The sequence below is a fragment of the Dendropsophus ebraccatus genome, unplaced genomic scaffold (assembly GCF_027789765.1).
Source record: "Dendropsophus ebraccatus isolate aDenEbr1 unplaced genomic scaffold, aDenEbr1.pat pat_scaffold_1083_ctg1, whole genome shotgun sequence".
NCBI classification, from domain to species: Eukaryota; Metazoa; Chordata; class Amphibia; order Anura; family Hylidae; genus Dendropsophus; species Dendropsophus ebraccatus.
Window position 1 is genome coordinate 1 of NW_027208500.1, and position 56,982 is coordinate 56,982.

At 46.6% G+C, this 56,982-nt stretch overlaps 1 pseudogene; it reads right to left on the reverse strand.

Annotated features, from left to right (window-relative positions):
* Positions 1-23,887: 23,887 nt before the first annotated feature.
* On the reverse strand, positions 23,888-54,647 carry LOC138774744 (zinc finger protein 585A-like; annotated as a pseudogene).
* Between the last annotated feature and the right edge of the window lie 2,335 nt (positions 54,648-56,982).

Consider the following 56,982-nt stretch of genomic DNA (forward strand, 5'->3'; position numbering starts at 1 on the left):
GGGAATGGGGAGTATGTTTCCGATCTCTTCCCTGAGGTAACCGTACAAAGCATACAGGGAAATGGGGAGATGTTTCCGGTCTCTTCCCAAGGTAACCGTACATAGTGTACAGGTGGATGGGGAGATGTTTCCGATCTCTTTCCTGAGTAACCGTACATAGTTATAACCGGTTGTATGGGGAGATGTTTCCGGTCTCTTCCTGAGTAACCGTACATAGCATACAAGGTGGATGGGGAGATGTTTCAGGTCTCTTCCTGAGGTACTGTACATAGTGTACAAGGGAATGGGGAGATGTTTCGGTCTCCTTCCTGAGGTAACCGTACATAGTATACAGGTGGATAGGGAGATGTTTCCGGTCTCTTCCTGAGGTAACCGTACATAGTGGTACAGGGGAATGGGAGATGTTTGCAGTCTTCTTCCTGAGGTAACCGTACATAGTGTACAGTGGAGGGGGAGATGTTTCCGGTCTCTTCCTGAGGTACCGTACAAAGCATACAGGGGAATGGGGAGATGTTTCGGTCTCTTCCTGAGGTAACCGTACATAGTGGTACAGGGGAATGGGAGATTTTGCAGTCTCTTCCTGAGGTAACCGTACATAGTGTCAGGAGGATGGGGAGATGTTTCCGGTCTCTTCCTGAGGTAACCGTACATAGTGATCAGGATATGGGGAGATGTTTCCGGTCTCTTCCTGAGGTAACCGTACATAGTGTACAGGTGGAGGGGGAGATGTGGATCTGTTTGTTTTTTTAGTCTTTCCCACAGATGAGCAGCAACAAAGCTGTGAGACCAGCGGATGGAGAGGAGTGTACAGGTAAAGATGGCATCCAAGACAGTAAATAGAAACTGTGTTTGCCGCCCGCCTTGTATCTCACTGTGAGTTATTAGACAAAACCAGCAGAAGGAAGCCATGTGTAATGTGGTGTAGTATCCTCACATTGGGCGGCCCAGGGGTCAACAAATATAGCAGAGAAGGTTGTGTAGGGCTGTATTATCTACACCCAGGGGCGGATTAACTTTACCATAGGCCCCGGGCTGTTCACCAAGCCTGGGCTCCCCACCCCACTGTAACTATGGAAGCACTAGCCTGGCGTTCATAGTACAGGACAGATAATGTCATGCTGTCCTGATTTGTGCAAAATTGCCATAAAAAACAGTGTTTTTTTTTTGCAAATCATGGCAGAAGTGTAGCCAGGAGACAGTACACCATTGAAAGTATAAGTCTTTTTGGGTGGTCATGGGCCCCCCAGGAGCTCAGGGCCCCGGGCTGCCCCCCAAAACGCCCCTATTATAATCCACTACTGTCTACACCTGTCATAACCTACTGTAAGTAACACCGTAAAGTGCCTGGCTGCATAGTCTGTGACCATCCGCCTGTTTCAGGAATGTAAGTGGACGTCATCCACCTGCCACATGGCCTATCTACAGTAGGTATGCCCTTACAGGTGGCCTATATAGGTACGTCCTTACAGGGGGCTATATAGGTATGTCCTTACAGGTTGTCCATATACAGTAGGTATGTCCTTACAGGTGGCCTATATAGGTATGTCCTTTGTCTGTAATTGATGTCTTCTTTACAGGTTAGCCAAAGCTATATAACTGAGGCCAAGAGTCCAAGTGTTAGGAACTCACCTGCCAGGGCTCCTGCGGCGTCCTCCTCGGTCCCGGCTTCTTTTGACGGCACTAGGACACAGCGCCGAGGCGGCCGCCCAAGCCGGGTGACGTCACGGAGACCCGACGGCGTCCCTGGTAACCAGGGACGCCGCGGCTCCGTGTCACTCCTGGCGGCCGCCCAGCCTGTGCAGCTGAACGGCATCATGCTCAGGCTGAAGGGCGGATCGCTCCGCCACTCAGTCTGTAGCAGATCAGCTGCTATGTATCTGGGATCAGAGGGTCGGACCAATGGTGTGCTGGTCCGGCCTCCTAACCCAGTATAAAGTGTAATCACTGCCAGCTCTCTTTGCTGGCTATTAGTTGTACTGATCCCAGCTCCCCAGTTCTTCCCTTTACTCTGCCCTATTCCTTCTATATTGCCTTGCCTGGATTCTGACCTTTTGCCTGTCCCCTGACTACCCGCTTCTTCCTGATTTTGTACTGTGTTGCTCGTTCGGTTTCTGACTTGGCTAGTTGACCTTTCCGCATTGTGTTTGTCTGTCTGCGTTTTTTGTTTTGCACCTATTCAGCATAGGGATTGTCTTCGTGGTTGTCCGCGACCGCATAGGGTCGACTAAGGCAAGTAGGCAGGTGACAGTGGGTGGGTTCAGATTTAGGGCCCACTGTCTCTTGTCTTCACCTGCCTATCGTGACACCAAGTGTCTGTAAATAGACCTGTAAGTCAAAAGATAGGTTTAAGGATCCATACCAATGTTACTAACCATTACCAAAAGGATCATGTAATATATTATTCTCATAAAAAGTTTGAAACCTTAGATGGTGTCTAGTATATACTTTTGCTTTTATTTCTATGGTGGTTATTTTATGTATAATATGTGATGATGACAAGAGACAATTCACTAAGATCCAAGTATTATATCGGTAGTAAGTGCCCAGTTACTCCATATTATTCTTATATGTATTACGGTATATGATTATTTACAGGAAGAGATGTGACCAGTCATTAGTCCTGTGTGATCTGATCATAAAGATGTTTTCTAGGTACAAAATGAAGTAAAAAGAGGTGAAAATTCTGTGAATCCCGTACTGAAGATTGTGAATTCACTAATTGGTTATTATAAGTGAATCTAAACGGTTACATAGTAGGTCACATTGTAGAGATGTTATTGCATTTATCTGTTTTGCTGTTTTTGGTTTATGTATCAATCAACTTTTTATTTTGCTTTTGCCTTGAGATAAGATTTGCTCAAATCTAAACTTTTCCTTGTCGGAAACTTTTTAAAGTTAGTTTTTGTGACTTTCCAATCCCCACATGATGCCGAAGTGGTAGAGTCCTTGTTATAGAGTCAAGTCTGTTATATGCAGTGGATAGCTTATTGTCCGATCACTCAATGTCACAGGGAGATGTAGGAGTGACCGGAGACTAGGTTAGGTTCGAGACGGAGGATTGTTCTACCCTTTTGGGGCAGTCCTACGGTAAAGGGACCTAGAGAAGGGGGCTACATCTGTAGTCAAGATTAGGGACAAGTCTTAGGGACAGGAGTGATAAGACAATAAGGTTTGGTTATTTTGATAAAATCCGGAGAGGTATTTGTCATATATATATGTTGATTTGGGTATTGATAATAAGCTTTTATTTGTTTTGTTGTAACTAAGCTGTATATTGATGTATACTGTACAGACTCACCCATTGTTTAGTATTTTCTTTCGGTTATTGCAGATCTACCTACCTCATCTGCTGTAAGTTTATTCCCGCCATCTATAACTCTCAATAAAACGTATAGTACTATTTTTGTCTATCCTATGGTGATGCCCATAAACTAATGGGAGTCCTTCAGGGTCTCTTCCAATTGGTCGTATGCATAATACTAATCTGTTTGTCAGTAAAAGTGTTTATGTGTATTCTCTCTCGTATGAAAACCTCGACAAACAAACAAAAGCTTCACCCTCATATAAGTGACTAACGTTACTATGGTTTTTTTCTCTTATGGGTTCTCTGAATCTGTGCCGCCTGGACATTTCTGGAGGTTGGATGCTGTACTGGTACTCGGAGGATGAGTTCACCCCATGTTCCTTTTATCAACCCGCGGCTGAGGGTGGAGTCCTTGAAATCTCCGGCTACGAACCAAGCTCCACGGACGTCGATTGGGGGATTGATAAGACTAGGTGATGTGATTTTACCTACTTGCAACCGTATCTGTATGACTACACCTATATATATATATATATATATATATATATATATATATATATATATAGGCCTCTGAATTAGGAGGTGATCCGAGCGTGATCAGAGGGTGACAGAAAGATGGTCTGGAAGAAGGAAAGGAATGCTGGCAGCACACCAATGAGCACAGCTCCTTGAACTTATCATTGTAGCCACAATACACAAGCAAAAGAAAGACAGTAATCTATAAACAACTTATGGAAAATAACACGTTATACCAGCTTGACTGCGCAGTACAGGAAGCAGCTGACCATCTATGGATTTGACCTATCAGAGTGTGACATGTATGAGTCTTGTGACTGGAGACCCCTCCTGTGTTGAGTTTACATATTTTATGTGAATACACTGCGCATGAGTAGTACCGCCCCATATTCTGTCTATAAAAGTTAACACAAATTAATAAAAGGCGCGCTTCCCAAACTTCGTAACGAGCGCTCATAGATACCGAGCGGCAGCGGCAGCAGCAGCACTGACAGAGAGGAAGCCATTGGCTCCCTCCCTGTCAGTCACCTCACACTGGCCGCAGCGGTCACAAGAGGCCGCGCTCCCCTCTCTGGTGTCGGCGCCGGTGTGACATTCCTGCGCCGGCGGGGAAAGCGTCCTCTAGTGACCGTTGCAGTGCGGCCAACAGGAGGAAGAGAAGAGGACGTGCAGGACTTAGGTGAGTATAAGTGGTTTCCTTTTTTTATGCTATATGGGAGGGGGGAGTGCACAGAGGGGCTATATACAGGGGAGGGAGCACAGGGGGGCTATATACAGGGGAGGGAGCACAGGGGGGCTATATACAGGGGGAGAGAGCACAGGGGGGCTGTATACATGGGGAGAGAGCACAGGGGGACTATATACTACAGGGGGAGAGAGCACAGGGGGGCTATATACTGGGAGGGAGCACAGGGGGAGAGAGCACAGGGGGGCTATATACATGGGGAGAGAGCACAGGGGGAGAGAGCACAGGGGGCAATATACTACAGGGGAGAGAGAGCACAGGGGGCTATAAACAGGGGAGGGAGCACAGGGGGGCTATATACACAGGGGGGCTATATACAGGGGAGAGAGCACAGGGGGGCTATATACATGGGGAGAGAGCACAGGGGGAGAGAGCACAGGGGGCTTATATACTACAGGGGGAGAGAGAGCACAGGGGGCTATAAAACAGGGGAGGGAGCACAGGGGGGCTATATACAGGGGGAGAGAGCACAGGGGGGCTATATACATGGGAGAGAGCACAGGGGGGCTATATACTTCAAGGGGGAGAGAGAGCACAGGGGGGCTATATACTTCAGGGGGAGAGAGAGCACAGGGGGGGCTATATACAGGGGAGGGAGCACAGGGGGGCTATATACAGGGGGAGAGAGCACAGGGGGCTATATACATGGGGAGAGAGCACAGGGGGGCTATATACTACAGGGGGAGAGAGAGCACAGGGGGGCTATATACAGGGGGAGAGAGCACAGGGGGGCTATATACAGGGGGAGAGAGAACAGGGGGCTATATACATGGGGCTATATACTACAGGGGGAGAGAGCACATGGGGGCTATATACAGGGGGAGAAAGCACAGATGGGACTATATACAGGGGGAAAGAGCACATGGGGGCTATATACAGGGGGAGAAAGCACAGATGGGACTATATACAGGGGGAGAGAGCACAGGTGGGGCTATATACTACTGGGGGAGAGAGAGCAGGGGGGCTAAATACAGGGGGAGAGAGCACAGGGGGGCTATATACAGGGGGAGAGAGCACAGGGGGAGCTATATACAGGGGGAGAGAGCACAGGGGGGGCTATATACACGGGGAGAGTGCACGGGGGGGCTATATACAGGGGGAGAAAGCACAGGTGGGGCTATATAAAGGGGGAGAGAGAGAACAGGGGGCTATATAAAGGGGGAGAGAGAACAGGGGGGCTATATAAAGGGGGAGAGAGCACAGGGGGGGCTATATAAAGGGGGAGAGAGCACGGGGGGGCTATATAAAGGGGGAGAGAGCACAGGGGGGGCTATATACAGGGGGAGAGAGCACAGGGGGGGCTATAAACTGGAGAGAGCACAGGGGGGCTATATACTGGGAGAGAGCACAGGTGGGCCTATATACATGGGGAGAGAGCACAGGGGGCCTATATACCGGGGGAGAGAGCACAGGGGGCTATATACTGGGAGAGAGCACAGGGGGCTATATACTGGGAGAGAGTACAGGGGGGCTATATACTGGGAGAGAGTACAGGGGGGCTATATACTGGGAGAGAGCACAGGGGGGCTATATACAGGGGGAGAGAGCACAGGGGGGCTATATACAGGGGGAGAGAGCACAGGGGGGCTATATACTACAGAGGGAGCTATATACTACTAAGGCAGTCACCCCCTGTGTACCTAATTTTAAAGGGCCGGTGAGAGAGAGAAAACGACAGTTTTCCGCTAATAAGCAGCAATTCTGTATGTAAATAGTTCAACAACGTTTGCGAAAGTAACAAAACACGTTTCCTACTGATGTTCAGCTCGGACGTTTCACCTGACAATAGACCCCGGTAAGTGGAGCGTCACTAAAAGTTGTTGAGTACCCCTAATATACACTATATATAATACACACTATATATAATACACACACTATAGATATACACTATATATAATACACACTATAGATATACACTATATATAATACACACTATAGATATACACTATATATAATACACACTATAGATATACACTATATATAATACACACACTATAGATATACACTATATATAATACACACTATAGATATACACTATATATACACACACACTATAGATATACACTATATATAATACACACACTATAGATATACACTATATATAATACACACTATATATATATACACTATATATAATACACACTATAGATATACACTATATATAATACACACACTATAGATATACACTATATATAATACACACTATAGATATACACTATATATAATACACACACTATAGATATACACTATATATAATATACACTATAGATATACACTATATATAATACACACTATAGATATACACTATATATAATACACACTATAGATATACACTATATATAATACACACTATAGATATACACTATATATAATACACACTATAGATATACACTATATATAATACACACTATAGATATACACTATATATATAATACACACTATAGATATACACTATATATAATACACACTATAGATATACACTATATATAATACACACACTATAGATATACATCATATATATAATACACACTATAGATATACACTATATATAATACACACTATAGATATACACTATATATAATACACACACTATAGATATACACTATATATAATACACACACTATAGATATACACTATATATAATACACACTATAGATATACACTATATATAATACACACACTATAGATATACACTATATATAACACACACACTATAGATATACACTATATATTATACACACTATAGATATACACTATATATATAATACACACTATAGATATACACTATATATTAATACACACACTATAGATATACATCATATATATAATACACACTATAGATATACACTATATATAATACACACTATAGATATACACTATATATAATACACACACTATAGATATACACTATATATATAATACACACACTATAGATATACACTATATATATAATACACACACTATAGATATACACTATATATATATAATACACACACTATAGATATACACTATATATAATACACACACTATAGATATACACTATATATAATACACACACTATAGATATACACTATATATATAATACACACTATATACACTATATATAATACACACACTATAGATATACACTATATATAATACACACTATAGATATACACTATATATAATACACACACTATAGATATACACTATATATATAATACACACACTATAGATATACACTATATACACTATATATAATACACACACTATAGATATACACTATATATAATACACACTATAGATATACGCTATATATAATACACACACTATAGATATACACTATATATAATACACACTATAGATATACACTATAAATAATACACACACTATAGATATACACTATATATAATACACACTATAGATATACACTATATATAATACACACTATAGATATACACTATATATAATACACACTATAGATATACACTATATATAATACACACACTATAGATATACACTATATATAATACACACACTATAGATATACACTATATATAATACACACTATAGATATACACTATATATAATACACACACTATAGATATACACTATATATAATACATACTATAGATATACACTATATATAATACACACACTATAGATATACACTATATATAATACACACTATAGATATACGCTATATATAATACACACACTATAGATATACGCTATATATAATACACACACTATAGATATACACTATATATAATACACACTATAGATATACGCTATATATAATACACACACTATAGATATACACTATATATAATACACACACTATAGATATACACTATATATAATATACACTATAGATATACACTATATATATATAATACACACTATAGATATACACTATATATAATACACACACAATAGATATACCTCTATATATAATACACACACTATAGTTATACACTATATATAATACACACACTATAGATATACACTATATATAATACACACACTATAGATATACACTATATATAATACACACACTATAGATATACACTATATATAATACACACTATAGATATACGCTATATATAATACACACTATAGATATACACTATATATAATACACACACTATAGATATACACTATATATAATACACACACTATAGATATACACTATATATAATACACACTATAGATATACGCTATATATAATACACACTATAGATATACACTATATATATAATACACACTATAGATATACAATATATATAATACACACTATAGATATACACTATATATAATACACACTATAGATATACACTATATATAATACACACTATAGATATACACTATATATAATACACACTATAGATATACACTATATATAATATACACACTATAGATATACACTATATATAATACACACTATAGATATACACTATATATAATACACACACTATAGATATACACTATATATAATACACACTATAGATACACACTATATATAAAACACACACTATAGATATACACTATATATAATACACACTATAGATATACACTATATATAATACACACTATAGATATACACTATATATAATACACACTATAGATATACACTATATATATAATACACACACTATAGATATACACTATATATAATACACACACTATAGATATACACTATATATAATACACACACTATAGATATACACTATATATAATACACACTATAGATACACACTATATATAATACACACACTATAGATATACACTATATATAATACACACTATAGATATACACTATATATAATACACACTATAGATATACACTATATATAATACACACTATAGATATATACTATATATAATACACACTATAGATATACACTATATATATAATACACACACTATAGATATACACTATATATAATACACACACTATAGATATACACTATATATAATACACACACTATAGATATACACTATATATAATACACACTATAGATATACACTATATATAATACACACACTATAGATATACACTATATATAATACACACTATAGATATACACTATATATAATACACACTATAGATATACACTATATATATAATACACACACTATAGATATACACTATATATAATACACACTATAGATATACACTATATATAATACACACACTATAGATATACACTATATATAATACACACACTATAGATATACACTATATATAATACACACACTATAGATATACACTATATATAATACACACACTATAGATATACACTATATATAATACACACACTATAGATATACACTATATATAATACACACTATAGATATACACTATATATAATACAAACACTATAGATATACACTATATATTATACACACTATAGATATACAATATATATAATACACACTATAGATATACACTATATATAATACACACACTATAGATATACACTATATATAATACACACTATAGATATACACTATATATAATACACACACTATAGATATACACTATATATAATACACACACTATAGATATACACTATATATAATACACACTATAGATATACACTATATATAATACACACTATAGATATACACTATATATATAATACACACTATAGATATACACTATATATAATACACACACTATAGATATACACTATATATAATACACACTATAGATATACACTATATATAATACACACTATAGATGTACACTATATATAATACACACTATAGATATACACTATATATATAATACACACTATAGATATACACTATATATAATATACACACTATAGATATACACTATATATATAATACACACTATAGATATACACTATATATATAATACACACACTATAGATATACACTATATATATAATACACACACTATAGATATACACTATATATAATACACACACTATAGATATCACTAACCTCTCTGTATAAGGAAGAGATAGATGCTAGGTAGATGCTATTTCCAAGTGATTCCAGATGTGTAAAGGACCTTTGGTGATGTCACAGTCATGTGATCAGTCGTGGGAGGAGTCATACTCGTAGTGCACAGCTGAAGATAGTAAAGGACCTTTGGTGAAGGATCATGTGATCAGTCACATGGGTGGGAGGAGTCAGCAAGCACCTACATGAAAAGACACGACTGCCCCTCAGTCCTCCAATAGTCAAAAGGAAACTCCAGATAAGGAAAACTTTTTACTAAAAAAAGTAAATTAAAAGTTATATAGATGTGTCTATATAATGTATAACCATATCTCTGCAGTTGTTAAAGGACAACTCTGGCGCTGATAAAAAAAAAAACCTGAAGCTCCAGCTCCCGTTCATTTTTTCTTTGCTTCCTGGTTTGGGCCTTTCCCATGATGCACTTTGTTTCCTGTGATGTCTAACTAAGGGTGGTATTACACAGGCCGATGGGGGCCTGATAATACCTGCTAGATCGTCGCTCGTTTACTGGGCCTATTACACAGCCCGATAATCGTTTAGCAAGAGCTGCAAGGACATCGTTACCGATGTCCTTACAGCCCTTGCTAAACTGGCATACATTACCCATCCATGTTCCAGGGCTGCTCCTGCCTCTAACTTCACATCGGCCTGTCAGCTGATAGGCCGCTCAGCCAATCACAGGCCGCGGTTCCGGCCTGTGATTGGCTGAGAGGCCTATCAGCTGACAGGCGGATGTGAAGTTAGAGCGTGCGCGGGACCCCGGGAGAAGCGGACCTGTATCAACAATAAGCCGATGATCGTTGTAATCGGCTGATCGTTGCATTTATTACACAGAGCGATAATCGGCCTAATCGGGCCAATTCGGCCGATTATCGTTCCGTGTCATAGGGCCCTGACTCTGTAGAACTGTTAGATGGCTTACAGCTTACTTAGCCAATCAGAGCTGAGCAACCTGAGTCATCTGACAAAGGGAGGCCAGCTTAACAGGGCTTAGACCCGCCTCCCTCTTGATGATGTCATTGTCACAAAATGGCTGCCACAGAAAAGCCTGGGGTCAACAGTTATTAGTAGAGATGAGCGAACCTCGAGCATGCTCAACTCCATCTGAACCCGAACGTTCGGCATTTGATTAGCGGGGGCTGCTAAAGTTGGATAAAGCTCTAAGGTTGTCTGGAAAACATGGATACAGCCAATTACTATATTTATGATTTCCACATAGCCTTAGGGCTTTATCCAACTTCAGCAGCCACCGCTAATCAAATGCAGAACGCTCAGGTACGGAGGGACTCAAGCATGCTCGAGGTTCGCTCATCTCTAGTTATTAGGTAAGAATGAGTTTACTTCACTTCCTGGTAGGGGTTGATGGTAGAAAGATAGGAAAGTGGGGCAGATAGGCGATTGTAGCTCGCCTATTGGATTGTGTTTTGTACTGCGCTGCCCGATTGTTGTGACCCAGACTTATTGGGTTTGTTTATCTTATCTTGTTTTGTGTTCCACCTAGTTAGTGCTGGGCTGCCGCCCAGTTGCTCGCTGTCACCTAGGACAGATTGAGGCAAGCAGGCAGAGACAGTGGGTGGGATTCAGCTTAGGGTCCACTGTCCGTGTCCGCCATCTTGTCTGTCTGAGCGACCAGTCCTAACATGTATGTTGTATATACTACTGATACCATTCTAGCACAGCACTTTTCGCGGTTCCATAACATATGGAGGGTGGTGTTGCTAGTTATTATAAGAACACAGCACAATAACTATACATCCATAACTGGAAACATACTATGCGTACACAAAGAGAAGGAGTGCTATATGTGTAATGGTCATATGTGTGCAGACACACGCCCAATTACAATAAACACACCCACACATGACAGTCACAGTGAGACAGTGCACCAGCGGAGAAGAGGAGGAAGAATCGGGGCCTCCAGAAGGATGAGCTCCATGGCGGGACAAGTGAAGGCTGGAGCGTCACCCAGGACACTGGAGCCAATCTACAGCTGCTGAAAGCTTTCCTGGCATTACACACCCTTCACTTCATATGAACTGTGTACCACATACACTAGGACTTTTCTCAACTATCCATTTCTGTAACTTTTATTATTTTAAAAGAAGAAGCAATAAATCTCCATTTTATAAAGAAACCCCTCTGATGTCATCCTACTGTGGCGAGCCGTACAATTCCAGTCAATTGAGTGGGATATATAAAAGAGGTTATTACTTTCTACAGCGGTTCTGCCACAACGGTAGCTGATTGACATCCAGGAAGTGAAGAAAAATGGCCTCTGTTCCGATTCACATTGTCTCCTGCTCCCACTGCTCTCCCACCTTAGGCCCCGTTCCCACTGAGGAAAGATAGCGGAATTCCGCTACGGAATTGTCCGCCGCAGAATGCCGTTAGCCTCCCGCTCATAATGGGAGTCTATGAGAGGCGCGCGCTTCTGCCCTGTCCGCACTGAAGAATGAACATGTTCATTCTTCAGCGCGTACAGAGCAGGAGCACGCGCCTCCCATAGACTCCCATTATGAGCGGGAGGCTAACGGCATTCCGCGGCGGACAATTCCGTCGCGGAATTCCGTTACCTTTCCTCAGTGGGAACGGGGCCTTAGGAGACAAATCTTCCAGGCTTCTGTCTCACATGTGTGTGTTTGCTAAGCACAGGCTGATGCAGAGAGGGGGCAGGGCGTGATGTCACAGGAGGTGTGCCTGGATCCCTCAATCCCCTGAGTGATTCACCATTTCCGACCATCCAGAAGCAGCTGCTGCAACTTCACTGATTGTGCAAAAGTCTGCAGTGAGATTAGAGCTGTGTTCACACATATTGGAGTTTCATTGCAGTACTGCAACATCTTCACAAAAATGATACAGCTACACAATTAAATGATGGTAAACTGCACAGAGGATCAGAGCCGGCATTGCCAATCGTACCTGCACACAAAAAAAAAATATGTGCGTGGAGATGAAAGAAAAAAATTTTATACATTGAATTCAAAAAGTTCTTTACTTTATTCCAATATTGGCTTTACTGGTAGATAATACAGCTCACTGTATAGTGTTACAGGTAGAGAATACAGCGTGCTGTGTGGTGTTACAGGTAGAGAATACAGCATGCTGTGTGGTGTTACAGGTAGAGACAGCATGCTATGTGGTGGTACAGGTAGAGAATACAGCGTGCTGTGTGGTGTTACAGGTAGAGAATACAGCGTGCTGTGTGGTGTTACAGGTAGAGAATACAGTGTGCTGTGTGGTGTTTACAGGTAGAGAATACAGTGCTGTGTGGTGTTACAGGTAGAGAATACAGCGTGCTGTGTGGTGTTACAGGTAGAGAATACAGCGTGCTGTGTGGTGCTACAGGTAGAGAATACAGTGTGCTGTGTGGTGTTACAGGTAGAGAATACAGTGTGCTGTGTGGTGTTACAGGTAGAGAATACAGCGCTGTGTGGTGTTACAGGTAGAGAATACAGAGTGCTGTGTGGTGTTACAGGTAGAGAATACAGTGCTGTGTGGTGTTACAGGTAGAGAATACAGTGCTGTGTGGTGTTACAGGTAGAGAATACAGCGTGCTGTTACAGGTAGAGAATACAGTGTGCTGTGTGGTATTACAGGTAGAGAATACAGCGTGCTGTGTGGTGTTACAGGTAGAGAATACAGCGTGCTGTGTGGTGTTACAGGTAGAGAATACAGCGTGCTGTGTGGTGTTACAGATAGAGAATACAGTGTGCTGTGTGGTGTTACAGGTAGAGAATACAGTGCTGTGTGATGTTACAGGTAGAGAATACAGTGCTGTGTGATGTTACAGGTAGAGAATACAGTGTGCTGTGTGGTATTACAGGTAGAGAATACAGTGCTGTGTGGTGTTACAGGTAGAGAATACAGTGTGCTGTGTGGTGTTACAGGTAGAGAATACAGTGTGCTGTGTGGTGTTACAGATAGAGAATACAGTGTGCTGTGTGGTGTTACAGGTAGAAAATACAGCATTCTGTGTGGTGTTACAGGTAGAGAATACAGTGCTGTGCGGTGTTACAGGTAGAGAATACAGTGTGCTGTGTGGTATTACAGGTAGAGAATACAGTGCTGTGTGGTGTTACAGTTAGAGAATACAGCGTGCTGTGTGGTGTTACAGGTAGAGAATACAGTGTGCTGTGTGGTGTTACAGGTAGAGAATACAGTGTGCTGTGTGGTGTTACAGGTAGAGAATACAGTGCTGTGTGGTGTTACAGGTAGAGAATACAGCGTGCTGTGTGGTGTTACAGGTAGAGAATACAGCGTGCTGTGGGGTGTTACAGGTGGAGAATACAGTGTGCTGTGTGGTGTTACAGGTAGAGAATACAGTGTGCTGTGTGGTGTTACAAGTAGAGAATACAGCGTGCTGTGCGGTGTTACAGGTAGAGAATACAGCGTGCTGTGTGGTGTTACAGGTAGAGAATACAGTGTGCTGTGTGGTGTAACAGGTACAGAATACAGTGCTGTGTGGTGTTACAGGTAGAGAATACAGCGCTGTGTGGTGTTACAGGTAGAGAATACAGTGCTGTGTGGTGTTACAAGTAGAGAATACAGCGTGCTGTGCGGTGTTACAGGTAGAGAATACAGCGTGCTGTGTGGTGTTACAGGTAGAGAATACAGTGTGCTGTGTGGTGTAACAGGTACAGAATACAGTGCTGTGTGGTGTTACAGGTAGAGAATACAGCGCTGTGTGGTGTTACAGGTAGAGAATACAGTGCTGTGTGGTGTTAGAGGTAGAGAATACAGCGTGCTGTGTGGTGTTACAGGTAGAGAATACAGCGCTGTGTGGTGTTACAGGTAGAGAATACGGTGTGCTGTGTGGTGTTACAGGTAGAGAATACAGCGTGCTGTGTGGTGTTACAGGTAGAGAATACAGTGCTGTGTGGTGTTACAGGTAGAGAATACAGCGCTGTGTGGTGTTACAGGTAGAGAATACAGTGTGCTGTGTGGTGTAACAGGTACAGAATACAGCGCTGTGTGGTGTTACAGGTAGAGAATACAGTGCTGTGTGGTGTTAGAGGTAGAGAATACAGTGCTGTGTGGTGTTACAGGTAGAGAATACAGTGCTGTGTGGTGTTACAGGTAGAGAATACAGTGCTGTGTGGTGTTACAGGTAGAGAATACAGCGCTGTGTGGTGTTACAGGTAGAGAATACAGCGTTCTGTGTGGTGTTACAGGTAGAGAATACAGTACTGTGTGGTGTTACAGGTAGAGAATACAGCGTGCTGTGTGGTGTTACAGGTAGAAAATACAGTGTGCTGTGTGGTGTTACAGGTAGAGAATACAGCGCTGTGTGGTGTTACAGGTAGAGAATACAGCGTGCTGTGTGGTGTTACAGGTAGAGAATACAGTGCTGTGTGGTGTTATAGGTAGAGAATACAGCGTGCTGTGTGGTGTTACAGGTAGAGAATACAGCGTGCTGTGTGGTGTTACAGGTAGAGAATACAGTACTGTGTGGTGTTACAGGTAGAGAATACAGCGTGCTGTGTGGTGTTACAGGTAGAAAATACAGTGTGCTGTGTGGTGTTACAGGTAGAGAATACAGCGCTGTGTGGTGTTACAGGTAGAGAATACAGCGTGCTGTGTGGTGTTACAGGTAGAGAATACAGTGCTGTGTGGTGTTATAGGTAGAGAATACAGCGTGCTGTGTGGTGTTACAGATAGAGAATACAGGGTGCTGTGTGGTGTTACAGGTAGAGAATACAGCGCTGTGTGGTGTTACAGGTAGAGAATACAGTGCGCTGTGTGGTGTTACAGGTAGAGAATACAGCGTGCTGTGTGGTGTTACAGGTAGAGAATACAGCGTGCTGTGTGGTGTTACAGGTAGAGAATACAGTGTGCTGTGTGGTATTACAGGTAGAGAATACAGTGCTGTGTGGTGTTACAGTTAGAGAATACAGCGTGCTGTGTGGTGTTACAGGTAGAGAATACAGTGTGCTGTGTGGTGTTACAAGTAGAGAATACAGCGTGCTGTGCGGTGTTACAGGTAGAGAATACAGCGTGCTGTGTGGTGTTACAGGTAGAGAATACAGTGTGCTGTGTGGTGTTACAGGTACAGAATACAGCGCTGTGTGGTGTTACAGGTAGAGAATACAGTGCTGTGTGGTGTTAGAGGTAGAGAATACAGCGTGCTGTGTGGTGTTACAGGTAGAGAATACAGCGCTGTGTGGTGTTACAGGTAGAGAATACAGCGCTGTGTGGTGTTACAGGTAGAGAATACAGCGTGCTGTGTGGTATTACAGGTAGAGAATACAGCGTGCTGTGTGGTGTTACAGGTAGAGAATGCAGTGTGCTGTGTGGTGTTACAGGTAGAGAATACAGGGTGCTGTGTGGTGTTACAGGTAGAGAATACAGCGCTGTGTGGTGTTACAGGTAGAGAATACAGCGTGCTGTGTGGTATTACAGGTAGAGAATACAGCGTGCTGTGTGGTGTTACAGGTAGAGAATGCAGTGTGCTGTGTGGTGTTACAGGTAGAGAATACAGTGCTGTGTGGTGTTACAGGTAGAGAATACAGTGCTGTGTGGTGTTACAGGTAGAGAATACAGTGCTGTGTGGTGTTACAGGTAGAGAATACAGTGCTGTGTGGTGTTACAGGTAGAGAATACAGTGTGCTGTGTGGTGTTACAGGTAGAGAATACAGTGCTGTGTGGTGTTACAGGTAGAGAATACAGTGCTGTGTGGTGTTACAGGTAGAGAATACAGTGTGCTGTGTGGTGTTACAGGTAGAGAATACAGCGTGCTGTGTGGTGTTACAGGTAGAGAATACAGTGTGCTGTGTGGTGTTACAGGTAGAGAATACAGTGCTGTGTGGTGTTACAGGTAGAGAATACAGTGCTGTGTGGTATTACAGGTAGAGAATACAGCATGCTGTGTGGTGTTACAGGTAGAGAATACAGCGCTGTGTGGTGTTACAGGTAGAGAATACAGCGTGCTGTGTGGTGTTACAGGTAGAGAATACAGTGTGCTGTGTGGTGTTACAGGTAGATAATACAGCTCACTGTATAGTGTTACAGGTAGAGAATACAGCGTGCTGTGTGGTTTTACAGGTAGAGAATACAGTGTGCTGTGCGGTGTTACAGGTAGAGAATACAGCGTGCTGTGCGGTGTTACAGGTAGAGAATACAGTGCTGTGTGGTGTTACAGGTAGAGAATACAGCGTGCTGTGTGGTGTTACAGGTAGAGAATGCAGTGTGCTGTGTGGTGTTACAGTTAGAGAATACAGCGTGCTGTGTGGTGTTACAGGTAGAAAATACAGCATTCTGTGTGGTGTTACAGGTAGAAAATACAGTGCTGTGCGGTGTTACAGGTAGAGAATACAGTGTGCTGTGTGGTATTACAGGTAGAGAATACAGTGCTGTGTGGTGTTACAGTTAGAGAATCCAGCGTGCTGTGTGGTGTTACAGGTAGAGAATACAGTATGCTGTGTGGTGTTACAGGTAGAGAATACAGTGCTGTGTGGTGTTACAGGTAGAGAATACAGTGCTGTGTGGTGTTACAGTTAGAGAATACAGCGTGCTGTGTGGTGTTACAGGTAGAGAATACAGCGTGCTGTGTGGTGTTACAGGTAGGGAATACAGTGTGCTATGTGGTGTTACAGGTAGAGAATACAGTGCTGTGTGGTGTTACAGGTAGAGAATACAGCGTGCTGTGTGGTGTTACAGGTAGAGAATACAGTGTGCTGTGTGGTGTTACAGGTAGAGAATACAGCGTGCTGTGTGGTGTTACAGGTAGAGAATACAGTGTGCTGTGTGGTGTTACAGGTAGAGAATACAGTGCTGTGTGGTGTTACAGGGAGAGAATACATCATGCTGTGTGGTGTTACAGGTAGAGAATACAGCGTGCTGTGTGGTGTTACAAGTAGAGAATACAGCGTGCTGTGCGGTGTTACAGGTAGAGAATACAGCGTGCTGTGTGGTGTTACAGGTAGAGAATACAGTGTGCTGTGTGGTGTAACAGGTACAGAATACAGCGCTGTGTGGTGTTACAGGTAGAGAATACAGTGCTGTGTGGTGTTACAGGTAGAGAATACAGCGTGCTGTGTGGTGTTACAGGTAGAGAATAAAGCGCTGTGTGGTGTTACAGGTAGAGAATACAGTGCTGTGTGGTGTTACAGGTAGAGAATACAGTGCTGTGTTGTGTTACAGGTAGAGTATACAGTGCTGTGTGGTGTTACAGGTAGAGAATACAGTGTGCTGTGTGGTGTTACAGGTAGAGAATACAGTGCTGTGTGGTGTTACAGGTAGAGAATACAGTGCTGTGTGGTGTTACAGGTAGAGAATACAGTGCTGTGTGGTGTTACAGGGAGAGAATACAGTGCTGTGTGGTGTTACAGGAAGAGAATACAGCGTGCTGTGTGGTGTTACAGGTAGAGAATACAGCGTGCAGTGTGGTGTTACAGGTAGAGAATACAGCATGCTGTGTGGTGTTACAGGAAGAGAATACAGTGCGCTGTGTGGTGTTACAGGTAGAGAATACAGTGCTGTGTGGTGTTACAGGTAGAGAATACAGTGCTGTGTGGTGTTACAGGTAGAGAATACAGCGTGCTGTGTGGTGTTACAGGTAGAGAATACAGTGTGCTGTGTAGTGTTACAGGTAGAGAATACAGTGCGCTGTGTGGTGTTACAGGTAGAGAATACAGTGCTGTGTGGTGTTACAGGTAGAGAATGCAGCGCTGTGTGGTGTTACAGGTAGAGAATACAGCGCTGTGTGGTGTTACAGGTAGAGAATACAGCGTGCTGTGTGGTGTTACAGGTAGAGAATACAGCGTGCTGTGTGGTGTTACAGGTAGAGAATACAGTGCTGTGTGGTGTTACAGGTAGAGAATACAGCGTGCTGTGTGGTGTTACAGGTAGAGAATACAGTGTGCTGTGTGGTGTTACAGGTAGAGAATACAGTGTGCTGTGTGGTGTTACAGGTAGAGAATACAGCGTGCTGTGTGGTGTTACAGGTAGAAAATACAGTGTGCTGTGTGGTGTTACAGGTAGAGAATACAGTGCTGTGTGGTGTTACAGGTAGAGTATACAGTGCTGTGTGGTGTTACAGGTAGAGAATACAGTGTGCTGTGTGGTGTTACAGGTAGAGAATACAGCGTGCTGTGTGGTGTTACAGGTAGAGAATACAGTGTGCTGTGTGGTGTTACAGGTAGAGAATACAGTGTGCTGTGTGGTGTTACAGGAAGAGAATACAGTGTGCTGTGTGCTGTTACAGGTAGAGAATACAGTGTGCTGTGTGGTGTTACAGGTAGAGAATACAGTGCTGTGTGGTGTTACAGGTAGAGAATACAGTGCTGTGTGGTGTTACAGGTAGAGAATACAGTGCTGTGTGGTGTTACAGGAAGAGAATACAGCGTGCTGTGTGGTGTTACAGGTAGAGAATACAGCGTGCTGTGTGGTGTTACAGGTAGAGAATACAGCGTGCTGTGTGGTGTTACAGGTAGAGAATACAGTGTGCTGTGTAGTGTTACAGGTAGAGAATACAGTGTGCTGTGTGGTGTTACAGGTAGAGAATACAGTGTGCTGTGCGGTGTTACAGGTAGAGAATACAGTGCTGTGTGGTGTTACAGATAGAGATTACAGTGCTGTGTGGTGTTACAGGTAGAGAATACAGTGCTGTGCGGAGTTACAGGTAGAGAATACAGTGCTGTGTGGTGTTACAGGTAGAGAATACAGTGTGCTGTGCGGTGTTACAGGTAGAGAATACAGCGTGCTGTGTGGTGTTACAGGTAGAATATACAGAGTGCTGTGTGGTGTTACAGGTAGAGAATACAGTGCTGTGTGGTGTTACAGGTAGAGAATACAGTGCTGTGCGGAGTTACAGGTAGAGAATACAGTGTGCTGTGTGGTGTTACAGGTAGAGAATACAGTGCTGTGTGGTGTTACAGGTAGAGAATACAGTGATGTGTGGTGTTACAGGTAGAGAATACAGTGTGCTGTGTGGTGTTACAGGTAGAGAATACAGCGTGCTGTGTGGTGTTACAGGTAGAGAATACAGTGCTGTGTGGTGTTACAGGTAGAGAATACAGTGTGCTGTGTGGTGTTACAGGTAGAGAATACAGTGTGCTGTGTCGTGTTACAGGTAGAGAATACAGCGTGCTGTGTGGTGTTACAGGTAGAGAATACAGTGCGCTGTGTGGTGTTACAAGTAGAGAATACAGTACTGTGTGGTGTTACAGGTAGAGAATACAGTGCGCTGTAGTGTGTTACAGGTAGAGAATACAGTACTGTGTGGTGTTACAGGTAGAGAATACAGCGTGCTGTGTGGTGTTACAGGTAGAGAATACAGCGTGCTGTGTGGTGTTACAGGTAGAGAATACAGCGTGCTGTGTGGTGTTACAGGTAGAGAATACAGCGTGCTGTGTGGTGTTACAGGTAGAGAATACAGTGCTGTGTGGTGTTACAGGTAGAGAATACAGCGTGCTGTGTGGTGTTACAGATAGAGAATACAGGGTGCTGTGTGGTGTTACAGGTAGAGAATACAGCGCTGTGTGGTGTTACAGGTAGAGAATACAGTGCTGTGTGGTGTTACAGGTAGAGAATACAGCGTGCTGTGTGGTGTTACAGGTAGAGAATACAGTGTGCTGTGTGGTGTTACAGGTAGAGAATACAGTGTGCTGTGTGGTGTTACAGGTAGAGAATACAGCGTGCTGTGTGGTGTTACAGGTAGAAAATACAGTGTGCTGTGTGGTGTTACAGGTAGAGAATACAGTGCTGTGTGGTGTTACAGGTAGAGTATACAGTGCTGTGTGGTGTTATAGGTAGAGAATACAGTGCTGTGTGGTGTTATAGGTAGAGAATACAGCGTGCTGTGTGGTGTTACAGATAGAGAATACAGGGTGCTGTGTGGTGTTACAGGTAGAGAATACAGCGCTGTGTGGTGTTACAGGTAGAGAATACAGTGCTGTGTGGTGTTACAGGTAGAGAATACAGCGTGCTGTGTGGTGTTACAGGTAGAGAATACAGTGTGCTGTGTGGTGTTACAGGTAGAGAATACAGTGTGCTGTGTGGTGTTACAGGTAGAGAATACAGCGTGCTGTGTGGTGTTACAGGTAGAAAATACAGTGTGCTGTGTGGTGTTACAGGTAGAGTATACAGTGCTGTGTGGTGTTTCTGGTTGAGAATACAGTGTGCTGTGTGGTGTTACAGGTAGAGAATACAGCGTGCTGTGTGGTGTTACAGGTAGAGAATACAGCGTGCTGTGTGGTGTTACAGGTAGAGAATGCAGTGTGCTGTGTGGTGTTACAGGTAGAGAATACAGTGCTGTGTGGTGTTACAGGTAGAGAATACAGTGCTGTGTGGTGTTACAGGTAGAGAATACAGTGTGCTGTGCGGTGTTACAGGTAGAGAATACAGCGTGCTGTGCGGAGTTACAGGTAGAGAATACAGTGCTGTGTGGTGTTACAGGTAGAGAATACAGTGTGCTGTGCGGTGTTACAGGTAGAGAATACAGTGCTGTGCGGAGTTACAGGTAGAGAATACAGTGTGCTGTGTGGTGTTACAGGTAGAGAATACAGTGCTGTGTGGTGTTACAGGTAGAGAATACAGTGATGTGTGGTGTTACAGGTAGAGAATACAGCGCTGTGTGTTGTTACAGGTAGAGAATACAGTGTGCTGTGCGGAGTTACAGGTAGAGAATACAGTGCTGTGTGGTGTTACAGGTAGAGAATACAGTGTGCTGTGCGGTGTTACAGGTAGAGAATACAGTGCTTGTGCGGAGTTACAGGTAGAGAATACAGTGTGCTGTGTGGTGTTACAGGTAGAGAATACAGTGCTGTGTGGTGTTACTGGTAGAGAATACAGTGATGTGTGGTGTTACAGGTAGAGAATACAGTGTGCTGTGTGGTGTTACAGGTAGAGAATACAGTGTGCTGTGTGGTGTTACAGGTAGAGAATACAGTGCTGTGTGGTGTTACAGGTAGAGAATACAGTGTGCTGTGTGGTGTTCCAGGTTGAGAATACAGTGTGCTGTGTGGTGTTACAGGTAGAGAATACAGCGTGCTGTGTGGTGTTACAGGTAGAGAATACAGTGCGCTGTGTGGTGTTACAGGTAGAGAATACAGTACTGTGTGGTGTTACAGGTAGAGAATACAGTGCGCTGTAGTGTGTTACAGGTAGAGAATACAGTACTGTGTGGTGTTACAGGTAGAGAATACAGCGTGCTGTGTGGTGTTACAGGTAGAGAATACAGCGTGCTGTGTGGTGTTACAGGTAGAGAATACAGCGTGCTGTGTGGTATTACAGGTAGAGAATACAGTGCTGTGTGGTGTTACAAGTAGAGAATACAGCGTGCTGTGTGGTGTTACAGGTAGAGAATACAGCGTGCTGTGTGGTGTTACAGGTAGAGAATACAGCGTGCTGTGTGGTGTTACAGGGAGAGAATACAGTGTGCTGTGTGGTGTTACAGGGAGAGAATACAGCGTGCTGTGTGGTGTTACAGGTAGAGAATACAGTGCTGTGTGGTGTTACAGGGAGAGAATACAGTGCTGTGTGGTGTTACAGGTAGAGAATACAGTGCTGTGTGGTGTTACAGGTAGAGAATACAGCGTGCTGTGTGGTGTTACAGGGAGAGAATACAGTGCTGTGTGGTGTTATAGGTAGAGAATACAGTGTGCTGTGTGGTGTTACAGGTAGAGAATACAGTGCTGTGTGGTGTTACAGGTAGAGAATACAGTGCTGTGTGGTGTTACAGGTAGAGAATACAGCGTGCTGTGTGGTGTTACAGGTAGAGAATACAGCATGCTGTGTGGTGTTACAGGTAGAGAATACAGCATGCTGTGTGATGTTACAGGTAGAGAATACAGTGTGCTGTGTGGTGTTACAGGTACAGTAGTAACAGTGTGTGTGTGTGTGTGTGGGACCACAATGAAATGCTGTACAGATCACTTTACAGCAGCCTCCTCTTATCACCACAGACACAACAGGAAGGCTCAGCTTAGTTTTAGCCCCAGTGGTGAGAATGAGAACTGCAAGATCTCAGGATTATTTTATAATTTAGATAGAAAAATGGGAAATTAGAAGAAATGTCACGAAAAATTGTTATAAAATCTGTTTATTATAAAATATAATTTAAGCAATAAGTTATTTTCTGATCACACTTTCCCTTTAAGATTTATGTTTGTGTTTTTTTAAATATATTTTTGCTTCACTTGTGTGTTCCTCTAGTTCCTCTTTTCCCTCCTCCCGGCTTTTGCCTCAGTATCTCCCTGAAGTCCTTCCTCCTCCTCGTCCTCTCCTCATCCTCTCCACATCCTCTCCACACCATCTCCATGAACACAAGAGTCCCAACAATAGAGGAATATAGTTTCCAGTTTAATCTCTGATCAGTTACAACATTTGATTTCCTCATATCTAGAACATCACATGTGTGATTTCTCCCCTGTGTGACTTCTCAGATTTTTTACAAGATTTGATTTATCTGTAAAGCATTTCCCACATTCTTAACATGAAGTCGCCTTTTTTCTTGAGTGACTTATCTGATGTTTGATAAGCCCTGATTTGTTAGTAAAACGTCTCTCACATTCTGAACATGAATACGGCTTTTCACCTGTGTGAATTCTTTTATGGTTAACCAGAACCAATTTCCTTTTAAAACATTTTCCACATTCCGAACATGAAAATGGCTTCTCTCTTTTATGACATTCCTCATGCATAATAAGGCTTGGTTTGTTTGCAAAACAATGCCCAGACTCTATACATGAAAATGGCTTCTCGTCTGTGTGAATTGTCTTATGTCTAGCAAGATGTGATTCATCTGTAAAACATTTTCCACAATGTGAACATGAATACGGCTTTTCTTCTGTGTGACTTTTCTCATGTGCAACAAGACTTGATTTAAATGTAAAACATTTGCCACATTCAGAACAAGAATATAGCTTTCCTCCTGTGTGACTTCTCTCATGATTAAGAAGATATGTTTTATTTCTAAAACATTTCCCACATTCTAAACAAGAATATGGCTTCTCCCCTGTATGACTTCCCTCATGCATTACAAAATCAACTTTATTTGTAAAACATTTGCCACATTCAGAACAGGAATATGGTTTCTCTCCTGTGTGAATCTTCTCATGTTTCAAAAGACTTGATTTATCTGAAAATCATTTCCCACATTCTGAACATGAATATAGTTTATCTTCTGTGTGACTTCTCTCATGTATAAAAAGATTTAACTTATCTGTAAAACATTTTCCACATTCTGAACATGAATATGGCGTCTCTCCTGTGTAAGTTCTCTCGTGTGTAACAAGATTGATTTATTTATAAAACACTTCCCACATTCTGTGTGAGTTCTCTCGTGTGTAACAAGATTGATTTATTTATAAAACACTTCCCACATTCTGAACAAGAATACGTCCGCTCTCCTGAGTGAATTCTCTCATGTGCGACAAGACCTGATTTAAATGTAAAACATTTCCCACACACTGAACATGAATGTAGGTTCCCTACCATGTGACTCTTTTCATGCATATCAATACGCGATTTGCATGTAAAATATTTCCCACACTCAGAACATGCATATACACTCACCGGCCACTTTATTAGGTGCACCATGCTAGTAACGGGTTGGACCCCCTTTTGCCTTCAGAACTGCCTCAATTCTTGGTGGCATAGATACAACAAGGTGCTGGAAGCTTCCTCAGAGATTTTGGTCCATAGTGACATGATGACATCACACAGTTGCCGCAGATTTGTCGGCTGCACATCCATGATGCCAATCTCCCGTTCCACCACATCCCAAAGATGCTCTATTGGATTGAGATCTGGTGACTGTGGAGGCCATTGGAGTACAGTGAGCTCATTGTCATGTTCAAGAAACCAGTCTGAGATGATTCTAGCTTTATGACATGGCGCATTATCCTGCTGAAAGTAGCCATCAGATGTTGGGTCCATTGTGGTCATAAAGGGATGGACATGGTCAGCAACAATACTCAGGTAGGCTGTGGCGTTGCAACCATGCTCAATTGGTACCAAGGGGCCCAAAGAGTGCCAAGAAAATATTCCCCACACCATGACACCACCGCCACCAGCCTGAACCGTTGATACAAGGCAGGATGGATCCATGCTTTCATGTTGTTGGCGCCAAATTCTGACCCTACCATCCGAATGTCGCAGCAGAAATCGAGACTCATCAGACCAGGCAACGTTTTTCCAATCTTCTACTGTCCAATTTCGATGAGCTTGTGCAAATTGTAGCCTCAGTTTCCTGTTCTTAGCTGAGCGGAGTGGCACCCGGTGTGGTCTTCTGCTGCTGTAGCCCATCTGCCTCAGAGTTGGCCGTACTGTGCGTACAGAGATGCTCTTCTGCCTACCTTGGTTGTAACGGTTGGCTATTTGAGTCACTGTTGCCTTTCTATCAGCTCGAACCAGTCTGCCCATTCTCCTCTGACCTCTGGCATCAACAAGGCATTTCCGCCCACAGAACTGCCGCTCACTGGATGGTTTTTCTTTTTCGGACCATTCTCTGTAAACCCTAGAGATGGTTGTGCGTGAAAATCCCAGTAGGTCAGCAGTTTCTGAAATACTCAGACCAGCCCTTCTGGCACCAACAACCATGCCACGTTCAAAGGCACTCAAATCGGGGGGGCGTGGCTAGCTATGGTGGTGTGAAGACGCTGCTTCTCTGAGCTCCGGTCCGACGTTAGCCCACAGCACCGATTGCAGGCTTCACATATGGGGAAAACGGCCAGAAAGACAAAGGGGAAGCCCCCCACTCAACCCTCCTCACCTCAGGCGGATATTGAGGCGTATTTCACCCGCTCCAGACCCCCGACCGCCTCTCTGGAGATGCCGGCACCCGCCGCCACAGTCACTGCTGCAGCTGCTACATCCCTGGCTGCCCTTCCTCCGGAGCTCCGCTCACCTCCGGGACAGCTGCCTGACTCTCCGATGCCGGCAACGCTCTCCGGGGATGTGTGGGGGACCCGCTCTCCCCCCCCCGCAAGCTCCGTCCTTCCAGCCCGCCACCCGGCAAGATGGCGCCGACGAGACAGACTCTCCTCATGGCTCCCAAGATGGCCGCCGCGCCGAGGACGCCTGCGACACTGCCCGGCGGCACTCGCTACAGGTGGGATCCCCCATGCCCCTACCAACATCAGAGGGCCCCACAAACCCCCCTCTCCTGCCGGTCAGCCTGGTGCAGCCTGCAGCCGCCACGTCGCTGCACACCCTGACCCTCCATCCTGGACTCACTCCCCCACCTCGGGAGACCGCCATTTTGCCAGCCACCCTGATCACTGTGGACTCCCAGCACACTATAAGGAGCTCCCCTGTTGCAACAGCGGCCCCCCAGTCCACCCTCTCTCTAATGGATCTCCCTGCAGGGGATGGGGGTACCGCTTCAGGGACAATGATGGCACCGCAGACTGTGTCCATTTCTCCTGCCTGCAATGGGGCATCCCCCAGCCCCCACCGTTCCCCACCATGTGCTTACTGGTCTGCTCCTCCGCCTGCTGCCATGTGCCAGCCTGTGCAGCAGATGAGCGGTGCCGTTTCGCCCTCCTGGTCCACCGGTTCCTCGTGGACCACCTCCCCGCCGCACATGACTACAGTTCTCAATGGGACTATTCTGCCCTCTGCCTTGCCACTGTGCCCTCAATATCCCCAGGACGTTGCCAACAGCTCTCCACTTCCAGACATGCTTCCTAATAGTCTGGACGCTACGCCGGCAATCCTGCGACCTTGCACCTCTCCTCTGACGCTCTCTGGCACTCATTCCCTCCCCATACTGCAAGCTGCTCAGCACTTGACAACACCACAGCAGGCGACCTATGCCGACAAATATGTGACCATGGCAGACCTGCGCTCCCTAGTCTCGTCCCTACCCACGAAAGAGGACTTTACCACCTTAACTAAGCAGATAGTAGCGGAGTGCAGACAGGAGTTTGCTCAATTCCGGAAGGATTTATCTTCTCTTTCTACTAAGGTGACCTCCCTGGAGGCCTCTGCCGACTCTACCTCCTCCAGTGTCCAGGTGTTGCAAGCCCAAGTCCGACAACATTCGGATCAGCTCTTTACCCTGCAGCAGCATCTCGACGATATCGAGAATAGGAATCGGAGGAATAATCTCCGCATCAGAGGCCTCCCGGAGACAATCCTCCCAGGGGACTTGTTGGTGTTTTGACACTAATTTTCAATGATCTCTTGGAACGCCCCCCAGACAATCACATTGAGCTTGACCGGGCACACAGAGCACTGAGACCCGTTAACTCCGATGACCAACGCCCGCGAGACGTCATATGCCGGGTCCATTTTTTCTCCACCAAAGAAGAGATAATGCAAAATGCCAGGAGAAGACGTAAGCTATTTTACAAGGACAGCCAAATTTTCTTGTTCTCTGACCTATCCCGCCACACGTTGGCGCAGAGAGCTGCCCTGAAACCGCTCCTATCTACACTCCAGGACAGGAACATCCCCTACCGATGGGGTTTCCCATTTGCCTTATCAGTCCGCAGGGGAAACAGATCAATCACTCTACGTTCCCCAGATGACCTACCTGACTTTCTACAGGAACTGGACCTGCCTGATGTGATTTTGCCGGAATGGCCAACACTCTCCTCGACCCCTCTGAAGCGACCACCGCTACGACAACTGTCGGGCCCCCGCAAAGACCCTCCAGGAGGCCTCCCCCGAGAATCTCTAGGCGCAGACCCGCCAGGTCGCCCGACCGTGTGGTGGAACAAGAAGGAGCTCACCTCGCTGCCTCTCACACCTGAGCCCCCACTTTGCATTTACCTGTTTTGTTCACCTAACTGGTTTACTTGATTTTTAGTCAGGGGGTAGCCCCCTGTCTCTATTCATGTGCCTCTGTACGCCTTCCTCGCTGTTTTCCCCCTAATGTTTCTTCATCTAACTCTCCCATGACTAACTGCTTTACTTAATCTGTATTGGTCAATTTCGCCTGCCTTCTGTGCCCACATTAGCTTTCCCTCAAAGGACCTAGGACCGGTCCTCAATCTATTCTTTGTACTCACCTGCCTACCTACCTCTTTTCCCCCAAATAGGAGGGAGACAGTCCTGGGCTTGACCCAGACGTATTGTCTCTGTTGTTTAGTTTTCTCTAGTTGACGCAGCAGTTGCTTTCCTACTGCTCATACCGTGTCTCATTTTACCTCTGTTATCCCTCTTTTCCCTCCCCTCCTACCCTCTCCTTTTGTGTCATTTTGTAGCTCTCTCTAAACGACTTATTTCTTTTATTTCTCCAGAGCAATCCATACGACCGTGGTGGGAGCACACACCGACCGTCCCGGGCGCCTCGGAGCAGCCCCCCCCCCGATCTGTAAGTGATGGCAGAACTACATATAGCCTCCTTTAATGCTAAGGGATTAAATACCCCTGAGAAACGCGCCCAAATACTGCATCATTTGCACAAAAAAAAAGTACATATAGCGTGCTTCCAAGAAACCCATTTTAAATCTGGCCATGCCCCGAACATCAAACACAAGCACTACACACAATGGCACTTCGCCAATAACCCCGAGTCGCGGTCCAAAGGCGTGGCCATCGCTATACATCGATCGCTTGCTTGCTCGGTCATACAGGCTACCGTTGACCCGGACGCACGATATATAATAGTTTCATTTTCCATAGCAGGGCACGAGTTTACTCTCATTAATGCATATGCCCCTAACCAGGGCCAGACAAGCTTTTTGGTGGAGCTGGTCGATCTGGCACTGCCCCTGATCTGGGGGACTGTTGTGTTATGCGGGGATCTGAACATGACCCTGGACCCCACCTTGGACAACTCCACAGGCCGGTCCGGACTCTCCTACTCCTCTATCAAGAGGGTCAAAAGAGCGTTTCTGCAACTCCAGCTGTGCGATGCGTGGCGGACTTTGCACCCCACGGATCGCGACTACAGTTTCTACTCGGCCCCGCATGACACATACAGTCGCCTGGACTATGTCCTGGTCCAACACAGTGCCCTGTCCTGGTTGACCTCCTCTACAATAGGTAACATCCTCTGGTCGGACCACGCCCCGGTTCTTTGCTCCCTGCAACTACCCAACCTAACCAGATCGGCCTGGTCTTGGAGGCTAAACGAATCGCTTCTCACTGATGTAGCTTGCGTTTCAGACCTTAAGAAGTCTATTTCGGGTTTCCTCCAAGACCACGCCGAGGACCACACTGCCCCTTACATTAAGTGGGAGGCGCTTAAATGTGTCCTCCGTGGAGTGCTCATAAAAAAGGGGGCGCAGCTGAAAAAGGACAAAGCGCTCAAACTCTCCCGAGCGCTCCAGACAGTTTCTCGGCTTGAGCTGGCTCACAAACGGGCACTCTCTGTGCCAATTCTCAGGGAACTGCAGGCAGCTAGGCTTGAAGTCAAGCGCTTGCTCGAGGCCTCATGGGGGAGGGCACTTCAGGTGTGCAGAAGTCGCTTCTATGAATATGGCAACAAGAGTGGCCGGATGTTAGCCAGGTCACTGAGAGCGCGTATGGCCCATTCCCACATACCCTCCATTAAAACTGGAACTAACTCCATTGCTCGCACCACTCGTGACATAGTAGAACAATTTCGCTCGTACTATTCGCAATTATATCACCTCCCACCGCCATCTTCCTCTGCTCCCCCTCGCTCACCGTTTCCTACCCTCACGGCGGAAACCATTGCCTCGCTAGAGGAGCCATTCTCCGAAATTGAACTGGCCGCGGTTATCCAGGACTTACCGGGTGCCAAGAGCCCAGGCCCAGACGGCTTTACGGCCGCATTTTACAAAGACTTCCAGTCCCACCTAGCCCCGCTTCTTCTACCTGCATTTAACTCTATATCTCCTGACACTCCCTTTCCCATGCACTCCACATTGGCCCACATTGTAGTTATCCCCAAGCCTGGCAAAGACCCCCAACTATGCAGCAGCTACCGTCCTATTTCCCTCCTAAACGTCGATCTAAAGATCTACTCTAAAATCCTGGCCAATCGCCTCAACACCCTATTACCAACCTTAATTCACTCGGACCAGGTCGGGTTTGTGCCGGGGAGGGAAGCCAGGGATAATACCATCAAGACCATAGACATCGCGCATTACGCTCGCTCACAAAAGATCCCTCTAATGGTTCTATCCTTAGATGCCGAAAAGGCCTTCGATAGAATTTCCTGGTCCTCCCTGGCACAAACCCTCCGTGATGTTGGCTTGGGCACAGTGTTTTCCTCTAAAATAATGGCCCTCTATCATGCCCCGACGGCCCAACTAAAAGTCAATGGACTGCTCTCAGACCCATTCACTATACACAATGGCACCCGCCAAGGCTGCCCCCTGTCCCCCCTTCTCTACGCCTTGGTGATGGAATACCTGTTGGCCTCCATCCGAGCGGACCCGAACATCCATGGTGTTACTGTGGGTAGTACAGAGTATAAATGTTCGGCTTTCGCTGATGACCTCCTGGTCTACGTCACCGACCCCCTCATCTCCCTACCCTCTTTGATGACCCGATGGTCGGACTTTGGCGCGTGGTCCAACTTCAAATTAAACCTAGCCAAATCAGAAGCCCTCAATGTCTCTTTAGCCCCTCCACTAGTTTTATCTCTGCAAACGTCCTTCCCTTTCCTTTGGCCTCCAGCGGGAATCACATACCTGGGTATTAAACTCCCCCCTGACCTCTCTTCCCTTTTCTCAGCCAACTTCAGCCCTCTTCTCTCTCAGTTTCGCAAAGACCTGGAACACTGGGATCGCCCCGAATTCTCCTGGTTTGGCAGAGTCAGCATAATCAAAATGAATCTGCTGCCCCGGCTCTTGTACCTACTGCAAACCATCCCGATATCTATCCCTTCCTCATTTTTCCACCAAATTCAAAGATGTTTTGGGGCTTTTGTCTGGGCCTCCCGGCACCCTCGTCTCAGTAGGCTGACTCTTGCAAGACCCAAACTTGGAGGGGGGGCGGGCCTCCCGGACTGCCGTTTATATTACTTGGCGTGTGTCCATGCCAGAATTCTAGACATGATTCACAATGAAAGCTCAAAATTGTGGGTCCGCCTTGCCCAAGCGCTTGCCTCTAAATCTTTAGCCGCGCTCCCATGGACGTGGTCCCCCACACTCTCTGATACCGACACTATGTCCTTCGCCACCCGGCACACGCTTGCATCCCTCCGGACGAGTAGGTCCACTCCTCCCCTAATTGACCCCCTGGGCCCTTTACTGCCGATAACAGATCACCCGGAGTTTCCCCCTGGAGCCTCTTCTGCTCTCTTCCTGGGGTTCTCCAAGCGTAATCCTTTGAGATTTGCCCAGGTATTAGACAAGGGCGCTCTTAAACCCCTATCTGCCATCCTTCCCGCTGATACCCCAGTCGCGAGAGCACCGTTCGCTTACATGCAACTCGCCCACTTCCACTCTACTGTCGCTAGGGGCAAACATCTCTCCCGTCCCCTGACGGACTTTGAACGCCTATGTCAGGCCTCCTCCCCTCCGACACACGCCATCTCCACTATATATGGGATACTACTCTCTGCCAGATCTGAGGAGCTCCCCCCTTTCTGTGGGAAATGGGAAAGAGAGATTGGAAAGCAATTTACCGTGGAACAATGGTCCCGCTGCTTCTTCCTCACACACAAGACGTCTATTGCTACGAAAGCGCAGGAGACATGCTATAAAATTTTGTCCAGATGGTATAGGGTCCCTGTGCTCTTGCATAGCTGGTTTCCCTCGGTTCCGGACGTGTGTTGGAGATGCAGCGGTGCACAGGGGACCATGGTACATATATGGTGGGGGTGCCCCAACCTTCAAACATTTTGGAGGGCGGTTTTATCCCTTATTTCCGAGATCACGGGTGTTGTCATCCCCAACACCCCGGAGTCCGTTTTGCTGTTTATGTTTCCCATGGCTCAACAGAAATACAAACGCTCCCTCGCTCGCCACTTGCTACAGGCAGCAAAGACCGTAATTCCCAGACACTGGCGTTCAGCAGACGTCCCGTCTCTGGAAGAATGGTTTAAGGAGATCGCCCATACTCAACATATGGAGGACCTCCTCTCGCTCACAACCGAAGGCGATCTCAACTTACACATCCACCTGGTATGCCTGGATGGACTTCGTAGCCTCACCCCGATACAGAACAGTCAGCCTAACACAGCCATGATCAGTGGCCCGCTCCCTTCCTTCCCCTCTCCCCCCCCCCACCCCCCCTCCTAGTGAGCTCCACCCGTGGGTGGCGTGGTTCCGGGGCGTCCGGGCTCTTTACTCCCGCTCATCATTCACCACGTATGGATTGCACGTGAGTAACTATTCTCTTAGCACTTTCATTGGTTTTCCCCTCCTCCCCCCTCCCTGTCTTCCCCCATGTCTCCCTCTCTTGTCTGTCTGAGTTTGGTTTATTGAGTTCTCCCTTTTCTTTATTTAGCCGCATACTGGTTTCTGATTGATTACTGATAAGCACATAATCTGTCTACTGGTTGCCTAACGGCTTATTGCACTTGTCACTAACACATGCCGTTGCAGATGCCTGCACCTTAATATGTTTTCACTTTTCCAGATGCATACTCACCAAGTATCCGATGTGCCTGTTATTCTTATCTTGGAATTTTGTGTTCTGACCGTGCTTTTCTATTCTACTGTTTGTACTTTTTATTATGAAAAATCTTTAATAAATATTTGAATGAGAAAAAAAAAAAGGCACTCAAATCACCTTTCTTCCCATACTGATGCTCGGTTTGAACTGCAGGAGATTGTCTTGACCATGTCTACATGCATAAATGCACTGAGTTGCCGCCATGTGATTGGCTGATTAGAAATTAAGTGGTAACATAGTAACATAGTAACATAGTAAACAAGGTTGAAAGAAGACAAGAGTTCATCAGGTTCAGGGAAACCCTACTGTGTTGATCCAGGGAAGGCAAAAACCCCCACCAGGGAGACGACAACCGCCCCACCACAGGGAGAAAACTCCCCCCCGACCCCAATGGCAACCAGAACAATCCCCGGACCAACGTATCACCAGAAATCTAATGCCCATAACTTGTAATATTATATTGTTCAAGAAAAGCATCCAGGCCTCCCTTGTACATATATAATGAATCGGCCATGACAACATCATGTGGCAGAGAGTTCCATAGTCTTACCGTTCGTACAGTAAAGAACCCGCGTCGATGCTGATGATGAAATCTTCTTTCCTCTAGACGTAGAGGATGCCCCCTTGTCATGGTTACAGACCTAGGAGTAAGGAGACCCCTACAAAGATCTCTGTACTGTCCAGTCATATATTTGTACATTGTGATCAGATCGCCCCTAAGACGTCTTTTTTCTAGCGTAAATAACCCCAAGCAGGATAACCTGTCCTGGTCCTGTAACCCACCCATTCCCTTAATGACCTTTGTTGCCCTCCTCTGCACCCGCTCTAGTTCAGCTGTGTCCTTCTTATATACCGGTGCCCAAAACTGTACACAGTATATACCATGTGTGGTCTGACCAGTGATTTATAAAGAGGCAAAACTATGTTCTCATCTTTAGCATCTATACCTCTTTTGATGCACCCCATTATTTTATTAGCCTTGGCAGCTGCTGCCTGGCACTGATCACTAAAGTGGAGTTTACTGTCCACCAATACCCCCAGGTCCTTTTCGGAAGTAGTTTTACCCAGTGTTTTATTATTTAGCACATAACTGTACTTATTATTTCTATGGCCCAAATGCATAACCTTACATTTATCCACATTAAACTTCATTTGCCATTTCACCGCCCAAGCCTCCAGCTTCTCCAAATCCCTCTGTAATATGATATTATCCTCCTCTGTACTGATTACTTTACCCAGTTTAGTATCATCTGCAAAAATGGAGATTCTGCTCTGTAGCCCCTCATAAAGATCATTAATAAAAATATTAAAAAGAAGTGGACCCAACACTGACCCCTGTGGTACCCCACTAGTAACTAAAACCCAATCTGAATAAGTTCCATCAATGACCACCCTCTGTTTTCTATCACACAACCGTGCAGTTGGACAGGTGTACTTAATAAAGTGGCCGGTGAGTGTTTTTGCTTTCCCATGTGAGTTTGCTGATGTTTAACAAGAACCGCTTTCTGGTCAAAACATTTTCCACATTCTGAGCATGAATAGGGATTCTCTGCTGTGTGCAGTCTCTCATGTGACACAAGCTCGGATTTAATTGTCAAGCATTTTGCACATAGTGAACATGAATACTTCTCCCCTGTGTGACTTCTCTGTGTTAACATATCTGAGCTTTTTGTAAACACTTTTCCACATTCACCTCGATTCAACTTTTTTCCTTCCTTCTGATCTGTCCTTGTGGTAACAACCTGTGATGGGTCAGGAGAAGGTTCCTCATGATTAGGGGGATTATATGATAGATCTGTACTGTGACCTCCTGGATGTACAGTAAGGTCCCGGCGGGTTTCTCCTGAGGAGTGCTGCTCCACTTCTTCATCTTCTACTTTATAATCCAGTGATAACATGAAGTCTCCATCAGCCGCATCACTGGGATTCTCTGTTTGAATTAAAAATTAATTTGATAAATCAGTGATTTTTTCCGCCCAACATAAAAAAATGTCTAACTTTCAGGGGGATCATTAGGGAGGAGAACTTGCCATGAGGAAGAATTCTTGACACCTCTGAAACATGTCGGCTAGAGTGGGAGACCAATGTGTTACTATGCCTTGTGTTTTATTGCTACATCAATAACAGCCATGTGTTAGTCCCGGTGTAGCCGGCCGGAATAACTCCCATCCAGATTATACTTGGGTATAGTTTGGCCTAGGCCAGTGTATACTCTGGGGTGTAACATAGCCTAGGCCGGAGTATACCCGAGGGTGTAACATAGCCTAGGCCAAACTATACCCCGGGGTGTAACATAGCCTAGGCCAGACTATACCCCGGGATGTAACATAGCCTAGGCCACAGTATACCCCGGGGAGTAACATAGCCTAGGCCAAACTATACCCTGGGATGTAACATAGCCTATGCCAAACTATACCCTGGGATGTAACATAGACTAGGCCAAACTATACCCTGGGGTGTAACATAGCCTAGGCCAAACTATACCCTGGGATGTAACATAGCCTAGGCCAAACTATACCCTGGGATGTAACATAGCCTAGGCCAAACTATACCCTGGGATGTAACATAGCCTATGCCAAACTATACCCTGGGATGTAACATAGACTAGGCCAAACTATACCCTGGGATGTAACATAGCCTAGGCCAAACTATACCCTGGGGTGTAACATAGCCTAGGCCAAACTATACCCTGGGATGTAACATAGCCTAGGCCAAACTATACCCTGGGATGTAACATAGCCTAGGCCAGACTATACCCCAGGGTGTAACATAGCCTAGGCCAAACTATACCCCGGGGTGTAACATAGCCTAGGCCAAACTATACCCTGGGATGTAACATAGCCTAGGCCAAACTATACCCTGGGATGTAACATAGCCTAGGCCAAACTATACCCCGGGGTGTAACATAGCCTAGGCCGGAGTATACCCGAGGGTGTAACATAGCCTAGGCCAAACTATACCCTGGGGTGTAACATAGCCTATGCCAAACTATACCCTGGGGTGTAACATAGCCTAGGCCAGACTATACCCCGGGGTGTAACATAGCCTAGGCCAGACTATACCCCGGGGTGTAACATAGCCTAGGCCAAACTATACCCCGGGGTGTAACATAGCCTAGGCCATGCTATACCCCGGGGTGTAACATATCCTAGGCCGGAGTATACCCGAGGGTGTAACATAGCCTAGGCCAAACTATACCCCGGGGTGTAACATAGCCTAGGCCAAACTATACCCCGGGGTGTAACATAGCCTAGGCCAGACTATACCCCGGGGTGTAACATAGCCTAGGCCAGACTATACCCCGGGGTGTAACATAGCCTAGGCCAAACTATACCCTGGGGTGTAACATAGCCTAGGCCAAACTATACCCCGGGGTGTAACATAGCCTAGGCCAGACTATACCCCGGGGTGTAACATAGCCTAGGCCAGACTATACCCCGGGGTGTAACATAGCCTAGGCCAGACTATACCCTGGGGTGTAACATAGCCTAGACCAGACTATACCCCAGGGTGTAACATAACCTAGGCCAAACTATACCCCGGGATGTAACATAGCCTAGGCCAAACTATACCCCGGGATGTAACATAGCCTAGGCCAAACTATACCCCGGGATGTAACATAGCCTAGGCCAGACTATACCCTGGGATGTAACATAGCCTAGGCCAAACTATACCCCGGGATGTAACATAGCCTAGGCCAAACTATACCCTGGGATGTAACATAGCCTAGGCCAAACTATAACCCGGGATGTAACATAGCCTAGGCCAAACTATACCCTGGGATGTAACATAGCCTAGGCCAAACTATAACCCGGGATGTAACATAGCCTAGGCCAAACAATACCCCGGGGTGTAACATATCCTAGGCCAAACTATACCCCGGGGTGTAACATAGCCTAGGCCAAACTATACCCCGGGGTGTAACATAGCCTAGGCCAAACTATACCCCGGGGTGTAACATAGCCTAGGCCAGAGTATACCCTGGGGTGTAACATAGCCTAGGCCAGACTATACCCCGGGGTGTAACATAGCCTAGGCCATGCTATACCCCGGGGTGTAACATAGCCTAGATCAAACTATACCCCGGGGGGTAACATAGCCTAGGCCGGAGTATACCTGAGGGTGTAACATAGCCTAGGCCAAACTATACCCCGGGGGGTAACATAGCCTAGGCCAAACTATACCCCAGGGTGTAACATAGCCTAGGCCAGACTATACCCTGGGGTGTAACATAGCCTAGGCCAAACTATACCCCAGGGTGTAACATAGCCTAGGCCATGCTATACCCCGGGGTGTAACATAGCCTAGGCCAAACTATACCCTGGGGTGTAACATAGCCTAGGCCAGACTATACCCCGGGGGGTAACATAGCCTAGGCCAAACTATATCCCGGGGTGTAACATAGCCTAGGCCAAACTATATCCCGGGGTGTAACATAGCCTAGGCCAAACTATATCCCGGGGTGTAACATAGCCTAGGCCAAACTATACCCCGGGGTGTAACATAGCCTAGGCCATGCTATATCCCTCCGGGTCATGGTATTACCTCACTGGTTTTCTCCCTTGTGGCCCAGGACACTGTATACCCCAGGGGATATATTCTATACCGGGGGGGTGTAATATAGCCTAGACCTGAATAAATCCCTCCAAGTCATAATGTTATCATCTCTCTGATTTTCTCACTTTATCTCTAACTGATTGATTTTTTTTTTTTTTGTATCATACTCAGATACACGGCTGCTTCCTCTTGTTGGGAAATACAGTACAGAGCTTACATTGCACTGACAGTAGGTGGCGCTGTCCCATCGGCTTACATTGTGCTGACAGTAGATGGCGCTGTCCCATCAGGTTACATTATACTGACAGTAGGTGGCGCTGTCCCATCAGCTTACATTATACTGACAGTAGGTGGCGCTGTCCCATCAGCTTACATTGCACTGACAGTAGGTGGCGCTGTCCCATCAGCTTACACTGAGCTGACAGTAGGTGGCGCTGTCCCATCAGCTTACATTATACCCACAGTAGGTGGCGCTGTCCCATCAGCTTACATTGCACTGACAGTAGGTGGCGCTGTCCCATCAGCTTACATTGCACTGACAGTAGGTGGCGCTGTCCCATCAGCTTACATTATACTGACAGTAGGTGGAGCTGTCCCATCAGCTTACATTATACTGACAGTAGGTGGAGCTGTCCCATCAGCTTACATTGTACTGACAGTAGGTGGCGCTGTCTCATCAGCTTACATTATACTGACAGTAGGTGGAGCTGTCCCATCAGCTTACATTATACTGACAGTAGGTGGAGCTGTCCCATCAGCTTACATTGTACTGACAGTAGGTGGCGCTGTCCCATCAGCTTACATTATACTGACAGTAGGTGGCGCTGTCCCATCAGCTTACATGGAGCTGACAGTAGATGGCGCTGTCCCATCAGCTTACATTATACTGACAGTAGGTGGCGCTGTCCCATCAGCTTACATTATACTGACAGTAGGTGGCGCTGTCCCATCAGCTTACATTATACTGACAGTAGGTGGCGCTGTCCCATCAGCTTACATTATACTGACAGTAGGTGGCGCTGTCCCATCAGCTTACATTATACTGACAGTAGGTGGCGCTGTCCCATCAGCTCACATTGTACTGACAGTAGGTGGCGCTGTCCCATCAGCTTACATTATACTGACAGTAGGTGGCGCTGTCCCATCAGCTTACATTATACTGACAGTAGGTGGCGCTGTCCCATCAGCTCACATTGTACTGACAGTAGGTGGCGCTGTCCCATCAGCTTACATTGCACTGACAGTAGGTGGCGCTGTCCCATCAGGTTACATTATACTGACAGTAGGTGGCGCTGTCCCATCAGCTTACATTGTACTGACAGTAGGTGGCGCTGTCCCATCAGCTTACATTGCACTGACAGTAGGTGGCGCTGTCCCATCAGGATACATTATACTGACAGTAGGTGGCGCTGTCCCATCAGCTTACATTGTACTGACAGTAGGTGGCGCTGTCCCATCAGCTTACATTATACTGACAGTAGGTGGCGCTGTCCCATCAGCTTACATTGTACTGACAGTAGGTGGCGCTGTCCCATCAGCTTACACTGAGCTGACAGTAGGTGGCGCTGTCCCATCAGCTTACATTATACCCACAGTAGGTGGCGCTGTCCTATCAGCTTACATTATACTGACAGTAGGTGGCGCTGTCCCATCAGCTTACATTATACTGACAGTAGGTGGCGCTGTCCCATCAGCTTACATTGTACTGACAGTAGGTGGCGCTGTCTCATCAGCTTACATTATACTGACAGTAGGTGGCGCTGTCCCATCAGCTTACATGGAGCTGACAGTAGGTGGCGCTGTCCCATCAGCTTACATTATACTGACAGTAGGTGGCGCTGTCCCATCAGCTTACATTATACTGACAGTAGGTGGCGCTGTCCCATCAGCTTACATGGAGCTGACAGTAGGTGGCGCTGTCCCATCAGCTTACATGGAGCTGACAGTAGGTGGCGCTGTCCCATCAGCTTACATTATACTGACAGTAGGTGGCGCTGTCCCATCAGCTTACATTGCACTGACAGTAGGTGGCGCTGTCCCATCAGCTTACATTGTACTGACAGTAGGTGGCGCTGTCCCATCAGCTTACATTATACTGACAGTAGGTGGCGCTGTCCTATCAGCTTACATTGCACTGACAGTAGGTGGCGCTGTCCCATCAGCTTACATTGTACTGACAGTAGGTGGCGCTGTCCCATCAGCTTACATTGCACTGACAGTAGGTGGCGCTGTCCCATCAGCTTACATTGCACTGACAGTAGGTGGCGCTGTCCCATCAGCTTACATGGAGCTGACAGTAGGTGGCGCTGTCTCATCAGCTTACATTGCAAGAGTAAGGCCGGGTTTACATATGTCCGGCGGTGCGGCGGCGTTTCCATCCGGCGCAGGAGAAAAGCGCCGGAGGGAAACGCATCTTTGAACTGATCACATTGTTTTCAATGGGATCGTTCAAAATGTGCGGCGTGAACTAGTGGCCGCCGCATCGCCGGACCGTCGGTGCGTTAGGACGCATCTTGCAGCGTCGTGGCGGACTGCCGCTCCGGTGATGCGGCGCCGCACCAATACAATCGAATAGAGCGCCGGATGCCTCGCCGGGCAGGACGCATGCTGTTCGGCTCTGGCATCCGGCGTTCAGGCAAATAGTACACAAAATAAACATATATCTCCCCCTGTGTGCTCTCCCCCTCCCCTATAGTCCCCCCTTGGTCCCCCAGTAGTATATCACCCCCCCCCCTGTTTCTCCTCCAGTAGTATATAGCCCCCCTGTTGCCCCCCCAGTAATATTTAGCTTCCCTGTGTGCTCTCCCCCAATTAGTATACAGCATTGCTGTGCGCTCTCCCCCAATAGTATATAGCCCCCCATGTGCGCTCTCCCCCTCCCATATAGCCCCCCTGTGCGCTCTCCCCCTCCCATATAGCCCCCCTGTGAGCTCCCCCAATTTAGTATATAGCCCCCGTGCGCTCCCCCGCAAATCCCATTGAAAATGACAGGAAAACATACTGGGGAAAAAAATTTCAACTGATGAGCGCAACTTGTGACAACTGATGACAACTGATGGAAACTGATGGCAACTGATGGTTTTTAATGAAAAGACGGATAGAAAAACTGATGACAACTGATGCATTTTTGGCATCAGTTGTGACATCAGTTGTGGTCAGTTTTTAGGCAAAAAACGCAACTGATGCCAACTGATATATGTAAACCCAGCCTAAATGGGACAATGGAAAATTTACACATGATAAAGCTAATAAAAAAAATTGTAGCTACTAAAAATTCCCGCCCCCTCTCATTGCAAACACTGAAAAAAGCGCAAAATAAATAAATAAATGTCCCCGATGTGATTAGACTTGTAGGATTTCCATCAGTTACATGGAGCTTCTCACTTATCTCAGCAGACAAACCCGAATCCCTAATAACATGTTGAAAAATTAAAAGGGGTACTCCACTCATACATAACTTCTGATAAGTTGCTGCCCATAGTGAGACTAAAATTTCATTCCATACTTGTTATTATCTATTCTGACTCCTTCCCTCAGTTCTCAGCTGCTGCTTTCTGCTAAAGACAAAGAAATCTGTGTGTGAGCCTTTCTCTCTGTCTTCCCCTCCTCCCCACTCCCTTCTGAGACGGCTGATGTAAAGAAGTCCCTGGCAGGCTTTATCTGCAACACTGTAGCTTCTTGTTAATGCCAGGAGGATTAATTACAGTGAATTCATCAGCAACTTGACATCAGAATAACCCTCCCAACATAACACAGATGCTACAATGTTGCAGATACAGCCAGCCAGGGACTTGTTCACATCAGTCATCTCAGAAGGGAGGGGGGGGGGGGGGAACGGAGAGAAAAGCTCACACACAGATTTATTTGTCTTCAGCAGAAAGCAGCAGCTGAGAACTGGGGGAAGGAGACTGAATAAATAACAACATGTATGGAAGGAATTGTTAGTCTCATCATGGATAGACATTCTTGTGTCCATCACTCACTGCTTCAGGGGGGGGGGGGGCTGAAGGGTTACTGTAATGTAGCTGTAAGGTGGAGCCCCCCCTTATATCCCGGTCACCTCCCTCACTATACTGCACTATACATATATACACAGGGGGGGGGCCTGAAGGGTTACTGTAATGTAGCTGTAAGGTGGAGCCCCCCCCTTATATCCCTGTCACCTCCCTCACTATACTGCACTATACATATATACACAGGGGGGGGGCTGAAGGGTTACTGTAATGTAGCTGTAAGGTGGAGCCCCCCGTATATCCCTGTCACCTCCCTCACTATACTGCACTATACATATATACAGGGGGGGGGGGGGGCTGAAGGGTTACTGTAATATAGCTGTAAGGTGGAGCCCCCCCTTATATCCCTGTCACCTCCCTCACTATACTGCACTATACATATATACACAGGGGGTCACCGGGGCCTGAAGGGTTACTGTAATGTAGCTGTAAGGTGGAGCCCCCCCTTATATCCCTGTCACCTCCCTCACTATACTGCACTATACATATATACACAGGGGGGGGGGGGGCTGAAGGGTTACTGTAATGTAGCTGTAAGGTGGAGCCCCCCCTTATATCCCTGTCACCTCCCTCACTATACTGCACTATACATATATACACAGGGGGTCACCGGGGCCTGAAGGGTTACTGTAATGTAGCTGTAAGGTGGAGCCCCCCCCTTATATCCCTGTCACCCCCCTCACTATACTGCACTATACATATATACACAGGGGGAGGGGGCCTGAAGGGTTACTGTAATGTAGCTGTAAGGTGGAGCCCCCCCTTATATCCCTGTCACCTCCCTCACTATACATATATACACAGGGGGGGGGGGGCTGAAGGGTTACTGTAATGTAGCTGTAAGGTGGAGCCCCCCCTTATATCCCTGTCACCCCCCTCACTATACTGCACTATACATATATACACAGGGGGGGGGGGGCCTGAAGGGTTACTGTAATGTAGCTGTAAGGTGGAGCTCCCCCTTATATCCCTGTCACCTCCCTCACTATACTGCACTATACATATATACACAGGGGGGGGGGGCTGAAGGGTTACTGTAATGTAGCTGTAAGGTGGAGCCCCCCTTATATCCCTGTCACCTCCCTCACTATACTGCACTATACATATATACACAGGGGGGGGGCCTGAAGGGTTACTGTAATGTAGCTGTAAGGTGGAGCCCCCCCTTATATCCCGGTCACCTCCCTCACTATACTGCACTATACATATATACACAGGGGGGGGGGGGGGCTGAAGGGTTACTGTAATGTAGCTGTAAGGTGGAGCCCCCCCTTATATCCCTGTCACCTCCCTCACTATACTGCACTATACATATATACACAGGGGGGGGGGGGGGCGGAAGGGTTACTGTAATGTAGCTGTAAGGTGGAGCCCCCCCTTATGTCCCTGTCACCTCCCTCACTATACTGCACTATACATATATACACAGGGGGTCACCGGGGCTGAAGGGTTACTGTAATGTAGCTGTAAGGTGGAGCCCCCCCTTATATCCCTGTAACCTCCCTCACTATACTGCACTATACATATATACACAGGGGGGGGGGGGGGGGCTGAAGGGTTACTGTAATGTAGCTGTAAGGTGGAGCCCCCCTTATATCCCTGTCACCTCCCTCACTATACTGCACTGTACATATATACACAGGGGGGGGGGGGCCTGAAGGGTTACTGTAATGTAGCTGTAAGGTGGAGCCCCCCTTATATCCCTGTCACCTCCCTCACTATACTGCACTATACATATATACACAGGGGGGGGGGGGGCCTGAAGGGTTACTGTAATGTAGCTGTAAGGTGGAGCCCCCCTTATATCCCTGTCACCTCCCGCACTATACTGCACTATACATATATACACAGGGGGTCACCGGGGCCTGAAGGGTTACTGTAATGTAGCTGTAAGGTGGAGCCCCCCCTTATATCCCTGTCACCTCCCTCACTAATACTGCACTATACATATATACACAGGGGGGGGGGGGGGGCCTGAAGGGTTACTGTAATGTAGCTGTAAGGTGGAGCCCCCCCTTATATCCCTGTCACCTCCCTCACTATACTGCACTATACATATATACACAGGGGGGGGGGGCTGAAGGGTTACTGTAATGTAGCTGTAAGGTGGAGCCCCCCCTTATATCCCTGTCACCTCCCTCACTATACTGCACTATACATATATACACAGGGGGGGGGGGGGGGGGGGGGGGGGGGGGGGGGGGGGGGGGGGGGCTGAGGGGTTACTGTAATGTAGCTGTAAGGTGGAGCCCCCCCTTATATCCCTGTCCACCTCCCTCACTATACTGCACTATACATATATACACAGGTGGGGGGGGCTGAAGGGTTACTGTAATGTAGCTGTAAGGTGGAGCCCCCCCTTATATCCCTGTCACCTCCCTCACTATACTGCACTGTACATATATACACAGGGGGGGGGGCTGAAGGGTTACTGTAATGTAGCTGTAAGGTGGAGCCCCCCCTTGTGTGCCCAAGCGGCACTGGCGTCACAACATAATATCACAGCGTCCGGCTACATCTCGGCCAACCACCATAGAGCTCTACCATCTGGCAAGTGACCGTTCGTGCCTCAGCCATAACACTGCGGGGGTTAACCAGCACACTCAGTATATAGTGTATGCCTCCTGCTCAGTATATAGTGTAATGCCTCCTGCCTCAGTATATAGCGTATGCCTCCTGCTCAGTATATAGCGTATGCCTCCTGCTCAGTATATAGCGTATGCCTCCTGCTCAGTATATAGCGTATGCCTCCTGCTCAGTATATAGCGTATGCCTCCTGCTCAGTATATAGTGTATACCTCCTGCCCAGTATATAGTGTATGCCTCTCCCCACACACCACCACCATCTCTCTCCACACACCACCATCTCCCCACACACCACCACCATCTCTCTCCACACACCACCACCATCTCTCCCCACACACCACCACCATCTCTCCCCACACACCACCACCATCTCTCCACACACCACCATCTCTCCCCACACACCACCATCTCTCCCCACACACCACCATCATCTCTCCCCACACACCACCACCATCTCTCCCCACACACCACCACCATCTCCCCACACACCATCACCATCTCTCCCCACACACCACCACCATCTCTCCCCACACACCACCATCTCTCCACACACACCACCACCATCTCCCCACACACCACCATCTCTCCCCACACACACCACCATCTCCCCACACACCACCACCATCTCTCCACACACACCACCACCATCTCTCCCCACACACCACCACCATCTCCTCACACACCACCAACTCCCCACACACCACCACCATCTCTCCCCACACACCACCACCATCTCCCCACACACCACCACCATCTCTCCCCACACACCACCATCATCTCTCCACACACCACCACCATCTCTCCCCACACACCACCACCCTCTCCCCACACACCACCACCATCTCTCCCCACACACCACCACCATCTCTCCCCACACACCACCACCATCTCTCCCCACACACCACCACCATCTCCTCACACACCACCACCATCTCCTCACACACCACCACCATCGCTCCCCACACACCACCACCATCGCTCCCCACACACCACCACCATCGCTCCCCACACACCACCACCATCTCCCCACACACCACCACCATCTCTCCCCACACACCACCATCTCTCCACACACCACCATCATCTCTCCACACACCACCACCCTCTCCCCACACACCACCACCATCTCTCCCCACACACCACCACCATCTCTCCCCACACACCACCACCATCTCTCCCCACACACCACCACCATCTCCTCACACACCACCACCATCTCTCCACACAAAGCACAAGAACCCATTTAAGGCTGTCAGTCTTAACTGTATGTAACTGGACTGTACAAGTGCTATAAGTTTACCAGTAGTTATAGTTACACCGCCAGAGAGTAACCTGTTCTTGTGGAAGCCCCCGTGCCCACCTGAGACTGTGAGTAAGGTTGCTCTCCCCATATGCCGGACATGTCTCTCTCTCTCTTCCGTACAGCTCTCCCCATATGCCGGACATGTCTCTCTCTCTCTTCCGTACAGCTCTCCCCATATGCCGGACATGTCTCTCTCTCTCTTCCGTACAGCTCTCCCCATATGCCGGACATGTCTCTCTCTCTCTTCCGTACAGCTCTCCCCATATGCCGGACATGTCTCTCTCTCTCTTCCGTACAGCTCTCCCCATATGCCGGACATTTCTGTCTCTCTCTCTCTTCCGTACAGCTCTCCCCATATGCCGGACATGTCTCTCTCTCGTACAGCTCTCCCCATATGCCGGACATTTCTCTCTCTCTCTTCCGTACAGCTCTCCCCATATGCCGGACATGTCTCTCTCCTCGTACAGCTCTCCCCATATGCCGGACATTCTCTCTCTCTCTTCCGTACAGCTCTCCCCATATGCCGGACATTTCTCTCTCTCGTACAGCTCTCCCATATGCCGGACATTTCTCTTCCGTACAGCTCTCCCCATATGCCGGACATTTCTCTCTCGTACAGCTCTCCCCATATGCCGGACATTTCTCTTCCGTACAGCTCTCCCCATATGCCGGACATTTCTCTCTCGTACAGCTCTCCCCATATGCCGGGCATTTCTCTCTCTTCCGTACAGCTCTCCCCATATGCCGGACATTTCTCTCTCCCGTACAGCTCTCCCCATATGCCGGACATTTCTCTCTCTCTTCCGTACAGCTCTCCCCATATGCCGGACATTTCTCTCCCGTACAGCTCTCCCCATATGCCGGACATATCTCTCTCGTACAGCTCTCCCCATATGCCGGACATTTCTCTCTCGTACAGCTCTCCCCATATGCCGGACATTTCTCTCTCTCTCTTCCGTACAGCTCTCCCCATATGCCGGACATTTCTCTCTCTCTCTCTTGTACAACTCTCCCCATATGCCGGACATGTCTCTCTCTCGTACAACTCTCCCCATATGCCGGACATGTCTCTCTTCCGTACAGCTCTCCCCATATGCCGGACATTTCTCTCTCTCTCTTCCGTACAGCTCTCCCCATATGCCGGACATGTCCTCTCTCTCTCTTCCGTACAGCTCTCCCCATATGCCGGACATTTCTCTCTCTCTCTTCCGTACAGCTCTCCCCATATGCCGGACATGTCTCTCTCTCTCTTCCGTACAGCTCTCCCCATATGCCGGACATTTCTGTCTCTCTCTCTCTTCCGTACAGCTCTCCCCATATGCCGGACATTTCTCTCTCTCGTACAGCTCTCCCCATATGCCGGACATGTCTCTCTCTCGTACAGCTCTCCCCATATGCCGGACATTTCTCTCTCTCTCTTCCGTACAGCTCTCCCCATATGCCGGACATGTCTCTCTCTCGTACAGCTCTCCCCATATGCCGGACATTTCTCTCTCTCTCTTCCGTACAGCTCTCCCCATATGCCGGACATTTCTCTCTCTCGTCCAGCTCTCCCATATGCCGGACATTTCTCTTCCGTACAGCTCTCCCCATATGCCGGACATTTCTCTCTCGTACAGCTCTCCCCATATGCCGGACATTTCTCTTCCGTACAGCTCTCCCCATATGCCGGACATTTCTCTCTCGTACAGCTCTCCCCATATGCCGGGCATTTCTCTCTCTTCCGTACAGCTCTCCCCATATGCCGGACATTTCTCTCTCGTACAGCTCTCCCCATATGCCGGACATTTCTTTCTCGTACAGCTCTCCCCATATGCCGGACATTTCTCTCTCTCTCTTGTACAGCTCTCCCCATATGCTGGACATGTCTCTCTCTCGTACAACTCTCCCCATATGCCGGACATGTCTCTCTTCCGTACAGCTCTCCCCATATGCCGGACATTTCTCTCTCTCTCTTCCGTACAGCTCTCCCCATATGCCGGACATTTCTGTCTCTCTCTCTTCCGTACAGCTCTCCCCATATGCCGGACATTTCTCTCTCTCTCTTCCGTACAGCTCTCCCCATATGCCGGACATTTCTGTCTCTCTCTCTTCCGTACAGCTCTCCCCATATGCCGGACATTTCTGTCTCTCTCTCTTCCGTACAGCTCTCCCTATATGCCGGACATTTCTCTCTCTCTCTTCCGTACAGCTCTCCCCATATGCCGGACACCTCTCTCTCTTCCTTACAGCTCTCCCCATATGCCGGACATTTCTCTCTCTCTCTGTTCCGTATAGCTCTCCCCATATGCCGGACATTTCTCTCTCGTACAGCTCTCCCCATATGCCGGACATTTCTCTCTCGTACAGCTCTCCCCATATGCCGGACATTTTTCTCCCGTACAGCTCTCCCCATATGCCGGACATTTCTCTCTCGTACAGCTCTCCCCATATGCCGGACATTTCTCTCTCGTACAGCTCTCCCAATATGCCGGACATTTCTCTCTATCTCGTACAGCTCTCCCCATATGCCGGACATTTCTTTCTCTCTCTCTCTCTCGTACAGCTCTCCCCATATGCCGGACATTTCTCTCTCTCTTCCGTACAGCTCTCCCCATATGCCGGACATTTCTCTCTATCTCGTACAGCTCTCCCCATATGCCGGACATTTCTTTCTCTCTCTCTCTCTCTCTCTCTCTCTCGTACAGCTCTCCCCATATGCCGGCCATTTCTCTCTCTCTCTCTCTCTCGTACAGCTCTCCCCATATGCCGGACTTTTCTCTCTGCCCCGTACAGCTCTCCCTATATGCCGGACATTTCTCTCTCTCTCTTCCGTACAGCTCTCCCCATATGCCGGACATTTCTCTCCCGTACAGCTCTCCCTATATGCAGGACATTTCTCTTCCGTACAGCTCTCCCCATATGCAGGACATTTCTCTCTCTCTTCCGTACAGCTCTCCCCATATGCAGGACATTTCTCTTCCGTACAGCTCTCCCCATATGCCGGACATTTCTCTCTCGTACAGCTCTCCCCATATGCCGGGCATTTCTCTCTCTCTCTTCCGTACAGCTCTCCCTATATGCCGGACATTTCTCTCTCTCTCTTCCGTACAGCTCTCCCCATATGCCAGACATTTTTCTCTCTCTCTCTCTCTCTCTCTCTTTCGTACAGCTCTCCCCATATGCCGGACATTTCTCTCTCGTACAGCTCCCCCAATATGCAGGACATTTCTCTCTCTCTTCCGTACAGCTCTCCCCATATGCCGGACATTTCTCTCTCTCTCTCTTCCGTACAGCTCTCCCCATATGCCGGACATTTCTCTCTCTCTCTCTTCCGTACAGCTCTCCCCATATGCCGGACACCTCTCTCTCTTCCGTACAGATCTCCCCATATGCCAGACATTTCTCTCTCTCTCTCTTCCGTACAGCTCTCCCCATATGCCGGACACCTCTCTCTCTTCCGTACAGCTCTCCCCATATGCCGGACATTTTTCTCCCGTACAGCTCTCCCCATATGCCGTACATTTCTCTCTCGTACAGCTCTCCCCATATGCCGGACATTTCTCTCTCGTACAGCTCTCCCCATATGCCGGACATTTCTCTCTCGTACAGCTCTCCCTATATGCAGGACATTTCTCTCTCTCTTCCGTACAGCTCTCCCCATATGCCGGACATTTCTCTCTCTATCTCGTACAGCTCTCCCCATATGCCGGCCATTTCTCTCTCTCTCTCCCGTACAGCTCTCCCCATATGCCGGACATTTCTCTCTCTTCCGTACAGCTGTCCCCATATGCCGGCCATTTCTCTCTCTCTCTCCCGTACAGCTCTCCCCATATGCCGGACATTTCTCTCTCTATCTCGTACAGCTCTCCCCATATGCCGGACATTTCTTTCTCTCTCTCTCTCTCTCTCTCTCTCGTACAGCTCTCCCCATATGCCGGCCATTTCTCTCTCTCTCTCTCGTACAGCTCTCCCCATATGCCGGCCATTTCTCTCTCTCTTCCGTACAGCTGTCCCCATATGCCGGCCATTTCTCTCTCTCTCTTCCGTACAGCTCTCCCCATATGCCGGACATGTCTCTCTCTCTTCCGTACAGCTCTCCCCATATGCCGGACTTTTCTCTCTGCCCCGTACAGCTCTCCCTATATGCCGGACATTTCTCTCTCTCTCTCTCTTCCGTACAGCTCTCCCCATATGCCGGACATTTCTCTCCCGTACAGCTCTCCCCATATGCTGGACATTTCTCTTCCGTACAGCTCTCCCCATATGCCGGACATTTCTGTCTCTCTCTCTTCCGTACAGCTCTCCCCATATGCCGGACATTTCTCTCTCTTCCGTACAGCTCTCCCCATATGCCGGACATTTCTGTCTCTCTCTCTTCCGTACAGCTCTCTCCATATGCCGGACATGTCTCTCTCTTCCGTACAGCTCTCCCCATATGCAGGACATTTCTCTTCCGTACAGCTCTCCCATATGCCGGACATGTCTCTCTCTCTTCCGTACAGCTCTCCCCATATGCCGGACATTTCTCTCTCTTCCGTACAGCTCTCCCCATATGCCGGACATTTCTCTCTCTCTTCCGTACAGCTCTCCCCATATGCCGGACATTTCTCTCTTTTCCGCACAGCTCTCCCCATATGCCGGACATTTCTCTCTTTTCCGCACAGCTCTCCCCATATGCCGGACATTTCTCTCTTTTCCGCACAGCTCTCCCCATATGCCGGACATTTCTCTCTCTTCCGTACAGCTCTCCCATATGCCGGACATTTCTGTCTCTCTCTCTTCCGTACAGCTCTCCCCATATGCCGGACATTTCTCTCTCTTCCGTACAGCTCTCCCCATATGCAGGACATTTCTGTCTCTCTCTCTTCCGTACAGCTCTCTCCATATGCCGGACATTTCTGTCTCTCTCTCTTCCGTACAGCTCTCCCCATATGCAGGACATTTCTCTTCCGTACAGCTCTCCCCATATGCCGGACATGTCTCTCTCTCTTCCGTACAGCTCTCCCCATATGCAGGACATTTCTCTCTTTTCCGCACAGCTCTCCCCATATGCCGGACATTTCTCTCTCTTCCGTACAGCTCTCCCCATATGCCGGACATTTCTGTCTCTCTCTCTCTTCCGTACAGCTCTCCCCATATGCCGGACATTTCTCTCTCTTCCGTACAGCTCTCCCCATATGCCGGACATTTCTGTCTCTCTCTCTTCCGTACAGCTCTCCCCATATGCCGGACATTTCTCTCTTTTCCGCACAGCTCTCCCCATATGCCAGACATTTCTCTCTCTCTCTCTCTCTCTCTCTTCCGTACAGCTCTCCCCATATGCCGGACATTTCTCTCTCTTCAGTACAGCTCTCCTCATATGCCAGACATTTCTCTCTCTCTCTTCCGTACAGCTCTCCCCATATGCCGGACATTTCTCTCTTTTCCGCACAGCTCTCCCCATATGCCAGACATTTCTCTCTCCTCTCTCTCTCTCTTCCGTACAGCTCTCCCCATATGCCGGACATTTCTCTCTCTTCCGTACAGCTCTCCCCATATGCCGGACATTTGTCTCTCTCTCTCTCCGTACAGCTCTCCCCATATGCCGGACATTTCTCTCTTTTCCGCACAGCTCTCCCCATATGCCGGACATTTCTCTCTCCCGTACAGCTCTTCCCCATATGCCGGACATTTCTCTTTCTCTCTCTCTCTCATACAGCTCTCCCCATATGCCGGACATTCTCTCTCTCTTCGGCATACTACGCAACCAGCTTCCACATACAGTGACCAACATACTGTAAGTAGTGAGACCCCTAGAGGCCACATCTGCATATACATACTGTAAGTAGTGAGACCCCTAGGCCACATCACATATCTACTGTATATGAGACCCCTAGAGGCCACACACATCATATACTCTACTGTAAGTAGTGGACCCCTAGAGGCCACATAACTGCATAACATACTGTAAGTAGTGAGACCCCTAGAGGCCACATACTGCATATACATACTGTAAGTAGTGAGACCCCTAGAGGCCACATACAGCATATACATACTGTAGTAGTGAGACCCCTAGAGGCCACACACAGCATATACATACTGTAAGTAGTGAGACCCCTAGAGGCCACATACTGCATATACATACTGTAAGTAGTGAGACCCCTAGAGGCCACATACAGCATATACATACTGTAAGTAGTGAGACCCCTAGAGGCCACACACAGCATATACATACTGTAAGTAGTGAGACCCCTAGAGGCCACACACAGCATATACATACTGTAAGTAGTGAGACCCCTAGAGGCCACATACTGCATATACATACTGTAAGTAGTGAGACCCCTAGAGGCCACATACAGCATATACATACTGTAAGTAGTGAGACCCCTAGAGGCCACACACAGCATATACATACTGTAAGTAGTGAGACCCCTAGAGGCCACACACAGCATATACATACTGTAAGTAGTGAGACCCCTAGAGGCACACACAGCATATACATACTTCTACATAGCACACCAAATAAAACTAAGCGGAAAAGCAACATGCACACCGCAAAAAGCCTCAAAAACTGATTTATACTTAAAACATGAGAAACAAGTCAGGGAAGAAAAGAAAAAGTCTGTGGAAAATAGAAAAACATATTTATAGGTAAAACATTGTCTTTATTTGGTCAAAGTGTTAAATCCTGTATAAATATTTATATAGTATCCCGGAGCCTGTGGTCACACAGAGTCCAGGATACCGTATGGGGAGAAGCATATTATAATAATAGGCGGATTGATCTCCTCTTCCTCATCCCTCCTTAGCTTCAGTCTCTTCCCTCTTCCTCCTGTGACTTTTGCCTCTGCTGTCACTTTGCTTCAGTCTCTCCTCCCTCCTCTTCTCCTCTTCCTCCTGTGACTTTTGCCTCTGCTGTCACTGTGCTTCAGTCTCTTCCTCCTCCCTCCCTCTTCCTCCCTCCCTCTTCCTCCCTCCTCTTCTCCCTCTTCCTCCTGTGACTTTTGCCTCCGCTGTCACTCTTCTCCCTCCTCTTCCTCCTCCTCCTGTGACTTTTGCCTCTGCTGTCACTTTGCTTTAGTCTCTTCCTCTCTTCTTACAGATTTCTCTCCTGTCTCCTCTCCTTATACATCTCTCTCCTCTCCTGTCACCGCCTCCTCACTCCTTTCCTCATGGACTTTGTATCCCGGATCTCTCTAGGAGCTTACCCTCTCGAGCACGACAATCACTATATACAGTCTCTTAACTTTGTGGATTTCAAATGTAATTTCTTTGTAAATGGTTTTCCATATAACGAATGTCATGACCGCTTCTTTGCTTCGTGAACTCTCTGATGAGAAACAAGTTGTGATTTTTGTATAAAAAATACCCCACACTCTGAACATGAATAGGGCTTCTCTCTTATGTGAATTATCTGATGTCTAATAAGACTTGATTTACATGTAAAACCTCTCCACATTCTGGACATAAATGTGGTTTCTCTCCTGTGTGAGTCTTTCATGTATAACCAGATGATCTTTACTTTTAAAACATTTATCACATTTTGAACAAGAATAGGGCTTCTCATCTGTGTGAATTATTTCATGTCCTGACAAGACATGATTTAGTTGTAAAACATTTCCTACATTCCTAAGCATGAAAATGGCTTCTCGCCTGTGTGAATTCGCTCATGTTTAACCAGTTGAGCTTTACTTGTAAAAACACTTCCCACATTCTGAGCATGAGTACGGCTTCTCTCCTGTGTGAGTTCTCTCATGCGTAACCAGATGAAATTTACGTTTAAAACATTTCCCACATTCTAAACATGAATATGGCTTCTTTCTGTGTGAGTTCTCTTATGTGTACCAGATCATCTTCATCTGTAAAACATTTTCCACCATTCTGAACATGAAAATGGCTCTCCTAATTTGTGACTTCTTTCATGTATAAGAAGATTGATTTCCTTGTAAAACATTTTCCACATTCCGAACATGAAAATGGCTTCTTCCTTTATGGCATTCCTCATGCAAAATAAGACTTGACGTATTTGCAAAACATTCTCCACACTCTAAACATGTGTGAATTCTCCTATGTCTAACAAGATGAGATTCATCTGCAAAGCATTTTCCACATTCTAAACATGAATATGCTTTTCTACTGTGTGACTTTTCTCATGTGTATCAAGACTTGATTTAAATGTAAAACATTTTCCACATTCAGAACAAGAATACAGCTTTCCTTCTGTGTGACTTCTCTCATGATTAAGAAGATATTTTTATTTCTAAAACTTTTCCCACATTCAGAACAAGAATATGGCTTCTCTTCTGTATGACTTCCCTCGTGCATAACAAAATCTGATTTATTTGTAAAACATTTCCCACATTCAGTACATGAATATGGTTTCTCTCCTAAGTGAATCTTCTCATGCTTAACAAGACTTGATTTATCTGAAAAACATTTCCCACATTCAGAACATAAATATGGTTTATCTTCTGTGTGGCTTCTCTCATGCTTAACAAGAGTCAATTTATCTGTGAAACCTTTCCCACATTCTGAACTTGAATACAGCTTATCTCCTGTGCGATTTCTCTCATATGTAACAAGATGTGATTTGTTTGCAAAACTTTTCCCACATTCTGAAAATGAATATGGCTTCTCTCTTGTGTGAGTTTTCTCATGTTTGACAAGATTGAATCTAGTTGCAAAATATTTTCCACACTCCGAACATGAATGTTGGTTCTTGTGACTTTTCTCGTGCATATCAAGACGATTTTCAGATGTAAAACATTTCCCACATTCAGAACATTTATATGCTTGTGTTCCTATGTGAGTTTGCTGATGTTTTAACAAGAAGCGCTTTCTGTGCAAACGTTCTCCACATTGTGAGCATGAGTATGGATACTCTGCTGAGTGCAGTCTCTCATGTGACACAAGCTCGGATTTATTTGTGAAGCATTTTGCACATACTGAACATGAATATGGCTTCTCTCCTGTGTGACTTCTCTGTGTTAACATATCTGAACTTTTTGTACCATGATACAACATTTTCCCTTCTTTCTGATCTGTTGTTGTGGTAACAACCTGTGATGGGTCAGGATTCGGGGGATTATATGATAGATCTGTCCTGTGACCTCCTGGATGTACAGTAAGGTCCCGGCGGGTTTCTCCTGAGGAGTGTTGCTCCACTTCTTCATCTTCTACTTTATAATCCAGTAATCGCATGAAGTCTCCATCAGCCGCATCACTGGGATTCTCTGTGTGGATTAAAAATTGAATTGATAAATCTTTTTTTTTTAACCTACAGCACTGACAGATGTCTAACATTCAGGGGGTTCAGGCTGGAGTGGGGAGCAGTGTTACCGTGCCTCGTGCTTTTTGCTACATGTGTGAGTCCGGCTACGGGTGCTGGATGCTGGGCACTGCCTCAGGAGTACAGAGGAGGGAACCCAACCTCACAATCGAGGTTCATTACAAAAACTTTCAGAGATAAATCAGAATGTTCAGAACGTTTGGACGAACCAGATCCCACATCTAGCCGCACGTTGTATATACCATTACAGGAAAAGGCAGAGCCATGTGCACATGAGAGTGCGGGGAACTACAACCCTCATCATCCCTGACAGGGAGAGGATAGTCCTGATAGTCGGTGACATAACTCTGATGTATCAGACACTTACTCTGCATTATAAGAGGGGGAGACGTATCATATATGGTGTAAAGGAAAGCTGGCTCAGTCCCTCCCCGGCAACCAATCAGATTCTACCTTTCATTTAACAAAGAGTCTGTGAAGAATGAGAGGTGGAATCTGATTGGTTGCCCGGGGCGACTGAGCCAGTGTCACTATACACCATGTCCGATAAATCTCTCTCACTGTCTTAGTTTTTATTTCTAGTACTTATTAGTTTTTACTTCTTCGGGGCGGACGCGTACCGAGCCCATATACTGCCTGATAATCGTGCAGCACAGGCTGTGTATATATATGTATATATATATATATATATATATATGTTAGCGACGTCCAGGACACGTGGCCAGGGATTGGCTAAGCGGCTGTCACTTCAGACCCTGCGGTGAGCGGTCGAAGCTACAGGACATAAGGGAGCGCGGAGAGGTATGGATACGTTTTTTTTTTTTTTTTACACATACATTACTATTAGATGAATTGCAATGTGCGCCCGACGCCCAATGACTCAGGACCTAAAGACACGGTCAGCCGATGATGGACGTCTGTATTACACGGAGTGAAGCTCTGCCGAATCGGCCTGATAGCCGTCAGATCATGGCTCCATGTATAGGGCCCTTAGATTCCCTCGCTCTGTCACTATGACCTCGTCACAATGTGCATTTACCTTCACCCCAATTTTATGGGATAAAAACCGTCCCGGCTCCGATCTACAGAAATATACTGCGCATCAAAGACAAATCTCATGTACAAGAAGAGAAATGTACGTGCCGTCACCTCCCTCACTATACGTAACAGCGGGGTCACTGTAATGTAGCTGTAAGGTGGAGCCCCCCCCTTATATGCCTGTCACCTCCCTCACTATACTGCACTATACATATATACACAGGGGGGGCTGAAGGGTTACTGTAATGTAGCTGTAAGGTGGAGCTCCCCCTTATATCCCTGTCACCTCCCTCACTATACTGCACTATACATATATACACAGGGGGGCTGAAGGGTCTGTAATGTAGCTGTAGGTGGAGCCCCCCTTATATCCCCGTCACCTCCCTCACTATACTGCACTATACATATATACACGGGGGGGGGGGGGGGGGGGAGGGGTACTGTAATGTAGCTGTAAGGTGGAGCCCCCCCTTATATCCCGACACCTCCCTCACTATACTGCACTATACATATATACACAGTGGGGGGGGGGGCTGAAGGGTTACTGTAATGTAGCTGTAAGGTGGAGCCCCCCTTATATTCCTGTCACCGTCCCTCACTATACTGCACTATACATATATACACAGGGGGGGGCTGAAGGGTTACTATAATGTAGCTGTAAGGTGGAGCCCCCCTTATATCCCTGTCACCTCCCTCACTATACTGCACTATACATATATACACAGGGGGGGGGGGGCTGAAGGGTTACTGTAATGTAGCTGTAAGGTGGAGCCCCCCCTTATATCCCGGTCACCTCCCTCACTATACTGCACTATACATATATACACAGGGGGGGGGGGCCCTGAAGGGTTACTGGGTAATGTAGCTGTAAGGTGGAGCCCCCCCCTTATATCCCTGTCACCTCCCTCACTATACTGCACTATACATATATACACAGGGGGGGGCCTGAAGGGTTACTGTATGTCTGTAGTGGAGCCCCCCCCTTTATATCCCGGTCACCTCCCTCAACTATACTGCACTATACATATATACACGGGGGGGGGGGCTGAAGGGTTACTGTAATGTATCTGTAAGGTGGGAGCCCCCCCTTATATCCCTGTCACCTCCCTCACTAAATACTGGACTATACATATATACACAGGGAGTCACCAGGGCTGAAGGGTTACGGTAATGTAGCTGTAAGGCTGGAGCCCCCCCTTATATCCCTGT